At 42.8% G+C, this 61,509-nt stretch overlaps 1 protein-coding gene across 5 annotated transcripts; it reads left to right on the top strand.

The window, feature by feature from the left end:
* The first annotated feature begins 756 nt into the window (after positions 1-756).
* LOC147028294 (uncharacterized) lies at positions 757-53,307 on the top strand. Of its 5 annotated transcripts, XM_085878569.1 has the most exons (5): positions 780-981; positions 4,660-4,757; positions 27,842-28,025; positions 34,180-34,236; positions 52,053-53,307. In XM_085878569.1, the coding sequence occupies exons 3-5, from the start codon at positions 27,896-27,898 to the stop codon at positions 52,226-52,228; spliced, it is 363 nt and encodes a 120-aa protein (XP_085734695.1). In that variant the 5' UTR covers positions 780-981; positions 4,660-4,757; positions 27,842-27,895; the 3' UTR covers positions 52,229-53,307. The 5 variants fall into 5 exon arrangements, with proteins under 5 accessions (XP_085734694.1, XP_085734695.1, XP_085734699.1 ...); XM_085878568.1 differs by lacking the exon at positions 4,660-4,757 and having other exon boundaries at positions 757-981; XM_085878573.1 differs by lacking the exons at positions 780-981; positions 4,660-4,757 and adding an exon at positions 23,889-24,114.
* Positions 53,308-61,509: the final 8,202 nt, after the last annotated feature.

Consider the following 61,509-nt stretch of genomic DNA (forward strand, 5'->3'; position numbering starts at 1 on the left):
TTTCGGCTGCTCCCGTTAGGGGTCGCCACAGTGGATCATCCGTCATGATCCGCATAATGATTTGGCACAGGTTTTACGCTGGATGCCCTTCCTGACGCAACCCTGGTCGCTATATATATATATATATATATATATATATATATATATATATATATATATATATATATATATATATATATATATATATATATATATATATATATATATATATATATATATACACACATATACATATTGTACAGAAAATAATGACATATATATATATATATATATATATATATATATATATATATATATATATATATAAATATATATATATATATAAACACATATACATATTGTACAGAAAATAATGACATATATATATATATATATATATATATATATATATATATATATATATATATATATATATATATTATATTTATATATGTGTATATGCAGACATATATATATATATATATGTCATTATTTTCTGTACAATATTTGTATATATATATATATATATATATATATATATATATATATATGTATATATATATATATATATATATATATGTATATATATATATATATATTTTTTTTTTTTGTCGATATATATAAATAAATTAAATTGTAATCAATTATGATTATTATATAAAGGGCCAGTTTGGAGAAGGTTTTTGGTGGTGGTTGATAAGTGATGGAAAGAAACATGAGGGACAAGGAAATATGGTGGGAGGGCAGCAGCAGGAGGAGGAGGAGGATGTGGGGAGGGTTTACAGGAAACCCTGACTGTCGTGCATTTAGAGCGTGTAGTGTAAACAGTAGGGCACAGGCCATAACCAACAGCTCTTTTGAATTCCTCGACCCGCTGTGTGTCCAAACTGCTCTCCTAGCTGACAGTAAAAGGCAGCGATAGGAAGTTACAGTTATAGCCAAGCAGAACTGGAACGGAGAAGGTTACTCCAGTAGAAACTGCTTAACCGTGGCTACAAACAAGTAAGTGTCATTGGCTTTTTACTCTTCTTTGTGTTTGACTCTTCCTTATGTTGGCTCTCAACTCTTTTTGGAATTGATATTCCTGTATCCATAGATTGTAGTTTAAAATAGGATGTTAAATTGACATATAACGAGAAAAATGGATGGATAATTTAGAAATCCAAGTGCAAAATGCCAGCAAGGAAAACGTCCCACCACATAGGATTTGCAAATGTACCAACCTCTTGTCATAGTAAATATATAGAACAAGAATGGTTGGCCTCTTGATGTATCACCTTCAAGGCATATAAAGTATGAAGCGTCTGTGATTCTTCCAAGGGCACAAGATTGCCCATGAAGACCTCACAATAGACTATTTCGCTGATGTGTTCTCAGGACTTGGGCTGAGTTTGTTCAAGCTGTTCCCGTCATATCAAACAATGAATTACTGGTCACTTTGAACGCGTTAATCATCATTCAAAATGGACAAGTTTATTATGAGAGTTACAATGACAAATAAAAGAGCATTGGATGCGGCTTTCTTACGGAGAAAACAGACGACGTTAATAATGTACCAGAATTACGATAAGCACCAACTTTGTGCCCATTACATGTTGATCATTTCCTCATCAATCAAATTAATCATGAAACTTTACTCTGAGGTCATCAACAAACCTGAGGAGGAAAAATGTGGCTTGTGTCCACGTGATTACATCATCATTGTTTCTGCAATTATATCCCTATTCCTTGCTCTTTTGACATTTTGGAAATACTGTTGTGAGATGGAGTCCGATTCAGGGGTCAAAATGATTTTCCCAAGGGAGTGATACACCACAGCTCCAATGGTCCAAATGTTTTTCGAGCTGTGATCCAATTACGAAGATGAGACAAGCAATGTCAGCATTGCAATTGCGATCACAAAACTACTTGATGTGAGTTCAAACTTGCATCATGGACATGTTCATAAGAATGAACAGTCAACCCATTCATAAACACTAATTAATTAAACAACTGCGCACATATTTCAAAACACATTTCCTGTCCAAAATCCTAAATAATTATGATTAACTTCTACAAACAGCAGCAATTAGGCATGCACAGATTACAAAGCCTTCACTGCCATGCAATGAGTAATCATTGTGGTTCCAGTAAAGATAAATTAGCTGTGCAAAGAAATGTGGACAATAAAACACAAAAGACACAAACAGACAAATATACAAGAGAGAATGACAATGGGGGCTCCTTTCTGTTATTAACCCTCTCATTAAGATCAAAGTGGCAGTCTGTGATTTAGCACTAGCACGAGTAAGCAGGGATGGGATAAGACATGGGTGAGGCAAAGCACATGGTTCAGATGAAACGTAACAAAGTTCATGTTTCAAATGTCCACAGAACCTTCTTTGGCATCCCCCCCTCCCCCGTCTATCCTGTGACTGACTTCACTGGAATATTCTGGGTGGGAGGGATCATGAGTAAGTCTGCAGTCATATCAGCCAGTTAATAGCTTTCCAGGAACAGCCGGTTAATAAGGAATTTAAACATGGTGCATCAACCTGCAGGTACAACTGTAACATAGTGTAGATGCCACCCGTGGGGCCCAGATTTACCCAGGTTCTCGTTCCAGTAGGGATCATGCACAGCCATGGTTTTAGGTGGTCAAACTCAGCTCTCCTTCAAATTAACCCACTTTCTTTCCTTTTATTTTTTGTTTTCAAAGTCAAGGCTCATGGAAGAGCGAGAACACTGAACAGATCTGGATGCAAGCGAACAAAAGGAACAGTAGAGAGAGGAGAGGAAACACACTAACAGCAGGGTTGAAGGATAAAATAGAGGGACATTTGGACAAGTAAGGGAAGTGGGGAGGAAAGAGATGTAGGGGAGGATGCATGGGGTGGACAAAATGGATACAGAAGCAAACTCTCAGGAAGGAAAACTAGAACTTTGGAAGGAGGTGGGCTTGCGGATTGGGGGGGGGGTTGGGGGAAGAGGGCTGACGAGGGCAAAAAATGATCATAGTTCTGGATTGGGGATGATCTGAGATGGTGGTGAACAGCTGTCTTGAAGACCAGAAGGGAGGAATGAGAATGAAAAGAATGAGGAAGTTGATTCCACAGGCAGGAAAAAATATGAATGAATGAGGGGAGGTGAGCAGTAATTCTGGATTTTGGGAGTTTCACCAGAAGGGGGTTGATGGTGAACTGCATGCTCCCTGCGTAAACCAAGGTGGGAGTGGACAAAGCATGGAAAGTGCAGAGGGTGCAAGACCAGAAAGGAGGCGGTAGAAGACAAAGAGACCAACGACCTGTCTGCCATGGGAAAGCAATGAGCCCGTGGACTTCAATGATTTTGAAGGCCTTTGTTTCCATGGCATCAAGCTGAGTCAGGTGTGAGGCAGGGGAGCCAGCCTAGAGGGGAGAGCAGTACTCCATTAAGCTGTGTATGAAGGTCTTGTAGGTGGATTCAGGTGTGCAAGGAAGGACACCTCATTTTAGCTCCAATTTCGGCAATTTTCCACAGACAAAGCATCTTCTTCAGCCACTCCACATTGGGTTGTTATAGTGACACAGCTGCCTTAAATCAAGCCTTCCATCCAAGCTAATCAGAAGTTCCAACCTGGCCACAGGAGTGTATTTTAAATTTCATTACCTTCCAGTCACTTCATGGTGATGCCTGGTGTTGGCTTAATCATTTAGGGTGGTGGGCTTGGGATCCTAGGATCCTGAGTTGAAATCCCACCCAGCTGTTGAATTAATACAACGTGGAGTTGACTCTGCCTGTCATCCTTCTGAGGTTGGCAAAATGAGTGCCAGCTTGCTGGTATCCTGCGTCGGAGTGGCGACCTGTCCAGGATTGCGCCCAGTGGCCAAGGAGACTGCTTAGGCAGCACCAATGCTCTGTACAGAGTATGGTCCCAATGATTGGATGGACTTTATGGTTAAACCAAAAGACTGCCACCAATTATTTTTGTCTATTAGGTGGTGCGTTGGTGCAGTGTGAGAATAATGCTTGGATGCGCAAGATTCAATATGGAATGTATTCTTTGTTATACTTCAGTGTATAATGTTTATTGGGTGAGATTTATTCGAAAAGTTGATTTGTACAAAGGGGGTAACAAGTCATCATGTTGAAATTAGTCTTTTATCAGCATAGCAAGATAGTCAGGGTGCGAGACATTTCTGGTTAGTTTTGTATATTTGAATTATCGAGTAGGTATGAATCAATTTGTAGACATGGGGGGGGGGGGCACTTTAGTTTTAGTATGAGTGTCTCAATTTTTTCCATACAGTAAGCTTTTTTTCTGTACTTTTCTGTACTTGTACTTTTCCACATAAGAAGGACTGAAATCAATGGCCAGTGTGTTGGTAGAAGATATCGCCAATACCTCGATGCGTGGGAGAGTGTCAGCCACAAAGTTAATGAAAGTACTACGCTAGCAATTACAATATCGTCTATATACTTCAGGATGCTTACCAGGAAAGTAACAAGAAAGCCAGTGGATGCCAGATGTATCACACACGAGGGTTGTGTTTGTCCCTAGGAGCGAATGTTCTTTCCCTGAGAATATATTAAAGGGAAAGCGGAATGAGAATGGTGATGAAGAATAATAGGCAGTCCTGAGTTGCTTTGTTGTGAACCATTCCGTGCTCGGTTTCATGTTTTACATATGAAATAAACCCACGTTTGGTGTACACCAATTAGCAAGAAAGAAAAGACGTCTGAGACGTTCGGATTCCGAGTCAATTCTCTGTATTCAACCGCCACCGTCCAACCCACTCGTCCCTCTTCCAGGAGAGCCGGTATGGAAATCCCCTGATAATCCAGAGATCAGTCATATTTACATATAAAATCCAAGACAAAATGATCCCGCAACAGTTCTCTCCCTCCTAGTGTATAAATCAAATGGTAGGAACAAACAATACATAATGCTGTGGAATGAGAGAGGTTGACTGTCCATCTATAATAACAAATGTGTGTGTGTGTGTGTGTGTGTGTGTGTGTGTGTGTGTGTGTGTGTGTGTGTGTGTGTGTGTGTCAGTGTGTGTCTCTCCTCTATAACTCCAAAACAATGAAACCTATTATGCTGAAACTTTGCATGCATACTAAGAAAACTCCAAGGAAGTGCATGACTGAAAATTGGGTGTTGAGATTCATTAAAACACCCCTTTTGAAGATAATTAACAGCCTTATTTAATTATCTTTTATCAGGCACATCCTTGGTCACCTCAATCTCCCTTGCTGGGGTCTTAATTGGCTGTTTTGTTCCACCTGCTCAACAATGCCTTAAATTGGAACAGGCTGCAATGGTTTATGAATGATAATGCACTCAAAATGTTTTTTTCCCCACTTTCCTCACTGATATTATTGAATGCCTCATCTACATACCTTAGAATCACTCTCCACATCATTTTTGTAAGTACTATAGTTTTCAAATCAGGAGCTTGGAGTGATTTCATGCATTATATGATGCAATTTTCCATGATCTACTCTCACGGACTAATTAAAGTATACAATCGAAATATAATTTGAGTTTGGAGGATCGGATAATGTGTAATAAATAACTCAAAATCTGGAGTGAAATCTGAAAATGTTAAGAAATCGGTGATGTTTAGTTTTGCGGGTGTGTGCCATTACCAATCAGCTTGCTATCGCTTGTCAAGCCGGCCATTCCTTATCAACCATTTCATCGGAGTGCTTTGCTTGAGTGCTTCAGCCACTTGCCAAGTGCCCTCCACTACTACAGTTGATAGTGGTGCAGTTCGTGTCCCGATCAGGATGTATAGTCGGCAGTTGCTACAATACAAGGTAGAGGTACGGAGACAGCGCACATGGATGTGGTACATATGGGTAGATTTGGATCTGTGAAGGGACTCTCCGTGGGTGTGTGTGCATAGCTGCATGATTGGTTATGGTTGCTGTGGTGGCAAAGTTTCATCTCACATTTTATGATGATGATGAGTGGTGGAGGTTTTAACTTTTAACCTCAGCAGCGTACGAGCAATCATGTTTTCCTTTGTCCTCGTGACTGTTTCTAAAGCAATTGGTTATTTTATATGAACTTGGTGTGCTTTACAATGGTGATATGGTTTCTCTTTGTGACCAATTTCCGAGCCACTTGCCGTATTAACGTTCTTTCTAAATTACAGACCCAAATTTTTTCCACACGTCACATGATGATTGGCAGCACATCTATTTGAAACGTCAAAAATGCAACGTTGTTTTCATATTTTGTTTGTTGAAATTTACCCAAAACAAGGATGAAAACTACTCAAGGTTTTTGGGTTGTATACAGTACGCACTGTCATCGGTAATTACACTGACTCCAACCTGCCGATTCCAGAAAAAGTGCCGATATCGGCCAGGCACGAATACATATCGTGTGTGTGTGTGTGTGTGTGTGTGTGTGTGTGTGTGTGTGTGTGTGTGTGTGTGTGTGTGTGTGTTCATAAAGCAGCACATATTTTCTAAGCTAACACCCCTTCCCCCACCTCTCTCTCTCTCCCCAAAATCAACAAACCACATCAAACATCCTTGCACTCATAGGAATACTTAAAACACTGGCTCTTAAACCAGCTACTTTTTACCTTCCATGAACACCTACAACCCCCAGCTCATAGCGATACATTTGTGTCTATCTCCTAATATTGATTAATCATCTCATTCAAGAGCAATTAATATGGGGTGGCACCTTAAATTTGTGTTGGTAAACAATCGGTTAATATAACAACATTTTAATGATTGCCAGAACAACTTCATTGGCATGCTCATCTACTTTCGCAAACCGTTAGCACAAGGATTAAATGAGCCACAGATATGTTTTCATCTTACACAGCTCTTCAATAGGAAAAGTGTTCATGATTTAAAATGATAAGGAATAGTTGTTCAAACTGACTCCACTGTTACAGTACATTAATTTAAACTCGTATAAAAGCCCGTAAAAAAGACGGGTTGGAATTATTTTACTTTAAATATTTAGAGAGTGGAAGTCAGATTCTGCAACCGGTCCAGACGGCATCAGCCCACGTGTCCTCAAAGCCTGCTCTTCTGCTCTTGCTCACCCTCTCTCTGTTTTATTCACCCTCTCATTTTCCCAAGGTTATCTGCCATCTGCTTGGAAATCTGCTAACATCACTGCCCTGCATAAAAAAGGTGCAAAAACAGATCCCTGTAACTACAGACCAATCAGCCTTCTCCCAATCATCAGCAAGGTTATGGAATCCATCATCGCTTCAGACATGAAATCCTTCCTCTTCTCCAATGGCTTGATTTCCAATCATCAATTTGGTTTCAGACCAGGTCACTCTACCCTGGATATGCTGCTACTGCTCTCCCATCAATGGATGGAGGTCCTCAATGCCAGACAGGAAATCCGAGCCGTATCCCTGGACATATCACGTGCTTTTGACACAGTCTGGCACCCTGCCCTACTCACCAAACTCTCTTCCCATGGTATTCAAGGCCATCTCCACTCATGGCTCGCAGACTTCCTCTCCTGTCGCAGTCAACGTGTGGCCCTAAATGGAGTTCTTTCATCCCCTCTTCCTGTGCAGGCTGGAGTTCCTCAAGGTAGCGTTCTGGGCCCTGTTCTTTTTCTGGTTTTCATCAATGATCTCTCGGACTCTCTGGAAAATCCTCTATTTCTCTTTGCCGATGACTCCACCCTCTGCCGTACCATCTGTCATCCCTCAGACCGGCAAGCAGCAGCTTCTTCGCTCACTGCAGATCTGGATAAAATCACAAACTGGTCCAACACGTGGAACATGTCTTGCAATCCAGACAAATCTCACACTCTCACTATGTCTCTTCGAAAGGACCGTTTACAAAACCCCCCCATCCACTTTCTCAACAATCCTCTGGAAGAAGTCTTTTCTTTCAAGCTTCTGGGTCTCACTATCTGCCATGACCTTTCCTGGGAAAGTCACATTTCCAACCTTGCCTCAAAAGCCAGTCGCCGACTGGGAATCCTCCGTCGTGCAAAGTCCTTCCTCGGCCCTCTTGAGCTCCTGACCACTTACAAAGCTTTTGTCCGTAGCCTGATGGAGTACTGCTCTCCCCTCTGGGCTGGTGCTCCTGCCTCCCACCTTTCTCGACTTCACGCTGTCGAAACCAGGGCATTTAAGATCATTGGCATCTCCCGCAATGAAGCTGAGTCTTTGGGCCTCTCACTCAATCACCGCAGGTTAGTCGGTGGTCTTTCTGTCTTCTACCGTCTCCTCTCCAGCCTTGCCCCCCCTGCTCTCTCTGCGATTTGTCCCAACCACATTTCCACAGGGCGCTCAAGGTCCGCCAACAACCCCCTTCTGGTAAAACTACCAAAATCACGAATCACTGCTCATCTTCACTCTTTCATTCCTCTTTTTTCCCGCCTTTGGAATAAACTTCCTCACTCTATTCTTTCCCATTCTTCCCTCCAGGCTTTCAAAACAGCTGTTCACCACCACCTCTTATCTTCCCCCATCCAAATCCTCGATCTTTTCTACCCCCGATAATCCACCCAAGCCCACTTCCTTCAATTCTCCTGCTTTCCTTCCTGAAAGTCCCTGTAATGTCCATCTTCTCCTCGCCATGTTCCCCGTCCCATCCCCATCCCTCTCCCTTCCACAGTTCACCTGTGTCTGTTCCCCAATGTTTTGTCCCTTCCACTCCCGCCCCTCTTGTCTCATGCCTCCTTGCTGTGAGTTGTGTGTTCGCTCTCATACGAGCCTCGACCAAGGTATACAAAAAAAAAAAAAAAAAAAAAATATGATGTTTCGTCGCAAGAAGCATTATTTAAAAACACTACATGTACAAATGTCACCCTATTTTTTTTTTTTTTTTATCTTCTGGGACCTTTCGATTTGACAGTACAGCCTCGTGAGCGTGCCAAAGTCTGAAGCCTCGGCCTAGTGTCAGGTGCGCTTTTATTATCTTTCTTTATTACACATCCAACAGATGTAAATGAACACTCGTTTTACTCTGTGCATGTTCCACATCATGTGCAGCGAATTTCACCTCGCTGCACTTTGTATTTATTGTTAATTTTTAAATACTTTCAAGTTTTTTTTTGTCCTGAAAAATAGACCATAGTAATAACACAGTCATGTTAAAAGATTGCCCTTAAAAACCCTTCTAAAATCATCCCTATATGGGTGACAGACAAACACAAACTCTGTTTGAGATTGGTAGATAATTTTTATTTTATATTTTTGTATACACTGTCAAGGCTCATATGATAGTGAACACACAGAACATACAACAAGGGGAGCAGGAGACAAGAGGAACAGGAAAGGTAAGGATAAAATGGTGGAACAGAGGCATGAGGAGATCTGTGGAAGGGAGAGGGATGGGGCAGAGTACACAGGATAAAAAAGATGAACACTACAGGAACTTTCAGGTCATTACACGGACTTTCAGGAAGGAAAGCAGGGAATTTGAAGGAGGTGGGTTTTGGGTGGATTAGCGGGGGTAGAAAAGATCATGGTTTTGGATGGGGGAAGATCAGAGATGGTGGTGAACAGCTGTTTCGAAGATCTAGAGGGAAGAGTGGGATTGAATAGAGTGTGGGAGTTTGTTCCAAAGGCGGGGAAAAATTGGGGATGGAAGAGTGAAGACGAGCAGTGATTCTTGATTTTCGTAGTTTTCCCAGAAAGGGGTTACTGGTCTTACCTTGAGCACCCTGCGGAAATATTGGAGGGGACATATCTCAAACAGAGTGGGGGGGGGAGGAGATGGTAAAAGACAGAAAGACCACCGACCTGCCTGAGATGAGAGAGTGAGAGACCCAAAGACTTAGCCTAATCACAGGAGATACCAATGATCATAAATGCCTCGGTTTCCACAGTGTGAAGCTGAGAAAGGTGAGAGGCGAGAGCACCAGCCCAGGAGGGAGAGCAGTACTCCATCAGGCTGTGGACAAAAGTTTTGTACATGTTCAGGAGCTCAGGTGTGCCAAGGAATGACTTGACACGATGGAGGATGCCCAGTCGGTGACTGGCTTTGGAGGCCAGCTTTGCTATGTGATCAGCGCAGGAAAGATCATGGCAAATAGTGAGACCCAAAAGCTTGAATGAAAGGACTTCTTCAAGAGGATTGTTGAGAAAGTATATTAGGGGGGGGGGGGTATTGGTTCTTTCGGAGAGACATAGTGAGAGTGTGAGATTTGTCAGAATTGAAAGACATGTTCCATGTGTTCGACCAGCTTGTGATTTTCTCCAGATCTGCAGAGAGTGAAGAGGCTGCTGCTTGCCGGTCTGAGTGATGACAGATGGTACGGCAGAGGGTGGAGTCATCAGCAAAGAGATAAAGAGTATTTCCCAGTGAGTCAGAGAGATCATTGATGAAAACCAGAAAAAGAACAGGACCCAGAACACTGCTTTGAGGAACTCCAGCCTGGACAGGAAGAGGGGATGAGAGAACTCCATTAAGGGCCGCACGTTGGCTGCGACAGAAGAGGAAGTCTGCGAGGCATGAATGGAGATGTCTTTGAATACCATAGGAAGAGAGTTTGGTGAGCAGGATAGGGTGCCAGACCTATCGAAAGCACGCGATATGTCCAGGGAGATGGCTCTGATTTCATGTCTTGCATTAAGGATCTCCATCCATTGTTGGGAGAACAGAATAACCATGTTGAATTAATAACAGGTGGGGTTGACTTTGCCTGTCATCCTTCTGAAGTTGGCAAAATGAGTGCCAGTTTGCTATTATCCTGTGTTGGAGTGACAAACAATCCAGGATTGTGCCCAATAGCCAAGGAGACTGCTAAGGCAGCACCATGCTCTGCAAAGAGTATGGTCCCAATGGACAGATGGAGAAGCAGCATATCCAGGTTAGAGTGACCTGGTCTGAATCCAAATTGCTGATCAGAAATCAAGCCATTGGAGAAGAGGAAGGATTTAATCTCTGAAGCGATGATGAATTCCATGACCTTGCTGATGATGTGGAGAAGGCTGATTGGTCTGTAGTTGCAGGGATCAATTTTTGTACCCTTTTTATGCAGAACGGTAATGTTTGTTGATTTCCAAGCAGATGGCAGATGACCTTGAGCAAATGAGAGGGTGACTAGAATAGAGGGAGGAGTAGCACGAGCAGGAGAGCAGGTTTTTAGGACACGTGGGCTGATGCCATCTGGACCGGTTGCAGAATCCGAGTCGAGGTTTGACAGCAGGCTCTCCTCCTTGTCAGGAGAAAACCACGTCTTCTCCATTACCTCTTTGCCCTTCATTGCTGTCCTCCCTCTTCCCATACTTTGAAAAAAAACATTCCATTTCCCTTTCCCCTGCCCATTCCCCCTTTTCAAACACACACGTCACACACACAAACGTTTGTAAGTAATATGTAGATGGACACTAAAGCTTCATATTACAAGAGCTTTTCTCTTCCAACTTTTGATTACGAAGAAAATTGTTTGTTTGAAACAACAATTAAAATTTGTTTGCTTAAAAAGAAAAACAAAATCTCAGCAAATTCTACACTGTTCCAGAAACAATTGCAACTATTTGTTTCAATTGTGTAGTTAAAGATGTTCTTCTTTCGGGGAATGAAAGTGAACTCAGTAATTAGAGTAATGTAGGACAAGATGATAGGACAAGCTACCACTTCGTAACCAGACCTCTTTCTGAACCAATGCTCCCTTGTGTTATATATAATTATTTACCCATGTGAAACTGAAGGTTCACGATACTTAACATAAATATTATTACCCTTGAGAGATCTAAAAAGACGAGAGATTAGAAAGGGTCGAATCCAGTGTTTCTCAAACTTTTTTGTCCCATGCCCCACTTTTATTTTCAAAAAAATGGTACGCCCCACCATGATTGGAGACACTCCAGTATATACTACATATGTATTCAAAAGACTTTATTAAAACTTTATTGCAAATTTTATTCACTTGCTACTCACTTCAATGGGAGCCCTGCCCTTGACACTGGCTGCAGATTTGTTTGATTCGAGGAACCAATTTTGTCAGTTTCATGCTTAAATCACCACGTTTCGTGATTTCCAGTCGATTTCTCTTAGCTTGCAGCAAATCGGTAACAACACTAAATCCACATTCGACTAAATAAGATGATGGAAAATTTATTAATACTTCCCTTGCCAAAATAGTCGAGTTTGGGTATTTCTTTTCGCTCTCCTCAGACAGCCACATCATGGCTCCTTTGATCTTGAAAAGAGTTTTCACAGACTCATCTTGTTGTGACTCTCATAACTCCTCTTGGTATTGCTCTGGTACTTCAGATAAAACCACCAGAAATGGCTGAGTCAACCAAGAAGGGAACTCATAGCAAAGCTATGAAAGCGATCATATTTTGATTCATTAATTCTGAATCCTCATGCGCCCCGTCCGCCCCACCTTGAGAAACACTGGTCTAATCTCTCAAGCATGTAAATAGTTTCTAAAAAGGTCTTGGTGGTCTAAAGCTCTAAATGGTCAAGGGTCCAAGCCAACAATACATCTGAAGGGTGTAAGGGGTCTAAATGGTGTAAAGGTCGAAGGGGTCTAAAGGGACTTAAGGGGTGTAAAAGTCTTAAGGTTTTTGGGGTTTAAAGAATATAAAAGGTCGAAAGGGTGAATGGGTTGAAAGATATCTAAAGTGTCGAAAAGATCTTATAGGTAAGGATCTTATGGATCTTAGGGGTCTTAAGGGTCTTGGGGGTCTTCTTGGGGGTTTTGTTTTATATACAAGGTGTGTGATAAGTCAATCTGCAATTTTAAATTGTTGTAGCAGTTTTATTTATGAACCGATTTAAATGAAACAAACTGTAAATGAAAGTGTCTGGTGAGGTTTTATGCATCACTCTTAAAACCTCCACATATGCTCCAGCACTGTCAACACTTTTCCTTAATCGGACTGGCACATTCGCAACTGCTGATTGCAACATGATTTCAGGAATGTTGGTGAGAACATTGGTCATTATCTCCTCCAGTTCATCAAGGTTTTTTTACGATTGGATAGGATGGACACTCTTTATGCTATTGGACACTTTATTATTTACAGGCCACAACAGTAACTCCCACATATGTGTATAGACACACACACACACACACACACACACACACACACACACACACACACACACACACACACACACACACACACACACACACACACACACACACACACACACACACACACACACACACACCTGGGATTATAGATCGATATTTATGATTACCAACTCCAGTGCGTACTGTGTACAACCCAGAAACCTTGAGTAGCTTTCACTGAAAAGCAGCGTTGAATTTATTTAGTCGTTTCAAGGAGATGTTAACAACTATTAATCTTTATAAACAGCTGCGTGTAATGGGTGGGAAAATTTTGGCTCGGTAATTGAGAAACCACGTTAATACGGCAAACGGCTCGGAAATTGGGTGTTTTCCATATATTACTAAAACTCTCATCTTGTGTATATATGTATGTATATATATATATATATATATATATATATATATATATATATATATATATATATATATATATATATATATATGTACGTACGTATGAATGTATGTATGTTCCCGAAATACAGCCAAAACGGAACACGATAGTGCAAAAATTTTAGGGCCACCTTACTCACCATTCACCTGCGGTGTGCAATATCAAGTTTCATTAAAATCGGGCAAGGAAAAAATTATTAAAAAAAATCAATTCCCGATTCAGTTAAGTACTCTTCGGGAGTACTTGATCAATGCAAATAACCTCAGCGGTATAGTTGGCTGGAGCTATCTTTTTTTATGATTTTTTTCATCAACCGCTATCACAACGGGAACCCAACGGGTCCACGGGTCATCTCGTCAAATAAATTTTGCTTTGAAACACACAAAGGGAAACAAACCTTTGTAAAGCAAACCCGATAACCAATTGCTTTCCAAACAATCATGAGGAGAAAGGAAAACCTGATGAAGCCTCCATAAGATACGAGATGAAACTATGCCACCACGGCGCCCAAAACAGGCATGGCATGCCCACACACCCACAGAGAGTCCCTACAGTTCCAAATGTACCCATATGTACCACATTCATGTGTGCTGTATCTGTACCTCTATCTTGTAGTAACTGTTGACTGTACATCCTGATCAGGACACAAACTGCACCGCTATCAAAAAACCTATGCACCTGGAAACGCCCAAGCAATGTCCAAATTGGACAAATGAACACTTTTGTAGGAGTCAGAACTGCTGCTAAGTTCAATTCTGGAACATAATTTTGTAATTCGGTGAAGTTTAACAGATTCTTGAGGTTATGACATGCTGAAATGAAATAAAGCCACAAATGCTGGCCTCTCTGGGCCTTCATAGGCATCGCAATCTATCCAGCGATTCGTCAGTATGATGATTAAGGCATTCCATGATATGAGTGAGGAAAGTGAAAAAAACACTTTATCATAAATAAATCGGTGTGGCCTGTTCCAAGTTAAAGAATGGTTGAGCAGGCCAAAAACCATGACAGCTTCAAACCCCAGCGAGGGAAGCCAGGACGCGCCTTAAGACCCCATAGAGAGTGAGGTGGCCGAGGATGTGCTTGATAAGGAAGATAATTCAATAAGGGCATTAATTATCTTCAAAAGTGGTGTTTTAATTAACCCAAACACCCAATTTTCACTCATGCACTCCCTTAGAGTTCCTTTAGTATGCATGCAAAATTTCCGGCTGCTTGGTTTCATGGATTTGGAGGAAACAAGCACGCACGCACGCACGCACGCACGCACGCACGCACGCACACACACACACACACACACACACACACACACACACACACACACACACATACACACAAACAAACACACACACACACACACACACACACAAACACACACACAAACACACACACACACACACACACACTATTACATCATCATACATACTTGTACCAAGTTTTATTTCACTCCCTCAGCCCAGATTCAAAGTATTAATTAATTCTGGCTACCAGTCCATGCATCCGATCAAGGTTGAAATCTACTATATAAATGGCAGTCCTTCTGTCTGTCCGTCTGTTTTTTTGTAACGAATAAGCTCCTAGACCAGGGAACTGATCTTGATGAAACTTTACACATATATAGAACTAACATTCAGTTCCAGGATGTGCTAAGTGGCTCTCCATAAAAATGAAAAAAACTATATATATATATTAAAAAAAAAAAAAAAATATATATATATATATATATATATATATATATATAAATAAAATAAATAAAATTTCCATTAGAAAAAAAAATGGCTTTCGAATAGTGCGCCGGCGTATTAATCATAACAAAAGGCTTCATGGTTAAAAACGCTAGGGTTTTTTGAAATACAAAATGTTCGTATTCATTGACTTTTTAAACATACACATTCTCCTCCTGTTATTTGAATTCTCTAACTGCACGCGCACGGCAACAGCCAACTGCTGATAGATCTGCTCATGAAAGAGCCAGGCAAGCGGAGTCAGCTGCAGAGAGAGAGAGAGAGAGAGAGAGAGAGAGAGAGAGAGAGAGAGAGAGAGAGAGAGAGAGAGAGAGAGAGAGAGAGAGAGAGAGAGAGAGAGAGAGAGAGAGAGACTCGTCTTACTGCTGATATATCTGCTCATGAACGAGCCAGGCAAGCAGAGTCAGCTGCAGAGAGAGAGAGAGAGCGTCGCCTAACTGAAAATAGAGCGTCACACCGACGGGCGAGAGAAGCACAAAACTCACGTTCCAGCTTTCTAGGTCCGGGTTTTGGCAGGACATCAAGGACAGTTGCCACTGCTGCAAGAAACATTGAGTGGCTCAAGGCCGCCTTCAACTATGACCTCTCTGAGGATTACGGCAGCATAAAGCCTTCCTTCCATAAACCTGAGGAATAAAAGAAGCCTTCCTAATTTTCTCCATACAACTAATGCCTCAGTCTAACTAGCGTGAGGAAAATAGGGCAAATTTCCCGGGTATTACCGGGTACTTCAGCTAGTTTAAAACATATACTGCATTCCCTGTGACTATCATAACTGTGGCGGTTCATGTGTATTGATGAAGCAATTTAAGAGAAATACTTTTTAAAAGATTTTCGTTGAATCCAATATGGCTGCCAGACAATTTGACCTATTAATTATTCGTGAACACCCTGGTATTCCCAAGGCTTTGGTAACATGTGGGATATAGAGGTCCCATATAGATATAGAGTTTAAAGTTATTCCATCGAGTCGTTTCAGAGATATAGAGGTCAAAATTGTTTCCTTTTTTCTAAAATGGCTGCCACACCACGTGACATATGATGTCATAACTATCATTGAAACGTTATACATGAGTAGTCATACCTGTGATGAAAACTTCATGTCAATCGGATAAGCGGTTGCAGAGAAAACAGAGAAAATTAGCACGAACGTCCGGATGTACAGTACGTACGGACAGACAACCAGAAAACATAATGCCTCCGGAGACTTCATCAGCGCAGGCATAAAAATGCAAAACGATGTCCGGATGTTCTTCCAAAATGTATGTAAACAAGTTAGGGATGGTCACAAGAAATTATCATGTGAAACCATCCTTACATCATTCTTTAAATAATGGTTGTCCTGTATGGAAGAGCAAAGTTTTATCGAATGAAAACACACACACACACACACACACACACACACACACACACACACACACACACACACACACACACACACACACACACACACACACACACACACACCATGTTTGATGAGCTGTCCTGGGGGTAGCACTCTCAGAGAGCACACAGATTGGACTAAAGGCTCAGGAGCTCGAACCCATGTGTGGAGTTTTATATCTGGTGATTGTATCAGTTCACATACAATACATTTGGTGATGAGGATGGCTGGTCTACAGTTACCAGCTCCACCTCCCTTCTTGGCTTCTCTGGGGAACCCAGCTCTTCCATGGCCTCGATGGATTGCAGCTTTTCAAATCTATTTGGAAGCTACGGGCTGAGATGGTACAGATTTCGCAGACATTCACTCGTAAGCGGGCAATCTTGATTCACTGCTTGGGCACTGAGGACCAGCATCTGTTCGCTCAGTTAACAGCCGATACCCCAAGTTTGGAAATGTCGTGAGGGCACTTGAGAGGTACTTTGGGCCGAAAAAGAGTACCGTGATTGAACGGTATAAATTCCGTCAGCGCTACCAGGGAAATGGTGAACCTGTCCAACAATATGTTGCTTCACTTTCTGAACTGGCTGCTACCTGTAATTTTGGTGTTCTAACAGATGAGCTCATCAGAGATCAGCTCGTAGAAAAGACTTCCATTCGTCGTATTCGGGAAGGGTTGCTGATGGAGGATTATCGACTCACCTTCGAGGCTACAGCCCTGGCCATCCAGATAGAATCAGCCATGTTGGATTCTAAGCTGATTCATACATCTCCAGCAACCTCAGCACCAGAAATGCAACAGTTACCACGGTTGCAGACAGCTCATATACAAGGGCTTTGAATCAACTGACAACATGGCGTCAAAGCACAATGTCCTGCACGTGAAAAACAATGCAGTCATTGTTTTAAAGTGAACCATTTTGCACAAGTATGCAGGTCATCAAAGAAGCGGACATCGTCCGTTCGTCAGGTTGATGAACCAAGTGCTTCTGATGTTGAAAGACGACATGGTGTACACCATCGCAGACAAAATGCCTTAACATCCTCAGCAAGGGGGCAACTTCAAGGATTATGAAGTTGATATCGTGGGGATTTCGGTGTCACTACTCTTTGATGTAGGAGCAAAAGTCTCCATTGTGAGTGACAATCTCCACCATAAGTACTTTTCATCTTATCCACTCAACTCTGCACAATCTATACTTCAAGCCTCCGATGAATCCATCATCCGGGTGTTGGGAACGATCACTGTTCCTGTAGACTACAAGGGTATCAAGCTCAACAATTTCACCTTTTATGTTACAAAAGGTGAGCCTAACGGGTGTTAATCTGTTCGACAAGTTTGGATTCAAACTTTTAGACCCGACCAGTGCACACATCCATATGACTGCAGACAAAGACAATGCGTACAAACACCTGTACCCTTCCCTGTTTATTGGGTTTGGGGAGTGTAAGAGTTATCGTCACGCTCCTCGAGTGGACCGTGCGGTTCCACCAGTATCTCAAGGTTTGAGGCGTTACGCTACTCACGAAGGGGTTTCTAAGGAGCTAAGATGCCTTGAATCAGACAGCAACATTGAATGCATTGATTTGTCTCCATGGGTGTCAAATCGCATCATTGCACAATGTAAGAATGGAGAGTTACGACTTTGTGTTGATCTTAAGTCGGTGAATAAAGCTGTTATTCCTGATAAATACCCACTCCCAACCATCAATGAACTTTCTGCTTCATTCCACGGTTCCACAGTGTTCACGAAGCTAGATCATGAGGAGAAGCTACCGACTGGTACCTCAAGCAAAGCAGAGCAGACACTTGACTGCATTTGTGACTCATGCAGGCATGTTCTAGTATCGTAGAATGCCATACGACCTCAGTTCTGCACCAAGTGCATTTCAGAAGATCGTCTCTTTAGTCCTGTCTGGTATTGAGGGAACTCTCAACCTCCTTGATGATGTTGTTGTCTACTGGAAAGAGAAAGCAGAACACAATCAGCGGCTGGATGAAGTGATGTCACAACTCACGAAACACAACTCGATGCTGAATGAGGGAAAGTGTACCTTTGCAGCATCAGAGATTGACTTCTTTGGATATCATGTGACAACTAATGGGGTGTACCCAACGCAGGACAACATCGAAGCAGTTAGGACTCTTCCTACTCTGTCAAATGCAAAAGAGCTTGCATCATTCCTCGAGACTACCAACTTCTACCTCAAGTTTGTACCCAACTATGCAGAGATCGCTGAACCTCTTCGTAAACTACTGCGCAAGGATGTGCCCTGGGAATGGACTCATACCCAGCAACATGCATTTGTCATGCTGAGGGAGAAGGTCACATCTCGTCCAGTCCTCGCACATTTTGATCCTCATGCAAAGACTACCGTCACGACGGATGCATCAGGTACGGCAGTGGGAGCAGTGCTTTCACAATGGATCACAGGTAGCGAACGACCTGTAGCATTCGCATCGCGTACACTTTCGGAGACAGAACGCAAGTACTCCATCGGGGAACGCAAAGAGCTAGTATGTATCTACGCATGTGAACACTGGCACGTCTATCTGTATGGTAGAAAGTTCACGCTCCGCACAGACCATCAAGCACTGACAACACTACTTGCTACGTCGGACAACACGACTTACAACACTACTTGATAAATATGAACATCAACCACTATTAATTTACAGGTGGTCAGACCGTCTCTACCTGTGACTTTGACATAAATATGACTTTGACATAGAATACTTGACAGGGTCCCGTAATCAAGTGGCAGACATGCTGAGTCTTACAACCCCAGGGGTGAACACCAATAATGAGGTTATTAGTGAAGTTGACGACTGTAAATACCGTTATTGCAAATGCGACCGCAAATTTAGTCACTCGTGACGAGCTCAAATCAAAATCTCAATAGGATGAAATTCTGTAAAGACTGCAATTTTCTCCAAACGGACTGCCCTCAACAAATATAGGTGGGTTGGAGATGTTCATCAGTGTCATCAAGGAGAGCATAAAAGCAAGTCTAGCTGATGGGCAGATATTTGATCAGGCTATCCATACTCTGTTGTGCTCATATTGCTCTACACCTCATTCGTCGACCGGGAAGACGCCCGCGGAGCCAACGATAGGGCGTAACTTGCGCCTGCCACTTAGTCTCCTCAAACCACCTACATCGGCAGATGCAAAGGTTGAAGTGATGGCAAAGTCTATTGTGAAGCGACAGCAGAAAATGGAGGAATACGCAGACAAGTGGTGGAGAGCAAAGTCACCTTCATTTTGCAGTGGACCAATGAGTCAGAGTGAAACACTCCAACCACATACATAAATTAGCGACTTCACTATCCATGCCCTCCCCAACAGATCTTGCAGCAACTGGGTCATCATAGCTACCTTCTCGGAGATGTCACAAAGTGGAATGGATGACACCTGGTAGATGTCACTCAACCTCCAAGATGCAGAGAACGATGACAACTGCCTCTTCTTTCCACAAAATCTTCACAATGAGGTAATGAGGATCAATCTCAGCATGGCAATGATTCAGCTGGGCCACAGCCTGGCGAACACAAATCTGATCACATTTGGAAGCCTCCTCAATATCTGACATTACAAGTGGACATAGAGTTCATAATCCATGAATATGGTGAAGGCCTAACCTTCCTCAAAATGAACTTTAAATCTTTGATCATATATGATAGAAAAGGTTTTTTATTTTTTTATTTTTTGTATACCTTGGTCGAGGCTCGTATGAGAGCTAACACACAACTCACAGCAAGGAGGCATGAGACAAGAGGGGCGGGAGTGGAAGGGACAAAACAGTGGGGAACAGACACATTAGGTGAACTGTGGAAGGGAGAGGGATGGGGATGGGACGGGGAACATGGCGAAGAGAAGATGGACATTACAGGGACTTTCAGGAAGGAAATCAGGGGAATTGAAGGAAGTGGGCTTGGGTGGATTATCGGGGGTAGAAAAGATCGAGGATTTGGATGGGGGAAGATAAGAGGTGGTGGTGAACAGCTGTTTTGAAAGCCTGGAGGGAAGAATGGGAAAGAATAGAGTGAGGGAGTTTATTCCAAAGGCGGGAAAAAAAGAGGAATGAAAGAGTGAAGATGAGCAGTGATTCGTGATTTTGGTAGTTTTACCAGAAGGGGGTTGTTGGCGGACCTTGAGCGCCCTGTGGAAATGTGGTGGGGACAAATCGCAGAGAGAGCAGGGGGGGCAAGGCTGGAGAGGAGTCGGTAGAAGACAGAAAGACCACCGACCAACCTGCGGTGATTGAGTGAGACGCCCAAAGACTCAGCTTCATTGCGGGAGATGCCGATGATCTTAAATGCCCTGGCCTCGACAGCGCGAAGCCGAGAAAGGTGGGAGGCAGGAGCACCAGCCCAGAGGGGAGAGCAGTACTCCATCAGGGTACGGAGAAAAGCTTTGTACGTGGTCAGGAGCTCAAGAGGGCCGAGGAAGGACTTTGCACGATGGAGGATTCCCAGTCGGCGACTGGCTTTTGAGGCGAGGTTGGAAATGTGACCCTCCCAGGAAAGGTCATGGCAGATAGTGAGACCCAGAAGCTTGAAAGAAAAGACTTCTTCCAGAGGATTGTTGAGAAAGTGGATGGGGGGATTTTCTAAACGGTCCTTTCGAAGAGACATAGTGAGAGTGTGAGATTTGTCTGGATTGAAAGACATGTTCCACGTGTTGGACCAGTTTGTGATTTTATCCAGATCTGTAGTGAGCGAAGAAGCTGCTGCTTGCCGGTCTGAGGGACGACAGATGGTACGGCAGAGGGTGTAGTCGTCGGCAAAGAGAAATAGAGGATTTCCCAGAGAGTCCGAGAGATCATTGATGAAAACCAGAAAAAGAACAGGGCCCAGAACGCTACCTTGAGGAACTCCAGCCTGCACAGGAAGAGGGGATGAAAGAACTCCATTTAGGGCCACACGTTGACTGTGACAGGAGAGGAAGTCTGCGAGCCATGAGTGGAGATGGCCTTGAATACCATGGGAAGAGAGTTTGGTGAGTAGTGAAGGGTGCCAGACTGTGTCAAAAGCACGTGATATGTCCAGGGATACGGCTCGGATTTCCTGTCTGGCATTGAGGACCTCCATCCATTGATGGGAGAGCAGAAGCAGCATATCCAGGGTAGAGTGACCTTGTCTGAAACCAAATTGATGATTGGAAATCAAGCCATTGGAGAAGAGGAAGGATTTCATGTCTGAAGCGATGATGGATTCCATAACCTTGCTGATGATTGGGAGAAGGCTGATTGGTCTGTAGTTACAGGGATCTGTTTTTGCACCTTTTTTATACAGGGCAGTGATGTTAGCAGATTTCCAAGCAGATGGCAGATGACCTTGGGCAAATGAGAGGGTGAATATAACAGAGAGAGGGTGAGCAAGAGCAGAAGAGCAGGTTTGAGGACACGTGGGCTGATGCCGTCTGGACCCGTTGCAGAATCTGACTCGAGGTTTGAAAGCAAGCTCTCCACTTTGTCAGAAGAAAAAGATACAGAGTCCAGGGACAGTTGGGTGCGACTGGGTAAAGTGGGTAGAGATAGTGATGGGTTTAGGACACAAGATTTAGCTGCAAACACCGAGTTTAGACATTCAGCTTTATCACGTGTGGAATCAGCAGTGCGGCCATTTGAGGTAAGGGAGGGGATGGAGGGGGAACATACACCAGAAACAGATTTGATTAAACGCCACCAGGATTTTGAGGAGGGAGAGAGGTTTGAGAGTTCAGACTTGAGATGAGAAAGATGTTGTTTTCTGGCTCTCCTGAGGGTAGATACACACTTGTTCCGAGCTTTGTGGAAAGAACTGAGATTGCCCTCAGTTGGGTTTGCTTTCCATGAGGCAAAGGCAAGTTGTTTCAGGACAACTGCCTCGCCACAAGCTTCAGTAAACCAAGGGTGGGAGGAAGGGTAGGACAACTGAACACGAGAGGGGATAAATCTGTGCATGAGGGAGAGCAAGTTTCTTTGAAAGAATTCCCAGGATGAGTTGATGTTTGAGAAAGTAGTGATAGGAGACCAGTCTGTAAGTTTGATGGCTGCTCGGAGACCCTGCCAGTCGGCTTGAGTGAAATGCCAGACTCGACGGCGGTGAGGTGGTTCTCTGATAACAGCCAGAGAGATGTCCACTTTGACAAGGGCGTGGTCAGAAGAACCAATTGGAGCGAAGGAAGAGCAGCAGATATTGTCAGGGAAATTTGTCAAAATCAGATCCAGGAGAGATGGAGTACCATTGGTTGAGATCCGGGTCTGGAAGTTGACTGATTGAGTCAGTCCCAATGAGTCGCAGAAAGCTTTTGCAGAGGTGCCATGGCAGGTGAGAGAGGTACCCACACCTAGCCAACTGGCATGATGACAATTGAAGTCACCACATAAGAGGAAGAGAGAGTTTGGATGAGAAGATAGAAGATGGTCCATGTTTTCGGATAGTGAGGTGTAGATGGAGTCATCACTGTTCGGTGGACGGTACAGTACACATATAAACATGAGGTGGGAGTGGAGGGGAAGCCGAAGCCAGAGGTATTCCTGGGGGTGTGGGGGAGTGAGAGCAGTGCATGGAGAGTGAGGAATAGTCTTTGATGAAGAGAGCAACACCTCCACCAGGACGAGGCTCAGGTCTGTCATACCGTAAGAGGCAGTAACCGGGGAGAGATACTTGGGAGTCAGACACGTCTTTGGAGAGGAAAGTTTCTGTTAGGCAGATAATGTCTGGTTTGTCAGTGGCAACCTGTATGGAAAGATCTGAAAGGTTTGAGCGAAGGCCCTGGATATTTGAGCTCCACACTTTTAATGAAGAGGTCGGGGAGGAGGCTTTGGGTGCAGGAGGTGGAGGGGGAGGGGGAGGGTAGGACAAGGGATGAGGGGGGGGGTAAGGAGGGTTGTTGAAAGAGTGTGGGGTATTGCAGAATAGCGAGGGGAGGGGGCCGAATTAGGAGGAGAAAAGCCTCTGTGGTGCTGGGGGAGAGGTGGGACAAGAGACAAGGAAGAAGGCAGTTGAGGATTTGAGGAGGTGGAGTGAAGAGATGGAGGTGAGAGGGCAGTGGAGGGAGGCAGCTTGGTGGATGAGTGAGAGGGATGAAAGGTGGGAGAAAGGTGAGGGGGGAATTTTTGAGAGGTGAGAGGGAGGCTTGGAGGGAGAAGAATGGGATGGTTGCTTTGAGAGTGAGAGTGAGGGGGGTGAGTTGGCACTGAAGTTTGAAAAAAAGAATGGTTGATGGAAAGCAAACATCCATGGCAAACTGTGGTTTTTAAAAGTTTTAGGTCAGAGATGCGATTTAACACAATTCTTGATGGATGCAATGAAGGCGAATTCAGAGAATGGAGAGAAGAAGCGCTGTAATAGTTGGATTTTTTAGGCAAGGAATGAAGGAGAGGTCGAAATGAGAGGTCGAAATGAGAGTCGTCTGTTAAAATAGCAGAAGAGTAGTGCATTGTGAAACAGTAAAGAGTACCACATGTGTGAGAGAGGAAGATGAAGCATTATAAGATCGTTTTTGTTGTTAATATTAATGTTTGAGAGAGTTCAACAGATTGGTCATGGAAGTGTAGAAAAAAAATCGAGGAAGAAGACGAGGAAGTTAAGAGGAAGAAGAAGAAGCAGAATTGGGAGAAGGTGAGCGTGTTGTTGTTGTTGTTGTTGGGTATATATATATATATATATATATATTTATATATATTTATATATATATATATATATATATATATATATATATATATATATATATATATATATATTTTTTTTTTTTTTTGAGATAAGAAAGAGATTAGTTGGGAGAATGGGGGATGTTTGGAAAGTGGGGAGGATGAAAATTGAAGGTAATGGGGAGGATAGAAATTGAAGGTAATGGGGAGAAAAAACAAAAAAAAAACAAAAAAAAAAACGATCGAACACCGAGTGGAACCGGTAGGCCTCAAGCCTAGGCCAAGGCCTAGGCCTCAAACACCAGGTAAGAACGTCGACAAAAATACTCACAAAATAGCACGATTTTTGAAACAAAACCGAACTCGGAACACACAGTAACATGTAGGTGAGAAAATTAAACAGTTAAAACGGGACAAATAACAACCAGAAACTTAACTTTGAGAACGTCAGCAGGGAGCCCTGAAGGAGACCTCTCGTCGCTCCAAAACCGGAACCGGAAGTCTCCCTCCAAGCCTCCCTCTCACCTCTCTCAAAAATTCCCCCCTCACCTTTCTCCCACCTTTCATCCCCTCACTCATCCTTCTCAAAGTTGCCCCCCCCTCTCATCCACCAAGCTGCCTCCCTCCACTGCCCTCTCACCTCCATCTCTTCACTCCACCTCCTCAAGGTTGGTCTCAGTTTTGGGTTGACATTGTGGATGTTGGATTTTGAAATGGAGAACGGGTTGATTTCAGAAAGGGGGGAAATAATATGTCGTGTTGGATTAAAGTGAATGTGGCTCTGGAGGTCAGGCGTCATGTGTGATGAGCTGCCCTGAGGGCAGCGCTCTCAGAGAGTGTACTGGATCGGAATAAAGACTCGGGGGCACGAAGCCGTGAGGAGATTTGCATGTGGTGATTGTACCGGTTCACGTACAATACAGTGACCATTCCTACCTTGTTTACATACATTTTGGAGGAACATCCTCCCATCCTTTTGTATTTTTAAAACGTTTTTATTTCTTTCATTATAATACACTACTGCGTGGCCGTATGTGGCCGTACGTGCGTGGCCAACGCGGAAAAAAACAACTTTCAAACCGCGTGCCAGAAACAACAACCACACAGGCCGTTCCTTCGCTCTCGCGTGCCAGTACGTGCGTGGTCGTACGTGCAAAACAAATTAAAAAAATTTTCAAACAACCACACAGGCCGTTCCTTCGCTCTCGTAAACGACGACTGGATTGGGGCATTATGTTTATCCATAAATGCGCATAAGAAATCGAGAAATTATTACAATACAGTGTGTCATCACTATCAAACCTTGAAAAGGCACATACTCAGGTCCCCAGCAATATACCTGGCAAGTTTCAATTAGATCGGACCAGTGGTTGTTGAGAAACAGCGGTGGAAAAAACACACACACACACACACACAGACACAGACACAGACACACACACACAGACACAGACACAGACACACACACACAGACACAGACACAGACACAGACACACACACAGACACAGACACAGACACAGACACAGACACACACACACACACACACACACACACACACACACACACACACACACACACCTGGGATTATAATAGATCGATATTTATTGCGGTGTATGTTCACCATTGTTCGGTCGGTGGGGACTTGGGAGGGCAACTTTTTCACGCTAAACATTCAAATTGTAAAAACGCGACATTTCCAACGGTGGAATAAATATGTAATTCGGTAAATTTTGGTAAATTGTTAATAACACTATTAAACTCGCAGATTTTAAATTCCACGGAAGGCGGGAGAGTGGAGGCCGGAGGAGAGGATTTAATTCGCCAAAATGACCGATTCAACGTAACTTTACAATACATGTGTGTCCGGTGCTGTATTTACGGAAGTAACGGCAAATGAATAGCTCTTCTATCCTTTACCGATCTATTTCGTTTAATGTTATCGTTTCCTTTTTACCAAACGCTGACAATGGCTGCTGAACGTGAATGAACCGTTTTGAAAGTCGAATCTGTCCATATATTACGTACGAGATTTTAAAATATTTTTTTTTCCCAGCAGCTTTCAGTCTTCTCCGACCCCTGCAATGACTTACAAAAGGGGGAAGGAAAGTGTGAATGGCATGTCCAGTGTTGAAGTAAAACGACAATCGGGGGGGGAAAAAAACGTTTTTGGAATATATTATGTTTTACGGTACATTTTGAAGTACGTAATAAAACGATTCGAAACAATGACGTCATATGTGATGACGTCGTATGCCTCTGTTACTTGTTTTCGTCTTCAAACTGGAGAGTTCGTAGAACGAGCGCCTTACCCCACGCAGTCTCCAGAAACAAGGACGTGGGCTGGCTCCGTGAGCGGCACCTTTGCTTTGTTGCCAGTCCACACCACAAAGTTGCTTTGTTTTGCTCATTAATAATCAATAAATTCGCTTGTGAGTGGTTTTCTATGAATTCTGACCTCTTACCCTCCCCAAACCCAAAAAGAAGGGCCAATTACTGCTTTTATTTCTCTATATTATTTATACTAGTACGTGCCCGTTAAAAAAATAAAATAAAATAAAAAAATAAATATTCCAACCGCGAGCAACAAACAACAACCACACAGGCTGTTTCTTCGCTCTCACGTGCCCGTACGTGCGTGGCCCGGATGTTCCCATATTATTCGCAGTTACGATTATTCGCAATTTAGTTTTAATACACAATTATTCAATTAGCGCCAACGTATTTTACGTTTTCGCAATGTCGTGGCAAGGAAAAACAAAAAAGAGAAGAGAAGAGAGAGAAACAAAATTTACTTCCTGGCTCGGAGCATACCAGCACTCTGATGTTACCGAAATTTATGCACCGTCTAATATGAAAACGATCATAACTTGGGGCATTGTGTTTATCTATAAATGCGCATAAGAAATCGAGAAATTATTACAATACACGAATTCATCACTCTCCCGTACGTTGTAACCCGTAATGGGGAACGTGGCTGAGCTTCCCTTCCCCTTCGGCCACGCCCACGTAACAACGTGTCTTGTCATTGGTTTGGTAAATAAATGGCCATAACTTGGGAAGCACTTGTCCGATTAATATCAAACCTTGAAAAGGCACATCCACAGGGCCCCAGCAATATACCTGGCAAGTTTCAATTGGATCGGACCAGTGGTTGTCGAGAAACAGCGGTCACACACACACACACACACACACACACACACACACACACACACACACACACACACACACACACACACACACACACACACACACACACACACACACACACACACACACACACACACACACACACATTGCTGGAATTATAGATAGATTCAAGGAAACCGTAACTGAACTCTATCCATACCAAACAAACATTTATAACGTGCTTGTGCCAGAAAGCAACAATTTTAATAACAGAACTGTCGCATTTTGTTGTGATGCTCTCGCCTTGCACAATGTACAGTTGTGTGGGGGTTTTTTTGGCGGGGGGGGGGGAGTGGTTGGCACCTTATTCTGACTTTTTGAAATGTACTTTCTCTTGTTTATTTTTTTGTAAAATCATACTTCCTTTTGTTTTGTTCCAGGAATGTTAAGTCTGGCATCTGTAATCCCTTCACCCCCTGTGTACCCCTTGTATGGTTTTTGCACTTGCATTGATCGGAGGATTTCTGTTTGCAATGACGTCATTCAAGCCTCTTCTCGGTTTGATTCTTGCGCAGGTGTTTTGATTCCTCGTGTGATCCCTGCATTCCGTAAGGAACCCAACGCAAACCATGACTGCATTAGGAAATGCTTCGGTGACGCCCACGGTGATACAAGGCAATGAGACTTTCACACCGACTGTTTGGACCCACGTGGGATCTACGTTCGGGATCGAAGGGACTTCGACAATGGTCCACCAAGGTTTGTGGACTTGCATATGGTTGTGTCGATCTTGTTTGTTTGTGTGAACAGTTACTTTGACTTGAGAGTGGCGTGGTTTGTATTTGTAGATTGACATTTTGTACATTAAAAAAAAAAAAAAAATTGCACACAATACTGATCGCAGGGGTTTCTAATTTCAAATTGGTCTCCTCCACCCCCCACCCACCTTTTCAACAATCCCTACCATTTTGCATAATCGTTCACACTTCTGTTGCTATTTATTGCCATGTGGATTGCAACCAACTTGAAGAATTTTTTTTTTTTCTCCTCTCTCTCTCTCTCTCTCTCAGCACTTTTGTGAATTGACTGAATAATTGGGAGATATCACAGCAGGCAATGTTTCTCCGAAGAAAATAGAATTGCAAAATGATGATCGTGGTTGCTGTCTCATCCTTTAAAAAAATCCGATCAGAAATTGTAAGTACATCCTTCAAACTAGAAGGGCACTCGGTAGAGCGCATACCTCCTCCATGCAACGCCTGATCGAGAACATAACGGGCCCAATCCATTTTTGAGATATCCTGCCAGACAGTACTATATCGTTTTTGACCCGATCTCTCCTTAAAAAAAATTTCAATAATTCTCGTATCTGGATCTTCACCAAAATAGAATCTGTTCTTTGTCACACACCCAACATGTCCACCAAGTTTCATCCGAATCCGTCCACAACTTTTTGGTATATCCTGCTCACAAACAAACAGACAGGGGTGAAAATGTAACCTCCTTCCACCTTCGGTGGTCGAGGTAATAAAGATTTTACTAAACTGCAAGAAATCCATCAGTGCCAGGTTCAGATTGCTCATCAACATCACAACTCCTCATTCTGGGTGGTGTCCTGTTGCAAATACTGCAATAAACGTGTCACAGACAGGTCTGTTGTCTGTTAACGCTCCTCCAGTTTAAACCCCTCCGAAATCCCCCTCCAACCCTCTCCAGCGAATCCAGGATGCATGCATGTTTTCTTCCATTAACCCCTTCCTGGATTAACTCCCAAAATTCAGGATTATGGCACACCTCAATTCTTTTGGTCCTCTTTTCTTGCATTTGTGAAACTTTTGTGTAGACTGTTCAATCCCACTTTCCCCTCCAGGACTTCAAGCAACCCGTGCACCACAGCCAATATAGTTACCCATCCTTACCAAAATTTTTTCTACCTCCATTAACCCCACCTGTCCCTAACCTTTTACTTGCAAATTAATGAATTCCCTCCATTTTCATTTTTCCTCCTCACCTCTCCTCTTCTTTCTCGTTTTTGTTGCTTCATTCCTTGCTTATCGTAATCAGCTGTTGCTCCAGTCACTACTTTGCCTTTTATCCCTCTGTCAACTTGCTCTTCTTTGTAAGCCTCAATTGAGTTTTTTTTTCTTTTTATACTCCCCAATACCTGACTTCCCCATTCCACACCTTTCTCGTTTCTCTTCCTTTTATCATTATCAATCCTTCCCCCAACTTTCTTTTTCATCCATCTCCCTTTATTGAATCAGTAACATGTAATATATATATATATATATATATATATATATATATATATATATATTCCATAAAGAGAATTATGTGAAGGAAGCCACCTGAGAAAGAATGATGGCTTTAACACAATGCAGAACACACTCATTTAAAGTGCTTTGCGTTTTTAAAATAAAATTTCATTTTTTTTTTTTTTTCGACCATAAATTGTGGTTTGGCATCTCTCGAGCTTGCTTGGTTAAATAAGGGGTTGGCCAGATATCCTAGAGTTGGCACACTCTCCTCTCATCCGTTGACCCTGGATTTGAATGTCGACCAGTTATAAACTGCCATCCTGGAGTTTTGCATGCAAGGTGATGCATCATTGTGTGCCCCACATTTATCGTAGGATGCTAAAGATCCCTCTGTTTTTCACAAAGCATATGCTTGTTCTTGAACAAATTCCAGATCCTTGCCCTGACCAAATGCTGGGAAGGAAAAGGCAAACCACCCAATGTAATATTTTCACTAGGAATAGCTTTGGCAGCACCGGAAGGATCCTGACTTTGTATCCAAAAGTTGAAGTTCACTAATTGTATGGTCTCAGCGAGTGACCACGAATTGGGCGCCCTCTGGTGTTATGGTTTTTCTCTATTGCGTTGACTTGTGGAAGTCAGTGGTGTTTGACCACCAGGATGATGTATGTTCTGCTCGATTTGGAGTTCGACACGTATACGTACTTTGATTTTTATTTTCTGTTTGAAGTTCATGGTGAGGAATTAAATGAGGAATGTGTTCCTAGAAAATGTCGTTCAAAGCAAAATCGTTTATTGAAGCCACTTGACAATACACTGTTTCCTCACTAACTGACGCAGAAAACACAAATAATACATAAATATTCAGTAATCTATCTATAATTCCAGCAGTCTGTGAGTGTGTGTGTGTGTGTGTGTGTGTGTGTGTGTGTGTGTGTGTGTGTGTGTGTGTGTGTGTGTGTGTGTGTGTGTGTGTGTGTGTGTGTGTGACCGCTGTTTCTCGACAACCACTGGTCCGATCTAATTGAAACTTGCCAGGTATATTGCTGGGGACCTGAGGATGTGCCTTTTTAAAGTTTTGATAGTGATGACTTACTGTATTCTAATAATTTCTCGATTTCTGATGCGCATTTATAGATAAACACAATTCCCCAATCCATTCGTTGTTTACGAGAGCGAAGGAACAGACTGTGTGGTTGTGGTTTGCAAGTTTTTTTATTTATTTTTTTTTTGTACGTACGGGCATGCGAGAGCGAAGGAATGGCCTGTGTGGTTTCTGGCACGCCGTTTGAAAGTATTTATTTATTTTTTGCACGTATGGATATGCACGTACAGGCACTCACGAGTATACTAAAATTCAATACAAATCTATATTATAAAGCAGGAGTGTCTCTCTGTCCGACTCCGAAGTACTCCTTCAGTTTTGGAACTAGCCCGACCAAACTATCTGAGGAACCTTTTGGGGTCCCAGTGGGTGTCCTCAGGTGAGTGGGAGGTTTCATCAATTTCTCAATACAATTATTATTTTGAGTTGCCACCTGTACGAAACTGCTCTCTCCGTATGTAAACACATTCACAGTTTCGCCATTTGCTGGTTCGGTAATACTGTGTCTCGACACAATTTAATTTTGTATTTCGACCTGCACGATGATCTTTTTCCCAATGATGGAAATTTTGCAGGGAATTAAATTGCCTGCGTGTAGACATGGGGGGCTCGGCATTGACTGTTGACCATGTTTGCTTGAGCCTTTTTGCTATTTTTCTGTAATAACCCATTTCCTTCATCATGGCACACAAGAGCTAAGAGCCAACACTACCACCACCATCACCATCGTCATCATCACTATAGGGAAACCCAAACGCTGAGAAGACCGCCTTTACGCTAATCTATCCCTTGATAGCCAACAAAATAGAAGTGGTCTTTTTCTTTCTGATTTGCGATTTTATAAAGTAGGTAATTGTGATTAAAAGTTGAAGTCTTCTTCTTCATGATTAGCCGTGACGTCGCACCTGGAAGTTGACTGCCATATCCGTATTGTCTACAGGTTACATTGCAGTGCGATTTAACTGAAACGCCCATTAATTTTTGATTTTCCACTCGTATGCCAAGCCGATGCGTCCTTGGTGGTTGTAATTATACAAACCGAGATGGTTTCATGCTACACCGTTGGCCAAAATACCCTAAGTTTGCCACAAATTGGACGCGGTTTGTCCGAAATACCCGAGTGTGGATCGGACCTCCAAAATTTTCAGTTTTGTGCTTGGAACATTTTACAGAGCATTGTTATGAAACAACAAGAGAGGGCTACATCTTGTGGTTATCCACCACGATTAAGAGAGGATGCCTTCCTCATGATTCAGCAGAAAAAACATAGCCTGGTGTTAGCTTAGTGGTTAGGGTGGCGGCTTGGGATCCTCGGGTCCTGAGTTCAAGCCCCGTTGGCTGCTGAAGTAAAAATACACCAGGAGGTTGACTCAGCCTGTCATCCTTCCGAGGTCGGCAAAATGAGCACCAGTGTACTGGTAAGGGGGACACTGCATCAGCGGCATAGCCGCGTCCCAACCAATGATGCAACTAGCAGCCACAGGCTGCACTCGATAGAAAGAGAGAGAGAGAGCAGAAAAAACAGCCATCGTTCGAAACTGTAACACCATCTCTGTCCAGCTACCAGCATATGCACACAGGTGATTTGAGTGGTGAATCAAATACCTGTGTTGGCCTGCTGGTGACCAATCTCACCTAGTCACCACCCAACTTGACGGTGGGACATGGCACGAAACAGGAGACACAGCATGACATGACCATGGACGGGATAGTGGGACGTGGAACAGACACAACACGGCATGATCACAGATATGACGGTGGGACACGGCATGGCACGACCACAGGCATAAATGGCGTCCCGGGAAAGTATGAAGTGGGATGATGCTGTGACTTAGAGGACACCTGGTCAACCTGCGATGGTGAGACAAAGCATTTGTCGCCCATTTTGTCGGCAGTGTCCGAGTGTGTCCATGTAAATGTCTGAGTATGTCCGTATCCATGTTGTGCTGTGTTTCTGCTGGAGTAATATAACTGATTTAGCAATTGATATAAACCCCTTTTAAACTGTCAATTGAACGTGAAAAAACAAAACCTACAAATCTGTAGTGAACATGCGACCGGCGTTTTCATCTGCACGAACACTTTCGTTGTCGCAATCTTCGTCTGAATTGCTCGCATAAGTTTTGAAATGATTCGGCTCCATAATTTTCCTGAAAGCGTTTCCATCACTAATCTTGTCTCCAAGAGTTTCTCCAAAATCCCACTGATCAGTTTCAACATACTGAGAACCTTCAGAGTTTCCAATGGCTGTGGAATCGGTATCGGAATCCGAGCTTGAAAAACACTTTCTCTATATAATCTGCCATTTGGTTCAAGGTGCATTTTGAGTGTGGTGACACTTTAGGGCTTTTTTCAGCACTTTGTGATTGGCAAAAAAAAAAAAACCTTCCCCTTCAAAGTAGATGATGATGATGAATGATTTTCAGTTGTTTTTTGGGGAAAAATAATTATTATTACAATAAGAATAATAACTGCTTTTGGGTTTCTTTTTAAAGGTTCATTGATTTACACAGAACTACTCCCACAGTTTTGGGGCCAGCCCCACCAAATTTTCTGTGCAGCGTTTGGCGTCCCCTGCCTGTGTCCAAAAGTGGGTGGAAGTTATCACAAAATTTCTCAACCTTTTTCTTTTTTTTTTTGTTAAGAGAGATTTTGGACTCTCATCTGTGCTTAACTCATGTACCTCACCAGTCCGGTATAAATGAATACTGTACTCGCCCAACAGGCTGATTTTTATGTCCACTTTGGTGTGGAGCATGACTCTGTGTGGGGTCATCAGGGTCATCAGCTAGCAACAGCAGAGTCACTTCGAGTGGAGAGGATGGCTCCTCTGTACTTCCAGACTTACTGATCACTAAGCTCACTGTTATACTCATCTTAAAGTATCAGGAGCGAGCGTTGGACAATTTGTTACAGCATAACTTGGTGTTTTGGCGAGATTTCCCAAAAAGCACTGCGACAAGGCAGATATGCGAAGCATTCGATTTAAAATGAGGCGCTCACCTGGTTCTCGCCAAATACCGCATTTTGCAAATCGTTTAACTCTTCATCACACCGTTTATATAAATTTTTGGTTCGAACAGATAAATCGTTTAGCTTTGAAAACGTTCAGAGTGAACACGTTTAAAGCAAGAGAATACTATACAAAGACGTTAGGCCAAAGTTAAAAAGGCTCACCCTGTTACGGAATGAATTTGAATCTTTATGCTGAACCAGCCTCCAATGAATTACAGTACTAAGCTTCTGGCATGTTATTGTTTTGATTGTCTTTTGTATTTATATAAAAGCTCATTATACTGTAGGTCACTTTTAAGGCAAAGCCATTGAATATCAATGTAGTTTTTATGTTGCAATGATAAAGTGACAGAAAAGGGACAAATGACAGCATGCACAATCCCAGGATTTGAATGTGCTTATCTTGGTCTCAAAGGCTATGTACTCAATTATGACCACCAAACAAGCAAACCCAAAATGCCACACAGATTTGCATACGTAGACTAAGGGTATTTTGTATTCAAAGTAGGAATGGTTTGTCTGTTTTCTTTTGCAGATCTAGTTGAAAACGTGGCAAAAGACTCCCTGTCTGCGAATCACAAGCTGATTATTGGTAAGAGCATTGCAAGGCTGACCAATGCACACTGTAGATGCATTATGTCTTTGCATGTTTGGGAATCGGAATTGGATAAATTGGCAAAACTGTTTTTAAAAATGCAACATAAATTTCTCTTTATCATCATAACTGTTTTGCATGTCTGCATTTACGATACATTAAAACGTAGGCTTTCCATCTCTATGCGTTACAATAGTCCACTGGACCGAGCAGCATTAAAATGTGGAGACATCAGCCTACTTACTTGGAAGAGCAGAAGATCCCCAGCTGGGCAGAGAATGGTACAAAATGTTTTCATGTTAAGCAGGAAGAGAAGGTCCTTTTGCTCTTCATGCAGTTGTTCAGTACCTTTTCAAGCTTGACCATCACCTGAAAGGATTAATGAAGCCTAGTCATTAGAGTTGTACATGTGTACCCTGTCGCTATCACCAGCTGGTGCACCGCACTCACCTGTTGAAACCTGTGGAGGTGTTTGTGTGAGGAAAGTGTGCAAGTAGATAAACTCAAAGGAGATAAATGTTTTAACATGGTATCCACAGTGGAAACTCCAGATTCAAAAAAATGTTCGATTCTATGATAAACACTCCCTTGGATTCTGAACGTATATGGGCCCCTTGTAGGTAACACATCTTCCTGTACATCCAATGACGCGACCGCTAAACTCGAGTTGTATGCTCGAATGTTGGATCGAAAATCCCTTGCTTCAGGTGTGCAGTCAGTGAAAAGGTGTCACAAGAGGGGAGGTGGTTCACTGATTAGTCAGGTTCCTTGTGTCCATAATTTGACATTCGTCGGAATTTTTTTGAGAGTAGCTAACCCCAACATTTTTGGAAAGCTTAAACAATACCAAAACAGAAAATCAATGTTTCACATTTTTTTCAATGCATATAATGTGGTCAAATACGTCGTTTTGGGGTAAAAACCAGTTTTTTTTTTTAATTTCAGCTCTGAAAATTCAAAAGTAATCGCAAGCAACTGATGATGCATAATTGTTAACAAGAGGACAGTTCTTAATATAGAATACATATTTTATAGAATCTGTATTTTGAGCAATGGTTGCCATGGAAACGGCTATCATTTTGTCAAATTACCGTTTATTTAATGTATTGCTTTCAAATCTTGAAACAAGTAACGCATGAATATGGTGATCAGTGAAATGTACTTAATGTCAAATATGAGTTTGTAGCCAATTGGCATCACTGTCTTTAATGTCACTCATCTTCACTATCGTGGTCATGCCGTTCAATGTTTGAGTCCTCGTCATTCTCACACGAAGTGCTGCACATGCAAAGATCGGTGCATGTTAAGTTCTTGGCCCTCCAGGAACATCTCTGTGATGAACATTCTGTCTTGCACTGGCACCTTATCATCTCGATAATTGCCTTTGGTGCAGGGAGAATGTCTGTTGTTGTCGGTTTGAGTTGGCCACTCGTGTCCTTGTGGGGAAGCCATTCTTTAATGGATCAAGAAATGTTTGCTGAGAAATTGCTGCTTGACCCCAAACGTATGCCTGGATATGTACCTGCATGATATGCTGCCTCAGAGCACCGACAGTTGGTGGTAACTTGTCATTCTCAGCCATGTTCTTACAGAAGAGATGCCACCGAAGTTCAGGGATGCTGGAAATATTGACACCACTTGGACAATAACCTGAACAGACAAATCTTGCTAAAGTTGTGTCTAGGTCCTCTGACAGTTCAGCATCCTTACAGAGCATAGCAAAGGCATCTACCATGTCGTCATCGGCCTTCAAGTAACACTGGAACCACTTTGCCTTACCATGTCGAGCGAACCGCCCAGTATTATCGGCACCTGTGAATGCGTGGAAGGCTGGCAATGCCTGGGCTCTCTCCTCACCTAGGGCCTTCCAAATTGGCTCGATTGTGACAGTGCTAGATGCCATTGAGATAGATGTGTGTCTTGGCAGGAGATGATAGTCTGCTATGGCACGAACCAGAACATCCGTATCAGGTGAGAATATCGTCAGCTCAATATCTCCCGTGTGTTGCTGTGATGCAGCTATTGCTTGCTGGATCATCAACGTATCGGCCTCCTCATGGTTATTCGCGTTAAATTGGAGACCCCTGTTGCTCGACGTCCGCCCAGATGCCGAAACGACTGCCACCTTTGTTGAATCGCGGTTGTATTCTAGAGTTTTCTCTGCCAAGTACTCCGTCAGATCAGCCTTGGTTTGATCATGGGACAGAAATCGACTCATCGTGATGTGTTTGATACTGGTATCATCCTTGACCTGATATTGGACTGGTGCCTTTCCTTGATGTCGTTTGTCTCTGGTTGTGCTCTTGAGGGAATCTTGCTTGTATGTATCAAAAACAAGAATTACATGGTCGAAGCCTCTGGTCAGACTCATCACCTTATCATTGAAACATTCACTGAGGTCCTTCACTGTCACGACCATTGCTGGTTTCTTGGTCATTTTCTGGACAACTACCATTCCATCCACTACTGCGACCTTCATGCTAGTACTGCCATCAATTACAGCATCAGCGGGTGCTGGTTCCATGTGTGTGGCATCATGCTCATCTTCTGGTAAAGACGGTTCCTTGTTGGCAAACTTCTCCAAGTTGTTGATTAGCTTCGACTTGTCGGTGCATGACAGTAAGCTACTGTTTGGTGCAAACAGCGCGCTCGGTGTCACAGTGAATTCAAAGTTGCCAATTGCATCCTTCTGGTCGACATCCCTGCTGGATCTGGAGAGTACCATCAGTCTACCATGCAAATCCTTGGTTTCTTTTAGATCTACTGTCTTGTCCCTGATCTTGATTGCTAGTGTTGTATTGCCAGACATGTACATTCTGTTCTCCTTCTTCACTGGTGCCCATAGGCTGACATCACCATTGATCCGTTTAGCAACAAAATCTTCACAGAGATTCTGTCCCGTTTCATCAATGTTCAGTATCTGTGGTACAAATTATTCTGGCACATAAGCGTGGGTGACCACATTGAAGAGCTGGTTACCCTCAACTTCAAATGGATTTTCATGACTAAGTATGGCAGCCTTGATTCGGTCAATTGCATTGTGTTCACGCTTGACGACACTTGGAGACAGGCCATGGTGCTCAGTGATCTCACTTTCCTTCAGACCAAACTGTCCCTTAAACTCGCAAGACAGGCGTGCCAGTTCAGGTGCAGCCAAGAAGAATCGCTGTCTGGCATTTGCATTATTTGATATGCCAATCAGACCAGAGTGAACCTTCAGCAACCTGTTCAGATGTTCAACAGCGTGGTCTGCTCCGATCGATACAAATGGGATAGTGTTCTTGGTGACCGAAATATTGCCTGCTTCGAGCTCCCTCCAGGTCTCTGGATGGCTGGTCTTTAGCGCATACATGTCGGATATGTACCTTGGCCAGAGCCGCTTGTACTTGATTCTCTCCATGGCAAAAAATATCTTGCTGAGTTCTTCACCGGCTTGAAGATGAAGGTTTAAGTTGGCATTCCGAGATGCTGCAACAAAATGCAGAATTGCCTCTACTCTGTGGAGATAGTTTATCATGGCCTTGAACATTGCATTCTTTGAGCGGCTGGCCTCCTATTCCTGAAGTCTCTCAAACAAGTTCTCATTGATGATGACTTAGAGCGGACAGTTGCTGGCTTGCTGCACTGATTCAGCTTTCAGTGCTTTGTCATGTTCTCCACAAGCAGTTTGAACTGTATCCGTTGCAACAACGCAGACTTCCTTGAGATGCGGATTGTCCTTGAAGAATTCTTCTATTGCCATTTCAGAGAGTGCCACATACGAGTATATGTGAGCTTGAAGTGAGCGTTTGTAATGGGTGCATTTCAGAATCTGTCTTGTGGTTGCAGATCCATACACATCAGCTTCCATCCAAGCATCGTCTATGCCAGAGTTCTCTATGGATGCACCCAGAGCTCTCAGTGCAGCCATGACGACATGTAGCTCTCCTAATCTGGGAACGGTTATGCCTTTTAAGTCAGGCCGAGCATCCAGTAGCTGCATTACCTTCTCATAGAGGGCCAAGTCACAGGAAATGACAGTCGGGTGATCTTTCCCAACAACAAGCTCTTTCAATCTGCGACATTGTTCTAACACAGTCATTAGCGTTGACCACTCATGTGCTACCTCAGGCATCAGAGGCAGAGCTCCGATCTGCGTCACCGACAATGGGCCTGTTGGAAGGAGAGAGTTGTAGCCAGCCCAACAAGGGAGTTTTGTAAGATTCCTTTCTGTGATTGTTCTGGAGAGAGCCAACGTTAAGACCCATCCCAGGTGTGTCAGCTGGTAGTGTTTGTCAACCCCCGTCTTATTGACTGTGAACTCAACCATACCTTCTCTGGAGGACGAATACCCTGTAACCGGTTTTGGCTTGTTACATGGTATTATTTATGTATGATGCGGAGTAACAGTCAAGTTCATTGCTTCTGTGATCTGTAGAGGGGGCGCTATCGTCTCTCCAGCACCATCTGCCTTCTGAAACACTACTATAATGGTTCCATGAGTTGTGTCTTTGCCATTAGGAGTATCCTCAGCAAAGTCAGTATTGTCGAAGCCAAAGACCGGAAGTCGTCCTCGCTTGAGAATTGGTGGAACATACAGTCGTTGGAATAGTGTGGTATTTTTAACCACAGCATTTGCAATCGATGTCTCAAGAAGCAAGATACGGCTGTATGGAACGCAGTACCCCTGTGCATTGAGAAGGTCTACCATATTTTTATTCCTTGTGTCATGGTGGACGGATAGAGCCGTACCGATAAGCGTTTTTCACCCCAAAACGACCTTTCCAAAAGTTGAAAAAATGTCAAACATCATTTTTTTTATTTAAATAGATTTTAAACTTCTCAAAAATCTATAGGTTTGCTATTCTCCAAAAAATTCCAACGAAATGACACAAGGAACCGGACTAGATGTTGGGAAGAACAATTTTTCCTTGTATACAGCAGGTGGAAAATTTTGCGTTCACCCCGAGGCAACCGGAATGCACTTCAGCTTTTCCCATGTATGCGCCACAAGAAGAGCACATAGTGTCCATCTTGCCAATGCTGTGTATGGGGATAATGGTCTCTCATTGTAGTCTTGCAATTCACCGAGAGCATGTGGCGAGATATTCTTTTGATAGCTGTGCTTCCTATTTCATACTGCTGTTGCACGCATGGCTGCATTTTTACGTTTTGGCATCTTGTGGCTGACAGAATGCTCACGACAGTCTGGAAGGACATAAAAAAGGGCTTCGCTTTATGAACGCGCTTGGAAATGTCGGCACGCTATTGGCTGAGCGGTTGCATGCACTCCATCTCGCCACGCTATTGGTCCGGTGTTCGGATGGTGGGGGGTTATTGGCCGTTTCAAGTTGGGGACCCATCACAGCAATTTTGGACCCTTTTGTCACGGAACTCCGATAATGGATCCATTCCAAAAGGGGACATTTGGAATCCGAAGCAATACTGGACATGTGTGCCAAAGCTCAGACTCATCCCTCCGCCACGTGTCTCGGAAACCGTGGCAGTTTGTTCATTTAATAGTGTGTGTATATATATATATATATATATATATATATATGTGTATATATATATATATATGTATATATATGTATGTATATATATATATATATATATATATGTGTATATATATATATATGTATATATATATATATATTGGTCTCTTGTACACACAGTATGTCCACCTTTCTTCTCTCCATCATATCAGCCAACTCTTGCCCTTTGCCAGTCATAGTCCCAACATTCAGTTTCAACTCTCACCTCCACACTTCTACCCTTCCCCCTCTCCCACTGCCTCTGGACCCGCCTTCCCCATTTCCTTCTCCTCCTTCGCCCAGCAGTAGCACAATTTCCACCGGTACCCTGCTGACCAACGGTACCGGTGGCGGTCGTTGGTAACCCAGGCCTCGACCGATCCGGTATGGAAATCCGTTTTAATGTCCGCATAATGATTTGGCATAGGTTTTTATGCCGGATGCCCTTCCTGACGCAACACTGGTCGCCTCGACACAGGGATATGGTACACCTATTCTAACCGGGGCATACACCGGGCCCAGTACACTGGTACTCATTTCGCCGACTTCAGAAGGATGACAGGATGAGTTAACCCGCTGGTGTATATTAATTCAGTGGCCCAACAGGGCTTAACTCAGGACCTTTTGGGTCCCAAGCCGCTGCCCTAACCACTGCGGCAACACCAGGAAAATGTGTATATATATGTATATAATATATATATATATATATATATGTGTATGTATATATATATATATATATATGTATATAATATATATATATATATATATATGTGTGTGTATATATACACATATATCTACTCCTCCCTTGCTCTTCTCACTGAAGAAAGCTGCATAAAGCTACACAAGGTGAACCCTTTGCTGTTTCAAACTTTACCAGATTTCCTCTACAGCTGCAGACTTTTACAAGCAGTACCTATTTAAGCATCCCAATGCGACATACCCCCGTCAGCTGCCTGACCGGTTTCATCACATCTATTTAATGATCAATTCACTAAAAAGCTATATTGAAGGTGCTGAATTTATTGGTGAATACAGGGCAATTGATAAAAATTTATTTTATATTATTTTATTTTTAATTTGAGAACCCTCAATAATTGCCAAACAACATAAGTTAATCTCTGAGAGTTTTCAGGTATCACGTGCAATATTTCACATGACCCAGCAGTGATGTTTAAATATTTTCACTCAGTCACATCATGGTGAGCACGTGTTTCTGAAAGAACGTGTGGAAGAACCGCATTTCTTGTCGAACATTACATCAAGAATGCATCCTTTTGGGAATGTGAAATTGTATTTCGTGTGCACTACAAATACACACTCTTGGTGAATTAAAAGCAATAATCAGTGACACAATCAGCAATATTCCTCAAGAAATGATGCACCCTGTGTCAGACAGCATTCTGCGAAGAATGAATTTGTGCCTGCAACATGGTGGTGGACACTTTAAGCACTTCATTTGAGGTAAACAATTGTGTGGATCATGTCACACCTTTCTGTAACATGAAGGCTACATTTACACAAAATATTGGGTTCCAAACCGATGTGGTCTTTAGCATATGGGAATTATTGAGGGTTCTCGAATTAAAAAAAAAATAGGTAAAATAAAAAACACCTTGTACATCATTACTACATTTGTCAATGCAGCACAATTCAACATTGTCACGTCAATTTATTCGGCTATTTTTTATAAGCATCAGCTTAAAATTTCCATCGTAACATTTTTGCAAACTTTATTCAGCTGGACTTTTTATCTAACCACTTTTTCAACTCAATCCAAATGTAAGCAATGTGCTGAATCATATACAGTGCAATGTTTCTGAGAAGAAGAAGAAAAAAAGTCCCTTTACAAGGAACTTTTCCTGGCGTTGGCTTAGCGGTTAGGGTGGTGGCTTGGGATCCCTGGGTCCTGAGTTTGAGCCCCGTTTTCCACTGAATTAACACTAGGGGATTGACTCGGCCTGTTATCTTTCCGAGTTCAGCAAAATGAGCACCAGTGTACTGTTAATAGGGGCACTGCATCAGCGGTATAGCTGCGCCCCTAACCAGTGATGCAACCAGCAGCCAAAAGGCTGTACACGATCGGCACAAGGAACTTGATGCAGGAGAAAGTCATTTGGGATTCGGCCCATCAAAGCCATGTACTGGTTGCCAACTTATGGTAACTTGTCTGTTCTATCCTTAAGTGCTGAGCATCAAGCAAGGAAGCAGCCCCTTCCATTTTTAATGTATTTGATAAGACTTTGAGGGTGTTTGAACTTTGAACCACTGACATCCCAGACGTCCCAGACTATTTTTCAGTTTTATCGCAGAAAGGACAGGGACAGATCTCCCTGGAAAGGTAGGTGGCAACAGAGAGACAGAGACAGAGACAGAGACAGAGACAGAGACAGAGACAGAGACAGAGACAGAGACAGAGACAGAGACAGAGACAGAGACAGAGACAGAGACAGAGACAGAGACAGAGACAGAGACAGAGACAGAGACAGAGACAGAGACAGAGACAGAGACAGAGACAGAGACAGAGACAGAGACAGAGACAGAGACAGAGACAGAGACAGAGACAGAGACAGAGACAGAGACAGAGACAGAGACAGAGACAGAGACAGAGACAGAGACAGAGACAGAGACAGAGACAGAGACAGAGACAGAGAGAAAGAGAGAGACAGAGAGAGACAGAGAGAGAAAGAGAGAGAAAGAGAGAGAAAGAGAGAGAAAGAGAGAGAAAGAGAGAGAGAAAGAGAGAGAAAGAGAGAGAAAGAGAGAGATAGCGAGAGAGAGAGAGAGAGAAAGAGAGAGAAAGAGAGAGAAAGAGAGAGATATATAGAGAGAGAAAAAGAGAAAAAGAGAAAAAGAGAAAAAGAGACAAAGAGAAAAAGAGAAAAAGAGAAAAAGAGAAAAAGAGAAAAAGAGAAAAAGAGAAAAAGAGAAAAAGAGAATCAGTTAAATTGGAAATAGATAGGTTGCAAGAAGCATTGGGATGAGAGGGATATTGGCAGAAATAGTAGCTAGCTAAGGTATGGATCGGTGATTGGGTGCTTGTCACCTGTATCATAATTGTGATATTTATGATATTGTCACAAGGTTATTTTGCTGTTGTTTTTTTGTTCATTCCTCACCCTAATAGCATGGGTAGTGATGGTGCTGGTGTTTTGATTGGTCACAGGAATGGTGTTGGCCACACATTTCTGGCAGCACCATTCCTACATTACACATTACAGTATTCCAATTCACTGTGTGGTTCATCGACCTACTCTATCCAGTCGTCAAGCTGCAACCATACCCTACTTGTTGAAGTTTCAGGAGAACATGAACAAATTATTCAAAATATTTTGAGTGTCATGCAAAACAGAGCAGGAATCTGAAGGAAATTTAAGGTGTATGAAATTGGTTTGAAAAGAAGTTTGTGCAGCTTTTCCATACTATACTAGGTGACTATCTTTCCATAGGGCATTGGGTGCTCTGATTTGTAACTGATCTACTCTTTTGTCTTTGTTGATGAAAGATAAATCTGAAGTTACATGGGGTTTGTTGAAGTCGGTAACCAGCTACAAATTTGAAGCATATGCTGCTTTCTTAAGTGATATTCTGCATATTAAAAAGCAGCTGTGTTTAATTTTCAGTATACTCTTAACTTTATCGCTGTTCTTGGTCAGGTGTATGCATGTATCAGTGAGTGAAAGACCATTAAGGATATACACACTGGTACAAAATATATGACTTCAACTGACAAAGTGCCTATGCATGCAAATTCCAATGGCTTTAAGTACCAATGTCACCACGTCAGGGATTGTGAGGCAATGCATAAATAAACAGTGTGTATTTGATCAGTTTATGAGTCCTGTTATCAGTAATATAGAGGAGAGGTTGAGTGACATGGGTCAGATTGGTACATTCACTTTTATGTTACCTGCACGTGTCCCTGAAGTGACCAATCCTAATTTTAGTGTATTCAGGGATGTGAGGAGGTTGCTAAGGTTTGTGTCCACTTTAAAGATCATGCCATCCTTGGTAATCATACAAGTGTTGGTGCAGAATGGAAGTTGTTCAAACAAATATTATCTGTCTGTTGTAAAGGCAGGAATTTAAAAGAGGTTGTGCAGTTTTTACAAGACAATGCAATAGCAGATCTTTATTCTCTCGTGGCATCTCTGCATGAATTTGAGTTATCTTTACCGATGTCAACGGTTGACTGCAAACGAGGTTTTGGTGTAATGAATTTCACCAAGACAGCCCTGCGCAACAGAATTACAATCCCACACCTCAACACTGTTATGATGATTTATATTAATGGTGAGGACAAACATGATTTTGATGGTGCTTTTAAGTGTTCGGGTCAAAGAGATTAGTGCGGGCTGTAAGACATGTTACATCGTCAGATTAGTGGTGTTTTTGAAGTCCCTAATAGAGTTCACTAGTTGTGCATAACCGTTGCTTCGCTGGCTGGTTTAATCAAAAGACAGCATGTTGCACTTCATAAACATATTATGTGGAAATGGGGGGGGGGGGTTAGGCTTTGGGAGTGGCATAGATGGATTGTTTTAAGAATAACTTGGTATGTGTTATTGGGTAGGGTAGCATTCCTCTCCTATCAGGATACTTGTCAGCGGTAAGTCATCTGGTAAAACATGCATCGAGGAGCTGGCAAGTGTAATTGGTTGTGTTGTGTTGAACAACCTATAAGCAGGTGAGGCCAGGTGGAGGAATTATGGCCACAAAGGCATAAATAGTGCTTTCAGGGACATAATGGACACTTTCAAAGCACCATGAGCAGGCATAGGGGTTCTGCTGTGCCTTGGAAATGACCATGGGAAAGGTGGCCTTATGTTATGCGGGGTGGGACAAACACTGTGGGAAAGTGCAGTGCCCATCCATTGGGGCGGCCAATAAGGACCCGCCATGAGCAGTCCCAGGAGATAACAACTATTTCACGAGCATGTGTGCCCTCTCTCTGCTTCCGTTGCTCACCACGAAAGAGTTGTGAGGAGAGTTGGGAGGACATCATCCTACATCACCATTATGCCTCTCAATCTTCGCACTGCAGGCACAACCATCGCCATCATGCAGCCACAACAAGCTCGTGCCAGCATAAGTCTATCCATTCACTTCCCCTTTGTTGTGCGAATTTGGTATTTTGGTGCCATTAGCGGGTTATTTCTATTCCTTTTGTTCATAAGGTAATGCTCCCTGTATTGCTATCTGTGTTTATAAATATATGGCACAGATCTATAAGTTGGCAGAGTCCTGTCTACCCTATGCCTGTATTTCTTTTGTGAATAAACCCCCTTTTAAATGCAAGAAACATTTTCCCACCTTTGGCCGCCGACACGTTCCACCGCCAATTTTTGGCTTTTATTGGAACGGTTCTTGGGGAATGTAATAATAAATAACGCAGTTTTAAGATGGCAAGTGCCTTAACTTACAATAAAATTTTGGCCAGTTGTGTGGGTTCTACCCTCGGTTCAGTCGGCCCGTGTTAACAGATCATCTGAAGTGACAATATTACATGTCAATCTGTGAGTCTAAATGAGGATGTAAAATTAAGTGAAATGTGTGAATTTTTTTTAATCTTTTAAAACAAATAGTTGTTGCTGTCGCTGTGGTTGTCACCCCATACATGCAAAGCGAAAAGCGGGGTTAAGCAATTGGTTCATGCCTCCATCTGTCTTTTCTGTTTATGATCAAGGAACTGCTTATTTTAGGCCAAATAAATAATAAATAAAAAAAATCAGCTCTAATATACATTACTTAGGTTTGCATACTGTAAATACAGGTAATCGTTTTTATTTATTCTGAATAAAGAAAATGTCTAAAGGAAACTCCAACTTGATAACTTTGTTTTAATTTGCATAACTCTTACATATTACAGAACATATTACATGTAATCTTACATATTTGCATAACCGACCGACTGCGGGAACGAGACTGAGACTGAGAAAGGGTGATCTGAGATGTCGCGCTGCCGTTTCCACAACCAAAGTTCTCATACAGTGTGCAATACCGACTGGTCGGAGAGCTGGTCATAAGTCCGGGTGGTCGTTAAACAGGTAGGGCGTTAAGTGAGGAGTGCCTATATATGTATATATGTATGTATGTATATATATATATATATATATATATATATATATATATATATTGTTGTGGTTACCACCCGTTCGGAGTGCGGGCGACCGCTTCTAACCAATGGCGGCTGCTCTCGCCCAGCGAACGGACAAACCAAGTCGCAGCTTTCGGATCAACGCCAAAATCCAGCTACGGGTGTATCTTTAATCACACCACAGCCTTGTCCATACTCTACCCGCGCTACAGGGTCCGATCGCTGAATGGTCGATTTACCTAATTAATCGCGCGGGCAGACTACCGAGAGACTGTACCTCAACGGGACCTGCTTGGAAACGAGCCGCTAAGCAGCTCGCTCCGTTTGCGATTTGCCGAGCGTGTATATCGCCAAGCCCCGTCGGATCCGATTCTTTTATCGGCTATTAAAAAGCCAGCTATATTCCGAACTCAATTATGGCAGTTCAATTAAGGGAAGAGGACGCAACGAGCAGGTGAACATTTACACAATGAAATTTATTTACACATGCACATATACAAGCAATGCACGTATACAATCATGCAGTCATGTATGCAACCAATGCACGTATACAAGCAAGAAAAAGAATTACAGTAGTACCTCTACTTACGAATTTAATTCGTTCTGGGAGTAGTTTCGTAACCTGAAACCTTCGTAAGTAGAGAAGCCTTTTGAATGTAAATGCGCTAATCCGTTCCAAGCCCCGCAAAATTCGGACATTTTTTTAATAAATCATAAAAATGCATCAGAACATGAAACAAATACATGTTAAAATTGGATTACCGCACAATAAACATAAAACGAGAGGCACATAATGTAAAAAACAAAGAATAAAGGAAATAATAAAAATATTCATTTACCTTTTAACTGCTATTCTCGTTACTTTTTGGCCTCTTTGTTTACTGGTCCTTATCAGCAGTGTTTTTTGCCTCACGTTTCGTGAAGAATTGATCCAATGACGTCTGCTTTTGCCGGCTTTTAACAATCCGTCGGAAATGCGCGAGGCAGACATCGTCATAGTGCGCGATAGCCCGACTTGTGAACACTTTTTCCGGGTGATTCTTTTCAACAAATTCCGAGACTTCATGGAATTTTCCTAAAATGTCTTTGATTTGGGCTGATGGAATAATGGCTGCCTCCTCCTCCTCCTCCTCCTCCTCCTCCTCCTCTTTGAACTCCTCCTGCACCGCGGTGTGTTGCATCACCTCCAATTCCTGCAGCTCCTTCGTCGAAAGCTCCTCGTTGTGCTCCTGAATCAGCTCGTTGATGTCCTCGTCATCCACCTCAAGACCCATGCCCTTTCCCAGCGAAATAATTTCGCCATGGCGAAGAACAGAGTGAAGTCCAGTCCTCCTTTTAAACTTCTCGAACCAGCCACGCGATGCCTTAAACTCCTGGTGTAGTCCTTGCGCCGAATTTCCCTCGCCTGTATCCTCCTTCACGAGGTCAGTGAAGATGGCGGTTGCCTTTGCGCAAATTATGGCCTCTGTCACTGTGTCACCAGCGATCTCTTTCTCCTTTATCCACACGATTAACAACCTCTCCATCTCATCGTTCACTGCCGACCTCCTCTTGGAAATGACAGAGAGGCCTTTGGAAGGAGCCGTAGCTTTTAGGGCTTCCTTTTGTTTTATTATCGTGCCGATCGTAGATATATTACGGCCATATTCTTTTGCGAGATCAATCAAACGCATCCCCTTTTCATACCTTTCTATTATCTCTTGCTTTGTTTGTATGGCCAGAAAAACTCTCTTCTTCTTCTTTTCTCCTTGTCCACTTTTCTTCATTGCTTTCTTGGGGTCCATTGTGAATAAAAGTTACTGTAATCCACACGCGTACTGTACTGTAACACTGTCCGAGCACTTCGTAGCGGGACCATAGACTGTATACAGTATAACTATATTTACAGAGCGGGACGGGGACACGAAGAGCATGCTGGGATACACGCATACGCAAAGGGTTGCCAGGCAGATTTTAGGCGATAGCCAATAGCAGAGCAGCTACAAGTTTGTTTACGTTCGGGAAACTCTGGGAGCAGCGAAAAGCAGCGCGTACTGTACTGTATTTTTGACTTCGTATCCTGAAACGCCTTCGTAACTAGAGGCAATATTTTCCCGTTCAGGCGCTTCGTAACCTGAAACATTCGTATGTAGAGACATTCGTAAGTAGAGGTACCACTGTACAACCGTCTATTATTATTTATTTACACACATGCACTTAACAGTTCTACTTAAAGACATGGCGCCACAACGTTCATGCAAAACCCCAGAAAAGAAAAGGCCCGGGCTCGTCAGCCTTTAATGTTTCTCAGAGCTTGGGAGACCAAAGGAGCTCCGAGAGGCCGTGCTGGTTACCTGCCGCCTTCGTGGCGACTCGTTGGGCACTCCTCGACGTCCCATCCACACGGCAGCTGGCGTGACCACGGCGCGGCCCAGGCCTCGTCGTGCGGCCCGGTCGATCGGGCCTAGTCGACAATGCCTCAGAGGAACGAACGGGCCTTTGCCCTCTCAGAGTTGATGCTCTCTTAAGAGCCCGTCCGTTCCTCAGCGTCGTTTGGACTGTCCCGGAGCCCAATCACCTTGGACCGTTCTGCCGCTGGTTGGCGACTCCTCTCCGGCCTCTCCCCAGTAACCCACAGTTCGGCTCGGCACGGCAGGCTGCACTCCAGGCTCCCGTCTCCTCCGCTCTCTCCAGCTAATCACCGACTCCAGACTCCAGACTGATCCAGCTCCCAACGCGGCTCCACACAACTCCTCGCTTGGCGTCTCTGCGCGTCTTTATATGGGATCCGTAAGGCGAGGTTTTGATCTCTGACCCCCCGCTGGCTCCGCCCCTTTCGATCTTTTGATCCGATTTTGATGTGAAGCTCGGAGAGAGCGGACGTGGCAGAGATCATCTGCCCCACGCGGACATTGTGGAAATCACCGGCCCCCGTCCTAACAGGGAACCCATGCGTCTGTCGGCGGCAATGCCATTCGTGGGGAACTCGCCGTGGCTGGTGCAAAGATGGCGGCGTTTGCGGAGATGAAGGTGAGGCGATGTTGTTCGTTGTTGAGATGTGGTTTAGGAGATGGCGAGGAGATGTCGTTGCGGAGAAGGTGGTTGTTGTGAAGGCGGTTGTGGTGGTTGAAATGCGGTTGGTCCAAAATAAAGATAGCAAAATAAAAATGGCTAACAGAAGATTCACAGCCCTGCACACGAATAATTGCCTGTTAAACATCGGTGGGGAAATCTATCTGAACACAGACTTATCGACATAACTGATCTTAGGACCTATATGGTGCTCTGTGAATTTCCACAACCGTAACACTATATATGTATGTGTATATTATATATATATATATATGTATATTATATATATATATATATATATATATATATATATATATATATATATATACACGCATGTGTACTGTCAGACCACGACAGGTATGGGTCATAAAATGTGACCTGCTTCTACCTTTGCGACCCTGTGCTGTGCTATTCATGTTTGTTTGTTTTTTTTTGGGGGGGGGTTGCTTTTTTGTGGGCATATTCATGGGTTTTTCTGACCTGCTTCTACATTCACAGTTTTTCATGGGATCTTTGATTTTTTCCCTTGTGAATCATGAACCGCCAGGAACCTATCTACCTTTTTCCCACTGAAACGATGTCCTGACATTTGCAGTGTCATTTATCAGGAATGTATCCCCCGCGAATGTGAGTGTCCAACATATATATTCGAGATAAAACAAATTGTGTCCTGTTGCAATGATTGCTGAATGATTTGTGACCAACAAGCATCGACAGCCATGGGAATGCATTGTCTATTGCCTTACGACACCACCGTTCGGGCAGTTTTACAGTTGGGAGTAGAGAAGAAATTAATTGGTTGTCCAACCTTCAGCCACACCGTGACATATGATGCTCAATTGCTGTCATTTCATATTTTTTGCATCACTGATAAATAATTGAATATTTTTTGAACCACATGTGAAAATAATTTATTTTGGAGTTCTGCCTGAAGGCAGGTTCAGCACTACTGAATCGGTTTCTTTTCAAAGTTTTTTTTTTTTTTTTTTTTTTTTTTTTTTTTTTTTTAAATGTGCCTTCCCAGCAGGAATTTGGAATTTGGCCATGGTGCTGGCAATAGCTGTCCTCCTCTCTGTGAAGGAACAGTAGGAACCTAAATACAATTTTTTTTTTCTGAAAAACATTGAAAATCATCATGATCTTATTCGAAAGGAATTTTTTGTGCCAATCACAGTGTCGATTTTCAATTTTTGCCAGACGTCACACCCAGAACACACTTGATCCAATTGGTGGCTTACATAGAGAAAGTGTATTTCGAGCTTGGATTCCAATTTTGATTCCACCGTCATTAACAACTCTGAAGGTTCTCAGTTTGTTGAAACTGATCAGTGGGATTTTAAAGAAACTTGGAGACAAAACTAGTGATGGAAATGCTTTCGGAGGGGTGGGGGGTTGGGCAGCCGTATAATTTCGAGCCTTAGGCGAGTGATTCAGACGAAGACTGCAACAATGGAAATATTAGTGAAGATGAAAACGCCGATCGCATGTTAATTACAGATCGGAAGGTTTTGTTTTTCCATTCAATTGACTTTATTAGGAATTTTGTGTTAATTTATAAATCAGTTATATTGCTCCTGCAAAGGTACATACATGGTTGGGCATGGGCAACCTGTTTCTCTTGAATTGCTGTTTAGCAGCACTCTTGAACTCGATGAGAGATGGACTTCATGAACTTTGGAAGTCTCTGCTTGGACTTGCATACAAGTCACCATTCCTGATAATGACGGTGTCTCAATATCCCATCCTCTTTCTGAAGCACTGTGATTTCTAGTTTGCACTGTTGGTTGCAATTGGTCAATTTTCCAGGTTTTCCTTTGTAAATTGTTTGCTGGTATGCTGAAGTTAAGTAAAGTATCATTGGTGCCATTGTACCAAATGAATTCTGAGTGTTGTCCATTGCACCAACCACACCTGCCGAAGTCTGGTATTGGCTTAGTGGTTAGTGTGGCGGCTTGGAATCCTAGCGTCCTGAGTTCAAGCCCTGTTGGCCGCTGAATTAATACACCAGGGGGTTGACAGCCTGTCATCCTTCTGAGGTCGGCAAAATGAGTACCAGTGTGTACTGGTAGAGGGGCACTGCATCAGCCGCACTTCCAAGAAATGATAGCTACCCCGGCAGCTAAGCTGCCATACGCAAGAAGAAGAAGAAGAAGAATAATAAGACCACACCTGCTAATGCACTGAGATAAAGTTATTGTGGCACATTATTTTGATGGATGGTTGCAATTCTCTGTAATGTGCCTTGCAGGCACATTCCAAAATCTTAGTGTAGCCTGTGACTCATAAACGGTTGCCTATGACTGGTGTAAGTGAATGAAAAGCACTTGTTGATTCCATGGAGAGCCAATGTGCCAAACTTGTTGGCATTTTTTGCATTTTTGACTGTCCGTGGTGCTGAAATGGCGAGAAATACCAGAGCTTACACTGTGACTGAATGAATATGTGGGTCCATTACATGTTGAGCAACCAGCCTGTGCTGTTGTGTTGGTTTGTACATCGAGTCAGTGCTCATGGAAGCAATCGCCTGGTATGACTGATGTAGAGGTTCTTGCAGAAAATGCACATTATTCCATTGATCTTATTTGTGGAGGCACAGTCGAAGTGGTCCTTGACTTCAGTACTGTTTTGGGGTCCTAAAAGCAAGGTGGTCAACTCGATGGCTGGTGTTTCTAAGACTGTAAACGCTTGAACATTCCTGGAGTGAGATCAGAGGTTAATGATCTTTTAACCAGGGAATTTCTCATTTCCGTCCCTTTTGAAGAGATGAAGTGGTTGTGGGAGAATTGATGCGGTTTCACGATCATTTTGTGAAAAGCTTGAAAAACCTCTGGATGGTGCTCTTGACTCGTAGGGTGATGGGATGAAGAGGTGTGAACTGCTTCACCGGGTGCATAGACAAGGCCATGTTTACGTGAACAACCATACCACAGATATCTTGAAATAGCTATCTGCATGACTGCAGTGTTTGATCATGTACATTAGTTTTGTGCTTGATTGGAGACTGATCATGTGGAATTGTGCTATTTGTCATGTAAAAACGATCGTATTTTTAATTTGAGCTGTACTATTGTTACATATGTAGAAACTCCCATGTCCAGCTGGGAAATGAAGCCATGATGTGTGGATTGAAAATATTTTTTTTCTCTCCCATTCAGGCGTAGTGGTGGTTGCAGTCCTTATCCTCCTTTGCCTGCTTGTGCTGGGATTGCGCTATTGTTTTCACCACCGTGGTGCCTATCGTACTCGGGAGGACAAAGGCCCCCCTCTCACACTGCCTCCACTTATCCCAGACTCTGAACCGAGCCATTCTAGCAAGGAATACTTTGTTTGATCACTGGGCTTGTAGAAAAGCATATTGGTTCATTAACGCAAGTAGTTTGAATTTTTATTTTTCTTTAAGTGTTTTACACCTTGGTTCACACTATACTTATTGCCTTTATTTTGTCTGTTCCTTTGATTAGTTTTTTTGAAGGATTTTTTTTTTATACAAAAGCATATATTTCGATTTTCATTTAATGTAAATGCATGCACAATATATTTATTACCTTTTCATTTTGGTTGAACATCAGTGTGCAAAATACCTACTTACCAATCTGAAGCAAAAAAAAAAGTTTCATTGATAAAAACACGTAATATGGGCTGTGCTTTAAATACACACTGGTTAAGTTTACATGATAATAGTATTGAGGAATGTTTTTTTTTTTGTTTGTTTTTCCTCAAAGTTGCTGAACCAATACTAATTTATCATCTTAATTTTGTCAAGAGAACTGTACCTCATTTGTTACACAATCTGAAGTTCAAATAAATATTTTGGAGGTACTGGTAACCAGAATTTTTTTTCAACTTGATTGGAATTTCAATTTATTATCCAGATTTATGGTTTGACAACATGTATGCCTTCAGAACATGTATTCAGCAACATGTAATTACACCAATAATGTGCTGTTTTCTTACAACTTAAGCTTTTGTTCTCTGTAGATCATTGAAGTCTCATTTTAAAATGGCTATGCCGAAGTGCCTCTAGGTGTACGATTGGAGTTAAAGGGTGGGGTTGGGAAGAGGGGTGGGGCATTTAAGTATTGAAGGGTTAATGACACCGGATGTTAAGGATGGTAAATGCTTTCAACATGTGCAAACCAGTATGCCTTCCAATTGCACTGTTTGTATTCTGCAACAATTGAAAGCACATTACAATCGATTCATTTTTCCACACATTTTGGCAGGTTGTAGTTTTATTTGTCAGTATTTCAAATTAGACGTTATAATTTCATGTGTTCGACATGTTGACATATACTGTTTGGGAATCCTACCCCTGCCCATCACCCTCCCCCTCTATCCATTGATTGTTAACCTGTGACCCCTTTTATGAGTGTTATATTTTATTGCAATAAAATTTTGCATTCTATTTTATTTCAGTTGTTTTGGAGAAATCCATTGAAATCAAAATTTTAAAATGATTCTTATTACCTCCACCATCTGAGATAGACAGAGGTTATGTTTTCACCCCTGTCTGTTCGTTACTTGCGAAATTGAACAATCAAAAACAGTTGGCGGTTGCATTCAGTGACCTAATATGAAAATCCTGTTCAAATTTAAAGTCTATTGGATGAAAATTGGCAATTTTAGAAATTTGTACAATGTTGATCTTTTGGCCTACTGGGCTATTACTCAATCCAGATCCTGACCAAAAGTGTGTTGCTGTTCTTAGACGGTTGGTCACCATCATACACAAAAAATAAAACTATGTAAAAAAAAAAAAAAAAGTGTGACAGACAAACATACTTGGCAAAAAAATGTTTTGCCAAGTAACAAATGAAAAATCACTCATAGAAGCGACACTTGGCAAAACCGAACGGCACTCAGTAGAGAGCACACCTCTGCCAGGCTAAACAGTTGTTTTGAGTGTCTCACTGATGGGCTGTTTGTATCCCACTAACAAAAGATTTTCAGAACAATTGCTTGAAACTTGTGGACAAAAATCGTGTGACAAACATACAAATGCAACAGAACAACATATTTGGGGAAAATTTTTATTTGCCAAGTAACAAGATACCAAGATAGATATAGTACATGTTGACCTCTAGTTGACGTTTTACCTCAAACATAGTTGGTTTCCCAATTCAGTGAAGCACTGTACAATTGCTGTTTAATTTTCAAACGGATCGGAAATCGAAGATTTTTTTCAAGTATATTGGTTGGTCATGTGCATTATTGTCCGTTTAAAATTGACCTGTAGGCAGGTGATTGACAAACTGATCTTCACGAAACTTCACCACCTAATAGAGGTCATAAGCAAGAAGCCTATTGTTTGAGGTAAAAAGGACAAAATGTTAACAACTTTGTCAAATTCGAAAATCATCAATTTTCATCTGATTGACGAACTTTGAACAGAATTTGCATAGCAGGTCACTGAATTCAATGAATAAATATTTTTCAGGTCAACATCGACCAACAGCTCAACATAGGCCAACAGCTCAACATCAGCCAAGTTTCTAAAATTGGCAATAATCATCCAATTGACGTGAAACTTGAGGATTTGCACATCAGCTCACTGAATTTAACCACTAATTATTTTGAGGTATAAAGGTCAACGTTGGCCAAGTTTCTAAAATCGTCAATCTTCATCCGATTGACTTTGAAATTTGAACAGGATTTGCATAGTTGGTCATTGAATTCAACGACCAATTATTATGGTTAAATTTGTTTTTAGAGATTCCACAAGTATTGTGCTCTGCATGACATCTTTCGAGTTTGTTTGTGTGCAGTATATTTCAAAATGTTGCAGACAAATTTGGATGAAATTTGGTGGGAGGTTGGGTGTGTGACAAGGACTGATTGATTCGATTTTGGTTAAGATCTGAATACGGATCCTAGAATTTATGGACGTGATTCTTCACCATGAATAGATAGGACGAAAAACGAAACGAAAACGATATATGTTACAATATCTCAAAAAGTTATGGATGGATTAGGACGAAACTTGGACATGGGTGTGACAAAGACGAATTGATTCAATTTTGTTGAAGATCCAAATCCAGATAAGAGAATTTTTTAAGTGATTCTTCACCATTAAGAGATAGCGCTGAACTGATATATAGCATATATATAAAAAAAATTATTGGCCCCGATATGTTCTGCTGGACCAAGCATTGCGTGGCGCAGGTATGCGCTCTAACGAGTGCACTTCTAGTTAACTACGTTATTGACTTTTCCATCATTTGTCTTTTACCAAATTTATTCTTGAATGAACATGTAAATTAATATTTGCCAAATTTCGTTTTTGTTTTTGTTTTTGCTGCACTTTGCAACTTTTTAATCTCAGTAATGTTAATTTTGTGCAAGAACAGCATTGCATCAATTAGGAACGTTTTTCTTTTGGTGAACTTGGTGATACAAGAATCAAATGAAGTGTTTTAGCTCACCTACACTTCAGTCAGGTGAGCGTATGCAATCGAGGAGTGCCCGTAGATGAGTGAGTCAATGAGTCAGTCAGTCCGGAAACACTTCAGTCATTTTGACTTGAACAAAACACGATTTTGACTAAACTTGGCCACAAGCTTTATAGATGATGCCGAATGAAGGTGTATTGACCGCCTCAAAATCTGCATTCATTAAAGGGGTTATTGGGGTAGGGGGGTTTTGACCACTCAACAGCGGTAATTGCTCTCTTCTCCGAAACTACACACACAATTTCAATGAAACTTAACCACAACCTTCCATGACATTCCAAAGTTTGTTCACCGCATTAATATTAAAAAAAAATCAGCGGGAGGGGCAGGGGGGTTTGGAGTGACTGTTGCTCCTAATCCGGGTGAGCTTCAGGACACACAGTTCTATTTTTTATGTTCATTGCTGAAAAATGTTTTCCATGGCTCAATAGTTTCCTCTCTTGTAAAAGTGCATTCACTGGTGATGCATTGTCCTTTTTTATGATGCATCATTATAGTAAGAAGGATTGTATGAAATGAGATGCTTTACTGATATTCTCATAACATCTCTGCATATCTGGATAAAATCACAAGATGTTCCAACACATGGAACATATCTTTCAATCCTGACAAATCTCACACTCTCACTATGTCTCTCCAAAAGGATTGTCTGGAACCCCCCTGTCTACTTTCTCAACATTCCTCCTGAAGAATTCCTTTCATTCAAACTTTTGGGTATCACTATCTGCCATGATCTTTTCTGGGAAAGCTACATCTCCAAGCTAGCCTTCAAAGCCAGTTGCCAATTGGGCATCCTCCGTTCAGCAAAGTTCTTCCATTGCACACCTGAGCTCAGCCACATCTCCATGCTGACCTCCAAAGCCAGTTGCCGATTGGGCATCCTCCGTTCAGCAAAGTCCTTCCGTGGCACACCTGAGCTCCTGACCATGTACAAAACTTTCGTCCACAGCTTGATGGAGTACTGCTCTCCCCTCTGGGCACGTGCTCCCGCCTCTCACCTTTCTCGGCTTCACGCTGTGGAAACCAAGGTATTTAAGATCACTGGTATCTCCCGCAATGAGGCTGAGTATTCAGGTCTCTCACTCTCTCACCACAGGTAGGTTGGTGGTCTTTGTCTTCTACCATCTCCTCTCTGGCCTCACCCCCCGCCCCCCCCCCCGCTCTGTCTATCTGTCCCGCCCATATTTCCACAGGGTGCTCAAGGTCCACTAGCAACCCTCTTCTGGTTAAACTATCAAAATCAAGAATCACTGCTCACCTTCACTCTTTCATTGTTTCCCCCCCCCCCCCACCTGCAGAACAAACTCCCACACTCTCTTCAATCCCACTCTTCCCTCCAGGTCTTCAAAATAGCTGTTCACCACCATCTCTTATCTTCCCCCATACAAAATCTTGATCTACCCCCGTTAATCCACCCCAAACCCACGTCCTTCATATTTCCTGCTTTCCTTCCTGAAAGTCCATGCTGTGTCCATCTTGTCTACTCCGTGCACCCTGCCCCAACCCTCTCCCTTCCACAGATCTCCTCATGTGTCTATTCCTCACTGTTTTGTGCTTCCCTCTCCCATCCTTCTTGTCTCCTGCTCCCTTTGTTACAAGTTCTGTGTTAGCTCTTAGACAAGCTTTGGCAATGTATATATAAAAGTGTCATGTTGTAAAATTTGCTTACATTCTCATTCCATAAGAGGTTTGTTTTTGTTGTCGGCACATAAAGGAGTCCAGTGTGGTTCTTCGAAAGCTAAGTCTATTGGAGAGATTCATTTTGTATTGCTGTTTTAACTGTTGGTATTGCATTGTTATCCCGCCCCCGGAAGGAGGGAGCGGGATATTGTAATCGTCCGGTTTGTTTGTCTTTGTTTGTTTGTTTGTCTTGTTTGTTTGTTTGTTTGTTTGTCTGTCTGTTAGCAACTTTACGGCAAAACGGCTTTAGCAAACACTATCAAATTTAATCCACAGGTGGGCAATGAACGTTGGACGACCCCATTAACTTTTGGGTCCAATTGGATCAAAGGTCGAGGTCAAGGTCACGAAAAGATCAAAATTTTTCGCTCATAACTTCGTCAAAAATTACCTGATTTACTTCAAACTAAGCTTATAGTGAACCTTATTCTATTTGTCACTTATAATCCTACCCATTTCTACAGTGAAAAATGCATATTTGTGATAAATGGGCAGGATTTGTTGTGCCTGGCACCACTTGTTAAATGTTGTGTTAATCGATGTCCTTAAGTGTCCTGAACATCTTTGTGTACTTGTTGTTTGCAACTTGCTTGTGTTTTCCTCGTGGTCATTACTGATTTCCTTCTCCACTGATTTCTTTCCCCCATCCCTTTACTCTCGACCCGTCTCGATCACTGCAACTGTTTTTTTTAAACTCTAGACCTCCTTTGCATTAATCGTAGGACCTGACATATTTTCGTATTGTAGTGTTTTTATGGCCGCCTGCCATGACCATTAAACATTCAGGCATGCCAACTACAATGCCGAGGTGGTCGCTTTACAAATGGCCAAATTAAGGAGTGATACCCAGCAGTTTTCATCACCTCGCAACTCCGTACATGATCTAACACCACACCAGTTATTAGTCCAAGTAATACATTGAAGTGGGAGCCCCAAGGTTTTACCTAACCATGGCAGGATGTCGAACGGGGCATACGGCGTGTTCTTTGAAATAAGAATAACTTAAATGCACAACCACACAGACAGAGAATCCTGCATGACTGACGGACTTTGACAATTAATCCAATAAATAAATGTAATTTTCTGTCTTTGTGTCCGTGTGTCACATCAATCACGCCAAAACTACTGGGCCAATTGCCACAAAACTTGGCACATCGTTTTTCGCTGGATATTGTAATCGTTCGGTTTTTTTGTCTGTTATCTTGCCAAAACGAAGTTTTTGCAAGATATGTTAGTCAGCTTGTATGTTTTTTTTTTTAATTTTTTATTTATTTTTTTTGTCTGTAATCGCATATAAAAAATTCTGCAGAGCACAGTTATCATTGGAAATTTTTGTAACTTTGCATATCAGAGGCCTATAGAGGTCCCTTTCAGCACACAATTTTGAAGGTCAAGGTCAAAGGTCAAGGTCACTTTGTAGCAAATCAGGGGAGTCGACAAAACCCTTATTTTTTGAGTAATTTTGATCGGATCGTCTTCAAACTTCATGGGAATATAGTTCATGGTCTGGCGCTCAGCTGATTAATTTTTGGTGGCAATTGGCCTTGACCTTCATATGTTTTTTTTGGTCTGTAATCACGTATAAATCACTCTGCAGAGCACAGTTATCATTGGAAATTTTTGTAACTTCGCATATCAAAGGCCCATAGAGGTCCCTTTCAGCGCATAAAATTTTGAAGGTCAAGGTCACTGTCGCAAATCAGGGGAGTCGACGAAACCCTTATTTTTTGAGTAATTTTGATCGGGTCGTCTTCAAACATCATGGGAATATAGTTCATGGTCTGGCGCTCAGCTGATTAATTTTTGGTGGTGATTGGCCTTGACCTTCATGGTTAGCACCTCAGGTCAAACATATTTGACCCCAAGGTCAAATTTTCAAGTTTTAGGAGCCATATCGTGTCGTACCTCAAATTGAACACCTCGATGAGTGCTTTCTAGATATGTCAAGCTTGAGACATTATGACGTCCTTTGGTGACATTATGAGGCAAAAGCATATTTTTCATGGTTACTCTGTAGAACGATTCTCATCGGAATCTCTCGTAGGCAGATATTCCTCAAGGAGTCGCTCCTGGTGGAGAGCAGCTCTGTTCACCTCAGTGCGACCTTAAAGAAGTCACACGTGCTCACCTTTTGGCAAGATATGGGTCACCCTGCGTTGACATTGGTTTATTTGTTTGTCTGTCTGTCAGACTACATCTGTAGTCACAGGGGTTCAAGAGGGAAGGTCAACGAAAATTATTTATGTAAATGTGTATCGTGCAGCACCACCCGGTGGTGATGGCAGAGGGTATTACAAGTCAGCTTTGGAGATAACTTGCATTTTTGCACTGCACACGTCCCCAGAGAGTGGGAAGCCTCAAAGCCAACTGCCACTAACCAGGGGAGGCAGGAGAAGAGGGGTGGAAGGAGGGGTTTTGAGGGAGTGGGAGGAGTTGTAGGGAGGAGGCAGGGGGAGGATTGGGATGAGGGATGGGAAGGGGTGGGAGGAAGGACCTGGCATTGCCCTGCAACGTGGGGCACGCCTAGTAGTCATTAAATACTTACCGATACAGAAAGAGCTCTGCGCCACAGTCACACACAGCTTCCGCACTAGACCAGGGCTTGCATAAAATGCCCCAGAGTGGTGGTACGGATAGCCACTGGCTTGCAATCTTAGGATCTGTTTCCATGGTTTCTGTGTGTGAGGAGGGATGGTGCAGCCAGCTCCATTGCATCCTCAGTAAGGATGAGATGAAGATGAGCAGGGAGAGAGCAAGCAATTCTACAATGTTCCTGCTTTTATACTCTCCCCAGGGACTCCCCTCTCCATTTAGGCCACACCCCACCCACTCAAGGATGGAGCCCAATCATGGCGGCCGATGGTTCATAACTATGGCAGCCAATCCGGAGGGAGGCTACCTGCATGCATCATCTCGGCCAATGGGGGCTTGGGTTACATGTGCACTGCCCTCCAACTATCACAAGGGCCTGCTGAGGAGCTAACAACTCGCACTGATGTAGTGGCCTGGTTGTGACAAGCACATGCCCCCATTTTACACAACACACCTAGCCCAGACTTAGGGCAGCTTCCGACGAGGGGGAAACCAAACGAGACCTCCTCACCCTCTCCAACCGTAAATATTGAACGAAAGACCCACCCCCTCCCTCTCTGAAAACTGGGCTGTATATCAGAGAACTGCACTCCAACCATTAATCTTACTTCAGGAAATGCTTCTAAATCTTTACCACAAATGGAATACGTGGACTTTCGATATGACATGTGAATGCTAAACGGGGTCTTTCACGCATGCTGCGTGTGTTTATATTGACTTTGTTCAGCTCACCGGGCACTTTTAACCTGCCATTATTAATACTAGTACGTGCCCATACGTGCGTGGCCATACGTGAAAAAAAAAAAATAAAAAAAAAAATAAAAAAAAAACTTTCAAACCGCGTACCAGAAACAACAACCACACAAACCATTCCTTCGCTCTCGTAAACGACGACTGGATTGTGGCATTGTGTTTATCTATAAATGCGCATAAGAAATCGAGAAATTATTAGAATACAGTAAGTCATCACTATCCGGAAGTCCTTAGGTTGTAACCTGTAATGGGGAACATGGCTGAAGTTCTCTTCCCCATCGGCCACGCCTACGCAGCAACGTGTCTTGCCATTGGTTAGTAAACAAATGGCCATAACTTGAGAAGCACTTGTCCGATTAATATCAAACCTTGAAAAGGCACATCCACAGGGCCCCAACAATATACCTGGCAAGTTTCAATTAGATCGGACCAGAGGTTGTCGAGAAACAGCGGAAACACACACAGACACACACACAGACACACACGCAGAGATTGCTGGAATTATAGATAGATATTAATACTGAAGGACCAATTTTGTGCTCCTCCTCGCGGTCGCGTCATGTTTTTCTCGGTACTGTGATCTGGACTGAAAGAGACTTCGTACCTGTAAGAGTGCATCGCACATAGTGACAATAGTCAACTTTCAACTCTGAAGCAGAATAAACACTTTTCGTTGAGACGGGGGCGGGGGATTAAGAGGCGGGGGCAGGGAGTGAGGGGGTGTGGGATGAAGAGACGGGGGCAGGGAGTGAAGAGGCGGGGGGGGATGAAGCGGCGGGGAACGAGGGATGAGGCGGGGGCAGGGAGTGAAGAGACAGGGGCAGGGAGTGAAGAGGCGTGGGCAGGGAGTGAAAAGGCGGGGGCGGGGGTGAAGAGACGGGGGCAGGGAGTGAGGGGCGGGGGATGAAGAGGCGGGGGCAGGGAGTGAAGAGACGGGGGCAGGGAGTGAAGAGACGGGGGGCAAGGTAAGCAAATTTTTGGGCGGGGAAGCAAATTTAAAGCGGGAGACGGGGGAAATGGGGTGGGGGATTAGTGTGCGGGGGCTGGGGTGAATTAGGCGGGGTTGAGTGTGAGGTGGTGGACAGGGGGCGGGGGCAAGTGGGGCGGGGAATCAAGATACGGGGACGGGGTAGTTAAA

Source organism: Eptatretus burgeri, chromosome 4 (genome assembly GCF_056783735.1).
Source record: "Eptatretus burgeri isolate ZD-2024b chromosome 4, Ebu_testis_v1, whole genome shotgun sequence".
NCBI lineage: Eukaryota > Metazoa > Chordata > Myxini > Myxiniformes > Myxinidae > Eptatretus > Eptatretus burgeri.

Bases quoted from the DNA above. Each gene is read 5' to 3' on its own strand.
- LOC147028294 (XM_085878568.1), top strand. From the start codon at position 27,896: ATGACTGCATTAGGAAATGCTTCGGTGACGCCCACGGTGATACAAGGC. The intron at 28,026-34,179 runs GTTTGTGGACTT...TTTCTTTTGCAG, and splicing joins TTCGACAATGGTCCACCAAG to ATCTAGTTGAAAACGTGGCA. The intron at 34,237-52,052 runs GTAAGAGCATTG...TCTCCCATTCAG, and splicing joins GAATCACAAGCTGATTATTG to GCGTAGTGGTGGTTGCAGTC.